The sequence below is a fragment of the Aegilops tauschii genome, chromosome 3 (genome assembly GCF_002575655.3).
Source record: "Aegilops tauschii subsp. strangulata cultivar AL8/78 chromosome 3, Aet v6.0, whole genome shotgun sequence".
Classification (NCBI taxonomy): Eukaryota; Viridiplantae; Streptophyta; class Magnoliopsida; order Poales; family Poaceae; genus Aegilops; species Aegilops tauschii.
The window spans coordinates 605,172,372-605,235,235 of record NC_053037.3 but is presented as its reverse complement, the minus strand read 5'-3'; the positions used below and the strand labels follow the sequence as shown (position 1 = coordinate 605,235,235).

At 43.5% G+C, this 62,864-nt stretch overlaps 3 protein-coding genes and 1 pseudogene across 3 annotated transcripts; all 4 read left to right on the top strand.

Annotated features, from left to right (window-relative positions):
• Nucleotides 1-10,956: 10,956 nt before the first annotated feature.
• On the top strand, nt 10,957-13,872 carry LOC141020813 (protein STRICTOSIDINE SYNTHASE-LIKE 3-like). Its single transcript, XM_073495756.1, has 3 exons — nt 10,957-12,033; nt 13,331-13,515; nt 13,749-13,872. The coding sequence occupies exons 1-3, from the start codon at nt 10,957-10,959 to the stop codon at nt 13,870-13,872; spliced, it is 1,386 nt and encodes a 461-aa protein (XP_073351857.1).
• Nucleotides 13,873-24,125: 10,253 nt separating this feature from the next.
• LOC141020812 (protein STRICTOSIDINE SYNTHASE-LIKE 10-like) lies at nt 24,126-25,295 on the top strand. Its single transcript, XM_073495755.1, has one exon. It carries the CDS (start codon nt 24,126-24,128, stop codon nt 25,293-25,295), a length of 1,170 nt encoding a protein of 389 aa, XP_073351856.1.
• A 12,132-nt stretch (nt 25,296-37,427) lies between these two features.
• Nucleotides 37,428-38,465, top strand: LOC141021087 (protein STRICTOSIDINE SYNTHASE-LIKE 10-like; annotated as a pseudogene).
• A 12,006-nt stretch (nt 38,466-50,471) lies between these two features.
• On the top strand, nt 50,472-53,387 carry LOC141020811 (protein STRICTOSIDINE SYNTHASE-LIKE 3-like). The gene is made up of 3 exons (XM_073495754.1): nt 50,472-51,548; nt 52,846-53,030; nt 53,264-53,387. Exons 1-3 carry the CDS (start codon nt 50,472-50,474, stop codon nt 53,385-53,387), a joined length of 1,386 nt encoding a protein of 461 aa, XP_073351855.1.
• Nucleotides 53,388-62,864: the final 9,477 nt, after the last annotated feature.

The following is a 62,864-nucleotide window of genomic DNA, read 5'->3' as shown; positions in this document are numbered from 1 at the left end:
CAAGGGTACAGGATCGAAGCATATTAATTTATGACGAAAAATACACCAGCTGGTCGTATAATTAATCTCGTCGCCTAGCCTAGCTGTGACCTCATGTCTGTCTACTACCTTCCATTTTCGTTCAATCCACACAGCGTTCCCTTTCACTTGTAGCTGCCCGGCCGCCATTTAAAGCCAACCCATCCCGGCCTCCGCAAGCTAGCCTGCCCTCCCAACAACCCTAGCCGCAAAATGGAACCCCAGCTCCCTGTTGCAGCCGCCGCCACCAACGCTCCTGCAGCCGCGCCGGAGATTGGCCGGTCGTTCATCGCCTGCCCCGAGGATTCCGGCCAAAAACGGTGGGTACACTATATGAAATTACGCATGCATATAGCTATATCTTTTACGGATTAGATCTATTTTATATTTTTTTCTTGTTGCTAGATCAAAAGCATATGCATCGACGGAATGAATCTCTAATCTCTTGATTTCCAAGTTTCAAAAGCATGCATCCAGGAAATGAATCTCTAAACTCTAGTGGGGTATTCTCCTGATTTGTTAGATTAATGTACTCCAATCTCTTGATTTGCAGCGTATGCACCTCAATGGATGAGCTGGACAGCCTAGACCGGGAAATCGTCTTCGCCGACCTGCTGCTACCCAAGGTGGCGGAGATGGTATTGGCCTCCGACGTAAAGGACTACATGGCGCTTTGAGGTGTGTGCAAGCCGTGGAGGGCCGCCACTGCCGACCCGAAGCTAGTGGGCATGGACCCGCGCTTCTACCCATGGCAATGGGAGATGACGAAAGGGGATGAGCGCACTGATCACAAGGCCAGGTTCGTAAACCATCTCACCAGCGCCTCCATCGAGCTCAACATCCCTCGGGAGTACGGGGACGTCGTCGCCAGCGCCGAGGGCCTCCTGGTGCTCTTAGCCTTAGGGTGGGATATGCGGCTGTTCAACCCGGTGACCGGGGCCGTCGCTGACCTGCCCAACGTCTTCCTCGAGAGCCCACCCTGGGCGATCGAGTGGAACGCGGCAGGAATGGTCTACAACGACGGCGAGGCTGATCCCACCGTGGTGCTGTATGTGACGGTGGGGTCGTTCAGGGAAGTAATCATGCACGCAAAGCCCGGCGACGTCAGGTGGCAGATCATGGATCCTTCGCCGGCGCTGTTAGAGTCCGGGCTCTTCGTGCGCGGCCAGTTCTTCCTGCCAACTCTAGAAGGGGATTTGCTCAGATATGCGCTCCGACCGCAGCCTCACTTCGTGTGCGTGGCTAGGCAGCACGCTCGCCACAGGCTTAGTAACAACTCGTTCATCAGATCCTTCCTGCAACTGGCCCGCCACCGCGACGGGGTGATGAGAATGCAGCTCGTGCGTGACGTCCTTGTCGTGTTCCCTAGCGAACACGTGGACATGGTTGTCGAGTTGTTCTGGGTGGACGTCACAGAGGGGAGCCTTACACTTGTGCAGCAACAGGACTTGGCCGATGGCGATGATCAGCGTGGTGATTACATGTTGGCGCTAGGCATCGGCAGTGATGAGTCTGAATCTGATGACTAGTACCATGTTCCAGCGATATGTTCCATCAAGACGTCTAGTGTCAAGACATTGCTGTATCCTTTTATCAGCTTGTTGTTGAATAATTTGCTGTCAGTTATTTCAATTCATGTAAAAAAATGTTTTATAATTTTGCGTGGAACATAATTATTATTGACGTTTTTTCCTATTCTTCAAAGCTGAAGTTATGTGCTTTCAATCACTACAAGATTAGTCATCAACCCGTGCACTTCCACGGGAAAGCAATTTAAGTTACAGATAATATCATACAGATGTGATTTTTTTTTATGCATCAATGATGAGTAATATATATAGAGAAGAGAAATGACATAAGTTCTGGGTATAAAAATCCTCGTATTCAAAATCAAGTAGCATGGGTGCATCAACATAGGAAACTCACACAAACTAATAAAATTCTATATCAGTATATATTGAACTCATGTTCCAATCATTTCCATGGAACTCCTTGGAAAGTACAAACCTACGTTATACTAAGCCAGTTATAGTTTGAAAAAAAATGAAGTTACTTCATTGAAAGATTAAAAAAGTTATATTAAACCTTAGTAACAACAACAACAACAAAGCCTTTAGTATCAAACAAGTTGGGGTAGGCTAGAGGTGAAACCCCTAAGATCTCGTGACCAACTGATGGCTCCGACACATGGATTGCAAGCTTCCACGCACCCCTATCCATAGATAGTTTTTTGGTGATACCCCAATCCTTCATGTGTCTCTTAACGGACTCCTCCCATGTCAACTTCGGTCTACCCCGACCTCTCTTGACATTCTCCGTACGTTTTATCCGTCCGCTATGCACTGGATCTTTTGGAGGCCTGTGTTGAATATGCCCAAACCATCTCAGACGATGTTGGACAAGCTTCTCTTCAATTGGTGCTACGCTAACTGTTGAACATGTCACCTTTTAGTCGGCCAACACTCAGGCCATACAGCATTGCGGGTCGAACCGCCGTCAGTTCACATCTTCATCAATACCCCCATCCTCCTGTAGCATTGGCCCCAAATATCGAAAGGTGTACTTCCGGGGCACCACCTGCCCACCAAGGCTAACCTCCACCTCCTCACACCTAGTAGTACTGCAACCGCACATCATGTACTCAGTTTTAGTTCTACTAAGCTTAAACCCTTTCGATTCCAAGGTTTTTCTCCATAACTCTAACTTCCTATTTACCCCCGTCTGACTATCGTCAACTAGCACCACATCGTCCGCAAAGAGCATACACCATGGGATATCTCCTTGTATATCCCTTGTGACCTCGTCCATCACCATGGCAAAAAGATAAGGGCTCAAAGTTGACCCCTGATGTAGTCCTATCTTAATCGGGAAGTCATCAGTGTCGACATCACTTGTTCGAACACTTGTCACAACATTATCGTACATGTCCTTGATGCGGGTAATGTACTTTGCTGGGACTTTGTGTTTCTCCAAGGCCCATCACATGACATTCCACGGTATCTTATCGTAGGCCTTCTCCAAGTCAATGAACACCATATGCAAGTCCTTCTTTTGCTCCCTGTATCTCTCCATAAGTTGTCGAACCAAGCAAATGGCTTCCATCGTCGATCTCCCAGGCATGAAACCAAACTGATTTTTGGATCATGCTTGTCATTCTTCTTAAGCGGTTCTCAAGAATAAGATGCACTAAGAGAATATAAGTGCAATTGTATCATGACACATTAGTAGTTGAGATCCTATACATCCCTGTTCATTGTGGTGAGCTAACCTTGGCAAAGGGAGCATGCATGCAACTCATTATGCAAAAATAACCTATAAGAATAGCCTGCACCAACGAGAGTGGATTTTTGGAACGCGGGCGTATTGGAGGACCTTATTTTAAATACTTTAATAATCACATTCATTTTTTAAAAAAATTCCGAAAAGAATTCTACATGATCATATGGATGTATATTACATATGTGTAAAGTTTGGCGATGAAATAAGTAAACATGTGAGCTATACAAAAATGACAAAATGATGATTTCCAAATAGTGAATAATACATGCACTATTCATCTTTCCAGAGTCCTGATTTTGTCATTTTCGTGTGACTCACATGGTCACTTATACCAGCATCAAATTTTGCACATGTGTAATATACATCCATATAAACATGTTGATTTATTTTCATAATTTTTTGAAACTTCAAAATAGCATTTTGGCATTATTCAAAATATAGGGCTCCAATGCACCCGTGCTCCAAAGTGACTTTTTGCTGCACCAATGTACTATATCTTGAGAAAAGGAACTCCTTGGTCATCACCGAACATGCCCCAAAAGGATAATTTTAGATTTAATTTCTTGTTGCTTCCATCAACTAATCAAATCCTGCTACCAATAATAAAATAATAATTCTGCTATTACAAAATTACTAACAATTCATAAACTGGTTATTTCTCTACTCTCGTCTCAGATTTTAAGCTATATCTGTTTCAGAACATTAGTTATTGCAATCTTAGAACGAACATAAACTGCTCCTCATCATCCATAATAAGTGAAAGTTTTGGAGAAATCATACAAAAGTAAATGTCAGTATAGCCTTGTCAACTGGATGTTGCTTATGTGTCATGAATCTTTGTTATTTGTATCGATTAAATAGTGAATAAATAACAAATCCGAAAGATCATAGTAAATAAAGTAATTTAAAGGAAGCATATATCATGAAAAAGGTGATTAGGATTCCATCCGAGGCTTCCAACTATAGGCATCTCCCCTTTTTCTCAAACATACACTACAACCAAAAAGATGAAATGGTAGATGGAAACAACGATTAAATGCAGAACATGATGAAATAATTAAGCTTGCATGGCATATTTGTGTCTGAACTAAGAACAATTTCCTGAAGAAATATACTTGCTATTTGGTAACAATAGTTGATGGTTTCATCATAGAGACAATAGCTAATGGCTTCATTGGAGGACAACCGACTTTGGACAAAAATATGATTGAAATTCAAAATCATGGACGTCTTCACTTAAGAGGGAAACAAAAATCAGAGGAAGAGAACTGGAAATTAAGTGGTTGTATAGGGAGATGTATATGCATGACTCATATAATCGAGATAGAAATTCAAATAGAAAGAAATCACGTGCATGCTTCATTTAATAGATATACTATATGAACACTAACTCAAGCAAACATACAATGTCCAAAAGGTTTAAAAAATAAGCAACTTCGATAATGGACAAAGCAATCATTGGGTCAGATCTAGGAGTTAACTCTCATCTAGAGTATATAAATATCAATGGAATCAGTATGAGTAAATAATAGCCACTTTACGTGGTAAGAAAATGCATATCTGCATGCAATCTGTGGAGTAAAGCATCAGCAATTCCCATGACTCAACTTCTAATGCACTATTGATGTTTCACGTGCAGGGTAATAACATGGTAGTATGAAGCCATCATCTTTCATCCATCCAAGGTATCCTAGTGTGCTACCAATTAAAAAATAAACAGAAGTAATCTTGTGAACTAGTCAGGGAAAGAAGGAATATTTTTTTTCTGACATGCGAACTACCTGTGTGGTGGCTTAGAGGATGTGCATGTGGAGGAGAGGCAACTACTGCTCCTAGATATAAGTTTTTTTTCGAAACAGAGGCAAAAGATTTGCATCATCTATTAAATAAGAAGAGAATATAGTTTGTTACAAGGGCACACTTCTACACGGCATGCAGGAATAGTCACACAAAATAATGTTCCCTAATTTCATAGCTCTGGCGGTGATCCAATGGTTTGCCTCGCGGATGATGTTGTTTAGCAAGATTGGTGGTGCAGTGCTCTTGCTTCGGACCATTTGGAACGAGCAGAATGCTCCTAGATATAAGTGAGGGTGACATGGAAGGACGGCTTCAATATTTTTGTTCAGATGGTACGGATCAACCTCATTTATCAGATATTTGGTGACGAATTTAATGGCTTGTAGAATACAGTAGGGGTTCAATCCAATAATTAGTGGGCTGCACCTGCACCAGGAAACGCGTGATGCAGCCCCGACGTGATGAGAAGCTCATATGGCCAGTACGTCCTCACGTCTGTTGTGCAGCCATGGGAAACAATGGATGAGGGTATTGCTTGTACGTACATCAGCGTGCGTCTTCTCTCATAATAGAATCGCTAGCTTTAGCTAGCTATCCTCGTGTACCCGTGCTTCTCAGGGTAACCAATCTATCTGTGCGTGGGTCACTGGTAGAAAATGGGCCTTTAGTCCCGGTTCGCAAAGGCCTTTAGTCCCGGCTGTGCAACCGGGACTAAATACGCGCGACTAAAGACCCCCCCCCCCCTTAGTCGCGCCTCTTACGAACCGCGACTAAAGGCTTTAGTCCCGGTTCTCGTGGCTAACCGGGACTAAAGGCCCGTCCACGTGGGCGCCAGGGGTCCGTCGGGGCGGAGGACCTTTAGTCCCGGTTCTCGTGGCTAACCGGGACTAAAGGCCTCCTCCGCAGGCTTAGGGTTTTAGGCCCCCTAAACCTGGTTTCTTTGCGAATTTTTTTAATTTTTTTTAATTTTCAAATTTCTGAATTATTTTAACCTCTAATCTCTAATCACCACCCCTCATCACTGCTCAATTTATCCTCTAATCTCTAATCACCCCTCATCATTCCAAATCATCTAACTTCCCGGACGGTCACCCATCCTCTCACTACTCCAGCCTCAGCACGCTTAACTTCCGGGTTCTATTCTCCCTCGTTTCCAAGTCTGCACTTGTTGTTTTCCTGACAATAGTAGGATGTCAATTCTATTAACCCTCAGGAATTTAGCTTGAGCACGAAGTGACACATTTCACTGTTTGAGTTTGAAACTATTGTTTTAAAAAACAATAATTATTTAGTAACACTAATATTTCTGGAATAATTAGTTGGACCATTGTTTGACCACTGTTTGACCACTGTTTGACCAGATTTGACCAAAGTTTAAAAAAATCTGAAATAATTATTTAGTAACACTAATATTCTAGAATAATTAGTTTGACCATTGTTTGACCACAGTTTGACCACAATTTGAATTTTTTTGAATTTTTTTGCCTCTCCAGATCTTAAAAGCCCCGTATCTTTTTTCTATTAGGTTTTTGAGGATTTTGAAAATGTTTAACGGGGTTCCCCCGGTTAAATTCGGATGTAACTTTTCGAGTAGATGATTTTTCATATAAAAAACTTTTTCATCCGAGTTCGTATGCAAAAGTTATGCCCATTTTAAGAAATTCCAGAGAGATTTTGCAAATAAAGTCGAAAATCATATTTGTTAATTTTCCCAACAACTAGACCACATATAACATGGGAAACTTTTTTTTTGACATTTCCATCATTTTCTTTTGTTTTTTCTAAAACTGAAAAGGCGATCCGGGGGGTGGTAGAGTTTGAAAATGAAGCCTCAAATCCCGAAGGCCATTAGTCGCGACCTTTAGTCCCGGTTGGTCTGACCAACCGCGACTAAAGGCCTTCGGGCCAGCCTGAGGACCTTTAGTCCCGGTTGGCCAGGCCAACCGGGACTAAAGCCCCTCCCGTCCGCCAGCTGTCGACCGAGCGCGCTGGGCCCAGATAGTTGGTCGTGGGTCTCCTCCCGAACCGCGACTAAAGACCCCTTTGATCGCGGTTCGATTATTTTGAAGACTAATGGGGGCGTATGGAAGCCTCTTTTTCTACTAGTGGGTGTTAATGATACTGTGCCAAAAAGTACAGGATCATACATCTCGTTGGAAATATAGGGCGTTTTCGCGGCAAAGGAACTTGCATCGCTTAGCTTCTGAGGAGAATGGATGGCTGCACAGTCGAGTTTGCCACACAGCCCACGGAGGCAAGCCGCCCACTTGCATCCCGTCGTTGTTGCCAAGCTGATGCACGCCACCGCCTCCATCGTCAAACACTCAGGGATACGGATATTAGATAGCTAGCATCCGCTGATCAATCTCCAACCCTGGGCACTATATACATATCAACATGCATATGCAACACGGTCTCCCTGCTCTCGTGGAACCTGGCCACCGGCGACTCTGTGCAGCTCCCACATTGCACGCCCATATACAGCATCAACGGCCTCAGCTGCTACCTGTTTTCTTGGATGAGACTTGGATCGTGGTTTTATTCATGAAAGAAAAGAGGAGGAGCTACCATGTATTCTGGTTATGGAAGCATGTTTTTTTTAATAAATAGATGATAGGAGAGGACCGTGGTGATGGTCTTTTTTATATAGGAAAAGTGCTGATGGTCCCCGTTTCTTGTGAGAAAAGGTCTCTTATAACGTTGTTAGTTTTTTCTTTTGAGATTGCGACTCTTATGACGTTTTTGTGAAGGAAAATATTGATATTTTTTCCTGATGTTATTAGTGTGCACGCTGTGTCGGTTTATTGATCTTTTTTTCTGATCTTAATTAGTGTATATGCATATAAGATCAGCTTCTCGTGGTCAATCTCCTTGATGATGTTTTCCTCACTCACCTGTTCTATTTTTATTTAGCTAGCTAGTGTACATATATGTTCGATCTGAAAATAATATGGTAAATTCTTATACATTTTTGTTCTATTTACTTCATTTGTACCTAACTACGATAAGTAAATTCAGCACTCATTTTTTAACAGGTTGCATGTGCCTTTAAAAAAAAGATGTGATCACTTTGATGTCCATCCTCTTGGTATACTGGGTATGCACACCGTTCACTACTTATATTCCTCAAGGAATTTCATGCTGAAAAGAGAAAACAAAATAGCACAACAATTGGTGCGGATGTTATCCTTTTTTCTGTTTCATGTATAATTGTGTCATATATTTTCTCTAGATAGTTGTTGTTCCCTACTTATGTAATCAAAGTGGAGCTGTAATCACGTAGGAGCTCATCCCTCTACATTGACTCTACATATATCTTTGTCTTGGTCGTTGATTGTCTTGGTCGTTGATTGTCTTGGTCGCCTGATGGACCTCGCTCAGCAGCTCAACGTCCTCTCGCCCCTCAGCAAGATGACCATCAAGCATAGGGCCTGCATTTACGTAGACGATGTTATCATCTTCATCAAACCTTTATTGCTGGACATCAATGCTGTTTCGCAGATCATGGATCTCTTTGGTAAAGCTACAGGCCTATGCACCAATATGGCCAAAAGTAAAATTCTTCCAATCAGATGTGATGGTATTGATCTCACCTCTCTGCAAGTTGCTATTGGTTGTCAGATTGCTAGCTTCCCTTGTCCTTATTCGGGGATGCCCCTCTTGGATAAGCGTCTGAAATTGACTGATGTCCAAGAGCTCCTGGATAAGTTTTTTTTGCTTGGAAGTGCTCTCCACGTACGCCGTGTGGTAGTTCCTGGATAAGCTCATCAAGAAAATTGTTGCATGGAAGGCTTGTTCGATCTCCTCCTCTGGGGGTTGGTTCTTGTTCGCTTCGTATTATCGGCCATGCTCATATTTTTGCTTCTTGCCATGGAGCAACCATAGTGGGTTATCAAGCAGATTGACAAACTGCAGTGTGCTTTCCTTTGGGCAGGAGTTGATGCTATCACTGGCGGTAAGTGCTTGGTGCGATGGTCGCAGGTTTGCTCGCCAGTGCAGTTTGGTGGGCTCGGTATCCCTTGTGTTCACAAACAAGGTATTGCTCTAAAAGCGAGGTGGTTGTGGCTCAATCATAGAGGAACTGACAAGCTATGGCATGATCTTCCGATTCCTGTCGATAAGGAAGTCAAGGCTCTGTTTGTTGCTAGTACTTGTTTCATCTTGGGTTATGGCAAATCAGTTTCCTTTTGGCATGACCACTGATTGAATGGGGAGGCTCCTGCATTTGTCTTCCCAAATCTTTATAAACACAGCAAGAAGAGGAAGATCATTGTTAATGAGGGCCTCACCAACAGTAAATGGATTTCTTCGATAAAGCACAACCCGGACGTTGATGTTCTTCCTAAATTTATCAGCCTTTGGCACCACACTCAAGTAATTTTGCTATCTGAAAGGGAGGATGTTCTAAGCTGGAAATGGACTCCTGATGGGAAGTACTATGCTAACTCTGATTATTTGTATCAGTTCTGGGGAAGGGTTAAGTTCCCTTATTTTAGGGAAACAGCAGGACTCTGCTGCGTATTTTTATTAATTTTTAAAAAGTAATAGAAAGTCTTCAGGAAAGAAAAGAAAGAAATAAAAACATACAAATACAAATAAATAAATAATATATCTAGTTTACTAGATTACAACAATTACAGTCTGGCTTAACGAAAATCTTTCATCAAGTCATGAAAGCCACTGTATTCATGCCTTTTCGCTCTGTAGATGATCCACTTGAGCTCTTCTTTAAATTTTGTCCTGCAATGATACACACTTGTTGGGATCACCGCTGCGGTGGCGGCCTCTGGTTTAGTGGGCGCCGTCACGCCGGAACACCCAGGCCCTGATCTAAGGTTTGGCCGGCCGAGCTCAGTGTAGTCCGCCTACTTCTGTGCATCCGTGCCAAAAAAAAAAGAAACCCTTTATGATATATTTTTCTTGCGGGGGTAATTTCGTTTATTTTTGTTCAAAATCGGCTCATTTTCGTTCAAGAACACAAAATATGGATGGTGCTCTTCGTCCGGAATTTCCGTTAAAGCCGAATTGCGTCAATTTCATTCTGGGGCGGTATATTTTCCGAAATCCAAAACCTTAGGCGGGGAAGACGGCGGTATTGCTCCTTAATGGAGTAATATTTTTAGATTCTTTTAATTTATGGAGTATGGATGGCGTACGTGCTCCTGTCCTGTGTACGTGTACCATTCGTAGTACTAGTTGGTTGATAAGATGGCATGTACAATGGTTGATAAAATGGTCTTATCTTAAGTCTTGCATGTAATTTAGAGATGATAGAAATATTTGTCTACAATGGGTCATCTCTTAGCCTTATCCTCAATAACTAGTTATTTCTAAAAACATGGTGAGACATATTGTGCTAAGGGATCATCTCTTGTCTTCTCTTAAATAAGAAAAGACTAGCCTTTTCTTATGAGTACTCTCTCCTCCACCTTATCTTTTATCCTATGTGGCATTCTTAAGATAGCACCATTGTACATGTCCTAAGGTACGTTGGTGAAAACAAGGAAAGAGAGGGGTTTTGGTCGGAACGGTTGTTGGCCGAGTGCCGACGACGAGTACTTCCGGCGACGGCGAGACGATGACGATGGAGTGCTTTCCGAAGGAACAAGCTGTACGAGCTCCGAAGCAAGCAGGCTAGCAGGTGGATCGATTCTTCTGCTCCCATACACAATACACGTGAAGCTGGCTTGTACGATCACGCACGTACACCGGCCACCCTTTTTTTTGCTCTTCCTCGTTTGGTTTGATTCCGTCCGTTACGTAGCAGAAACGGTTTTCCTAAAAAAAAAAAACGTAGGATCGAAACCCACTCGGCCTCCGGCTGTACCACACGCCGACTCCGACTACTGCTAGTTCTCGATGGATCAATGCTGCTGCTATATAAGAGCAGCCTCCAGCTTGGATCTCTCCATCAAACCAAGCCATCCAGCGCAGGTGCTTATTAACCAAGAGTCCAAGAGCCAAGGAGACAACCAGCAGATCGACAACAACATGGGGTGCAGCATGAGCCGCCTCCTCAAGACCACCGTCACGCTGATCATCCTCGTCCTTCTCCTCATGCCCGGGGCCTTAGCCGCCACTAGCTTCGATGCCTCACGAAGCCAACAGCTGCCGCTGCCGCGTGGGACGGTCCACGGGCTGGAGAGCGTCGCCTTCGACGGTCAAGGCCAGGGCCCCTACAGCGGCGTCTCTGACGGCCGGATCCTCAAGTGGAACGGCGAAAAGCTAGGATGGACTACCTATGCATATGGACCCGGCTACGATAGCAGGACGTGCAGGCCGTCCAAGTTCAGCCCGGAGACTGAGACTGCCAGAGAGAGCCGCTGCGGCCGTCCGCTCGGCCTACGGTTCAACCAGAAATCAGGTGACCTCTACGTGGCCGACGCATACAAGGGGCTGATGCGGGTTGCGCCGGGCGGCGGGGAGGCCACCGTGTTGGTCAACCAGGTTGACGGTTTTCCTCTGCCCTTCACCAACGGTGTTGACGTCGATCAAGTTACGGGTCAGGTCTACTTCACCGACAGCTCGATGAACTATCAAAGGTCGCAGCATGAGATGGTCACTCGCACTGGGGACTCGACGGGCCGCCTCATGAGGTACGACCCACGGACATCCGATGTCACGGTGCTCCAGGCGGGCATGACGTACCCCAACGGCGTCGCGCTCAGCGCCGACCGCACTCACCTCGTGGTCGCATCTACCGGACCATGCAAGCTGCTGAGGCATTGGATCAAAGGGGTCAACGCAGGCACATCGGAGCCTTTTGCCGACCTGCCCGGCTATCCAGATAACGTGAGGCCCGACACCAAAGGAGGCTATTGGGTGGCGTTACACCGCGAGAAGAATGAGTTACCCTTTGGTCGTGATAGTCATCGTCTCGCTGTCAGGGTCGGTAACGATGCTAAGATAGTCGAGGAGATGAGAGGGCCAAAGAAGGTGAGGCCCACCGAGATTATGAAGAGAGCAAATGGCAAAATCTACTTGGGTTCGGTAGAGCTTCCTTATGTCGGGGTTGTTAAGCGCAAGTAGAGAACTATTGTAGTAGATGCATATAGGATGCCTTTTAGTTTCTTGCTCTGACCACTAAATGTAATTTTTCAATTTATTTTTGTTTTCGTCTGATGGACTATTGTAATACACATTTTCTATCAGCAAATCATTATTTGTTCTTTCCTCCATATTTACGTGCATAAAAGCTAAATTCTATCCATATAAGAGCCAGCCTGCATGCTATTGCTATCGAGAGAGCAGGGACGCACCATGCACTCGTGGATTGTTCCCTTCACGTAAACACGCAAAGTCAATGAATTTGCTCTTTATTCCTGCTGTAGAATTCTAGAACCACATATATGCAGTGCAATTCACACATACACATATGCCCTCAAAGTTTTTGTATGTCAAGACACTATATTATTTTTGACAAGAAACAATGGTTATACTTAGACGTGTACTGTGACGGCACTCCTCCCAATGGTTGCTACGTAGAAGTGTAGTATTGTACATTGGGGTGTGGCCCGTCACTAGGCATGTAAAAATATTTGTTCTCTCATTTTATCAATGCATCGAGACAAAAGCTTTTGTGTTTTATCAAAAATAATATAGTGTCCTGGCATACAAAAACTTTCAGGGCATATGTGTATGTGTGAATTGCATTGCATATATGTGGTTCTAAAATTCTACAACAGAAATCGCCAAGAATAAAAGAAGTTCAGACGTAATGAACAAATTCGTTGAGATGGGTTTATTTTTTGTATCTATTAAAATAGGTTATGTTGTATCTTATGCCCTGCAAAATTTCATTTAAAATATGAGCACTTTTTAACTATGCAAAATATACGAGATTATAAGTTTATAGTTTAATGTGTCATTCACATATATGTTTTTTGTGCAGACCACAAGTTGTCATATTTTTTTTATAGTTTTTTTTGCATGCACACGATGTATGCTAAACTACATCCATTTTGTGTTCATTTGTACGTTTGAATTGCACTGCATGTACGCACGTGCAACTCCTTTCTTCCTCTGATATAATCACCTGAACAGCTAATGGTCTCCAAATGGGCACCGTTTGATTGGCATCCAAGGGTACAGGATCGAAGCATATTAATTTATGACGAAAAATACACCAGCTGGTCGTATAATTAATCTCGTCGCCTAGCCTAGCTGTGACCTCATGTCTGTCTACTACCTTCCATTTTCGTTCAATCCACACAGCGTTCCCTTTCACTTGTAGCTGCCCGGCCGCCATTTAAAGCCAACCCATCCCGGCCTCCGCAAGCTAGCCTGCCCTCCCAACAACCCTAGCCGCAAAATGGAACCCCAGCTCCCTGTTGCAGCCGCCGCCACCAACGCTCCTGCAGCCGCGCCGGAGATTGGCCGGTCGTTCATCGCCTGCCCCGAGGATTCCGGCCAAAAACGGTGGGTACACTATATGAAATTACGCATGCATATAGCTATATCTTTTACGGATTAGATCTATTTTATATTTTTTTCTTGTTGCTAGATCAAAAGCATATGCATCGACGGAATGAATCTCTAATCTCTTGATTTCCAAGTTTCAAAAGCATGCATCCAGGAAATGAATCTCTAAACTCTAGTGGGGTATTCTCCTGATTTGTTAGATTAATGTACTCCAATCTCTTGATTTGCAGCGTATGCACCTCAATGGATGAGCTGGACAGCCTAGACCGGGAAATGGTCTTCGCCGACCTGCTGCTACCCAAGGTGGCGGAGATGGTATTGGCCTCCGACGTAAAGGACTACATGGCGCTTTGAGGTGCGTGCAAGCCGTGGAGGGCCGCCACTGCCGACCCGAAGCTAGTGGGCATGGACCCGCGCTTCTACCCATGGCAATGGGAGATGACGAAAGGGGATGAGCGCACCGATCACAAGGCCAGGTTCGTAAACCATCTCACTAGCGCCTCCATCGAGCTCAACATCCCTCGGGAGTACGGGGACGTCGTCGCTAGCGCCGAGGGCCTCCTGGTGCTCTTAGCCTTAGGGTGGGATATGCGGCTGTTCAACCCGGTGACCGGGGCCGTCGCTGACCTGCCCAACGTCTTCCTCGAGAGCCCACCCTGGGCGATCGAGTGGAACGCGGCAGGAATGGTCTACAACGACGGCGAGGCTGATCCCACCGTGGTGCTGTATGTGACGGTGGGGTCGTTCAGGGAAGTAATCATGCACGCAAAGCCCGGCGACGTCAGGTGGCAGATCATGGATCCTTCGCCGGCGCTGTCAGAGTCCGGGCTCTTCGTGCGCGGCCAGTTCTTCCTGCCAACTCTAGAAGGGGATTTGCTCAGATATGCGCTCCGACCGCAGCCTCACTTCGTGTGCGTGGCTAGGCAGCACGCTCGCCACAGGCTTAGTAACAACTCGTTCATCAGATCCTTCCTGCAACTGGCCCGCCACCGCGACGGGGTGATGAGAATGCAGCTCGTGCGTGACGTCCTTGTCGTGTTCCCTAGCGAACACGTGGACATGGTTGTCGAGTTGTTCTGGGTGGACGTCACAGAGGGGAGCCTTACACTTGTGCAGCAACAGGACTTGGCCGATGGCGATGATCGGCGTGGTGATTACATGTTGGCGCTAGGCATCGGCAGTGATGAGTCTGAATCTGATGACTAGTACCATGTTCCAGCGATATGTTCCATCAAGACGTCTAGTGTCAAGACATTGCTGTATCCTTTTATCAGCTTGTTGTTGAATAATTTGCTGTCAGTTATTTCAATTCATGTAAAAAAATGTTTTATAATTTTGCGTGGAACATAATTATTATTGACATTTTTTCCTATTCTTCAAAGCTGAAGTTATGTGCTTTCAATCACTACAAGATTAGTCATCAACCCGTGCACTTCCACGGGAAAGCAATTTAAGTTACAGATAATATCATACAGATGTGATTTTTTTTATTTATGCATCAATGATGAGTAATATATATAGAGAAGAGAAATGACATAAGTTCTCGGTATAAAAATCCTCGTATTCAAAATCAAGTAGCATGGGTGCATCAACATAGGAAACTCACACAAACTAATAAAATTCTATATCAGTATATATTGAACTCATGTTCCAATCATTTCCATGGAACTCCTTGGAAAGTACAAACCTACGTTATACTAAGCCACTTATAGTTTGAAAAAAAATGAAGTTACTTCATTGAAAGATTAAAAAAGTTATATTAAACCTTAGTAACAACAACAACAAAGCCTTTAGTATCAAACAAGTTGGGGTAGGCTAGAGGTGAAACCCCTAAGATCTCGTGACCAACTGATGGCTCCGACACATGGATTGCAAGCTTCCACGCACCCCTATCCATAGATAGTTTTTTGGTGATACCCCAATCCTTCATGTCTCTCTTAACGGACTCCTCCCATGTCAACTTCGGTCTACCCCGACCTCTCTTGACATTCTCCGTACGTTTTATCCGTCCGCTATGCACTGGATCTTTTGGAGGCCTGTGTTGAATATGCCCAAACCATCTCAGACGATGTTGGACAAGCTTCTCTTCAATTGGTGCTACGCTAACTGTTGAACATGTCACCTTTTAGTCGGCCAACACTCAGGCCATATAGCATTGCGGGTCGAACCGCCGTCAGTTCACATCTTCATCAATACCCCCATCCTCCTGTAGCATTGGCCCCAAATATCGAAAGGTGTACTTCCGGGGCACCACCTGCCCACCAAGGCTAACCTCCACCTCCTCACACCTAGTAGTACTGCAACCGCACATCATGTACTCAGTTTTTGTTCTACTAAGCTTAAACCCTTTCGATTCCAAGGTTTGTCTCCATAACTCTAACTTCCTATTTACCCCCGTCTGACTATCGTCAACTAGCACCACATCGTCCGCAAAGAGCATACACCATGGGATATCTCCTTGTATATCCCTTGTGACCTCGTCCATCACCATGGCAAAAAGATAAGGGCTCAAAGTTGACCCCTGATGTAGTCCTATCTTAATCGGGAAGTCATCAGTGTCGACATCACTTGTTCGAACACTTGTCACAACATTATCGTACATGTCCTTGATGCGGGTAATGTACTTTGCTGGGACTTTGTGTTTCTCCAAGGCCCATCACATGACATTCCACGGTATCTTATCGTAGGCCTTCTCCAAGTCAATGAACACCATATGCAAGTCCTTCTTTTGCTCCCTGTATCTCTCCATAAGTTGTCGAACCAAGCAAATGGCTTCCATCGTCGATCTCCCAGGCATGAAACCAAACTGATTTTTGGATCATGCTTGTCATTCTTCTTAAGCGGTTCTCAAGAATAAGATGCACTAAGAGAATATAAGTGCAATTGTATCATGACACATTAGTAGTTGAGATCCTATACATCCCTGTTCATTGTGGTGAGCTAACCTTGGCAAAGGGAGCATGCATGCAACTCATTATGCAAAAATAACCTATAACAATAGCCTGCACCAGCGAGAGTGGATTTTTGGAACGCGGGCGTATTGGAGGACCTTATTTTAAATACTTTAATAATCACATTCATTTTTTAAAAAAATTCCGAAAAGAATTCTACATGATCATATGGATGTATATTACATATGTGTAAAGTTTGGCGATGAAATAAGTAAACATGTGAGCTATACAAAAATGACAAAATGATGATTTCCAAATAGTGAATAATACATGCACTATTCATCTTTCCAGAGTCCTGATTTTGTCATTTTCGTGTGACTCACATGGTCACTTATACCAGCATCAAATTTTGCACATGTGTAATATACATCCATATAAACATGTTGATTTATTTTCATAATTTTTTGAAACTTCAAAATAGCATTTTGGCATTATTCAAAATATTGGGCTCCAATGCACCCGTGCTCCAAAGTGACTTTTTGCTGCACCAATGTACTATATCTTGAGAAAAGGAACTCCTTGGTCATCACTGAACATGCCCCAAAAGGATAATTTTAGATTTAATTTCTTGTTGCTTCCATCAACAAATCAAATCCTGCTACCAATAATAAAATAATAATTCTGCTATTACAAAAATTACTAACAATTCATAAAGTGGTTATTTCTCTACTCTGGTCTCAGATTTTAAGCTATATCTGTTTCAGAACATTAGTTATTGCAATCTTAGAACGAACATAAACTGCTCCTCATCATCCATAATAAGTGAAAGTTTTGGAGAAATCATACAAAAGTAAATGTCAGTATAGCCTTGTCAACTGGATGTTGCTTATGTGTCATGAATCTTTGTTATTTGTATCGATTAAATAGTGAATAAATAACAAATCCGAAAGATCATAGTAAATAAAGTAATTTAAAGGAAGCATATATCATGAAAAAGGTGATTAGGATTCCATCCGAGGCTTCCAACTATAGGCATCTCCCCTTTTTCTCAAACATACACTACAACCAAAAAGATGAAATGGTAGATGGAAACAACGATTAAATGCAGAACATGATGAAATAATTAAGCTTGCATGGCATATTTGTGTCTGAACTAAGAACAATTTCCTGAAGAAATATACTTGCTATTTGGTAACAATAGTTGATGGTTTCATCATAGAGACAATAGCTAATGGCTTCATTGGAGGACAACCGACTTTGGACAAAAATATGATTGAAATTCAAAATCATGGACGTCTTCACTTAAGAGGGAAACAAAAATCAGAGGAAGAGAACTGGAAATTAAGTGGTTGTATAGGGAGATGTATATGCATGACTCATATAATCGAGATAGAAATTCAAATAGAAAGAAATCACGTGCATGCTTCATTTAATAGATATACTATATGAACACTAACTCAAGCAAACATACAATGTCCAAAAGGTTTAAAAAATAAGCAACTTCGATAATGGACAAAGCAATCATTGGGTCAGATCTAGGAGTTAACTCTCATCTAGAGTATATAAATATCAATGGAATCAGTATGAGTAAATAATAGCCACTTTACGTGGTAAGAAAATGCATATCTGCATGCAATCTGTGGAGTAAAGCATCAGCAATTCCCATGACTCAACTTCTAATGCACTATTGATGTTTCACGTGCAGGGTAATAACATGGTAGTATGAAGCCATCATCTTTCATCCATCCAAGGTATCCTAGTGTGCTACCAATTAAAAAATAAACAGAAGTAATCTTGTGAACTAGTCAGGGAAAGAAGGAATATTTTTTTTCTGACATGCGAACTACCTGTGTGGTGGCTTAGAGGATGTGCATGTGGAGGAGAGGCAACTACTGCTCCTAGATATAAGTTTTTTTTCGAAACAGAGGCAAAAGATTTGCATCATCTATTAAATAAGAAGAGAATATAGTTTGTTACAAGGGCACACTTCTACACGGCATGCAGGAATAGTCACACAAAATAATGTTCCCTAATTTCATAGCTCTGGCGGTGATCCAATGGTTTGCCTCGCGGATGATGTTGTTTAGCAAGATTGGTGGTGCAGTGCTCTTGCTTCGGACCATTTGGAACGAGCAGAATGCTCCTAGATATAAGTGAGGGTGACATGGAAGGACGGCTTCAATATTTTTGTTCAGATGGTACGGATCAACCTCATTTATCAGATATTTGGTGACGAATTTAATGGCTTGTAGAATACAGTAGGGGCTCAATCCAATAATTAGTGGGCTGCACCTGCACCAGGAAACGCGTGATGCAGCCCCGACGTGATGAGAAGCTCATATGGCCAGTACGTCCTCACGTCTGTTGTGCAGCCATGGGAAACAATGGATGAGGGTATTGCTTGTACGTACGTCAGCGTGCATCTTCTCTCATAATAGAATCGCTAGCTTTAGCTAGCTATCCTCGTGTACCCGTGCTTCTCAGCGTAACCAATCTATCTGTGCGTGGGTCACTGGTAGAAAATGGGCCTTTAGTCCCGGTTCGCAAAGGCCTTTAGTCCGGCTGTGCAACCGGGACTAAATATGCGCGACTAAAGACCCCCCCCCCCCCTAGTCGCGCCTCTTACGAACCGCGACTAAAGGCTTTAGTCCCGGTTCTCGTGGCTAACCGGGACTAAAGGCCCGTCCACGTGGGCGCCAGGGGTCCGTCGGGGCGGAGGACCTTTAGTCCCGGTTCTCGTGGCTAACCGGGACTAAAGGCCTCCTCCGCAGGTTTAGGGTTTTAGCCCCCCTAAACCTGGTTTCTTTGCGAATTTTTTTAATTTTTTTTTATTTTCAAATTTCTGAATTATTTTAACCTCTAATCTCTAATCACCACCCCTCATCACTGCTCAATTTATCCTCTAATCTCTAATCACCCCTCATCATTCCAAATCATCTAACTTCCCGGACGGTCACCCATCCTCTCACTACTCCAGCCTGAGCACGCTTAACTTCCGGGTTCTATTCTCCCTCGTTTCCAAGTCTGCACTTGTTGTTTTCCTGACAATAGTAGGATGTCAATTCTATTAACCCTCAGGAATTTAGCTTGAGGACGAAGTGACACATTTCACTGTTTGAGTTTGAAACTATTGTTTTAAAAAACAATAATTATTTAGTAACACTAATATTTCTGGAATAATTAGTTGGACCATTGTTTGACCACTGTTTGACCACTGTTTGACCAGATTTGACCAAAGTTTAAAAAAATCTGAAATAATTATTTAGTAACACTAATATTCTAGAATAATTAGTTTGACCATTGTTTGACCACAGTTTGACCACAATTTGAATTTTTTTGAATTTTTTTGCCTCTCCAGATCTTAAAAGCCCCGTATCTTTTTTTCTGTTAGGTTTTTGAGGATTTTGAAAATGTTTAACGGGGTTCCCCCGATTAAATTCGGATGTAACTTTTCGAGTAGATGATTTTTCATATAAAAAACTTTTTCATCCGAGTTCGTATGCAAAAGTTATGCCCATTTTAAGAAATTCCAAAGAGATTTTGCAAATAAAGTCGAAATTCATATTTGTTAATTTTCCCAACAACTAGACCACATATAACATGGGAAACTTTTTTTTTGACATTTCCATCATTTTCTTTTGTTTTTTCTAAAACTAAAAAGGCGATCCAGGGGGGTGGTAGAGTTTGAAAATGAAGCGTCAAATCCCGAAGGCCATTAGTCGCGACCTTTAGTCCCGGTTGGTCTGGCCAACCGCGACTAAAGGCCTTCGGGCCAGCCTGAGGACCTTTAGTCCCAGTTGGCCAGGCCAACCGGGACTAAAGCCCCTCCCGTCCGCCAGCTGTCGACCGAGCGCGCTGGGCCCAGATAGTTGGTCGCGGGTCTCCTCCCGAACCGCGACTAAAGACCCCTTTGGTCGCGGTTCGATTATTTTGAAGACTAATGGGGGCGTATGGAAGCCTCTTTTTCTACTAGTGGGTGTTAATGATACTGTGCCAAAAAGTACAGGATCATACATCTCGTCGGAAATATAGGGCGTTTTCGCGGCAAAGGAACCTGCATCGCTTAGCTTCTGAGGAGAATGGATGGCTGCACAGTCGAGTTTGCCACACAGCCCACGGAGGCAAGCCGCCCACTTGCATCCCGTCGTTGTTGCCAAGCTGATGCACGCCACCGCCTCCATCGTCAAACACTCAGGGATACGGATATTAGATAGCTAGCATCCGCTGATCAATCTCCAACCCTGGGCACTATATACATATCAACATGCATATGCAACACGGTCTCCCTGCTCTCGTGGAACCTGGCCACCGGCGACTCTGTGCAGCTCCCACATTGCACGCCCATATACAGCATCAACGGCCTCAGCTGCTACCTGTTTTCTTGGATGAGACTTGGATCGTGGTTTTATTCATGAAAGAAAAGAGGAGGAGCTACCATGTATTCTGGTTATGGAAGCATGTTTTTTTTAATAAATAGATGATAGGAGAGGACCGTGGTGATGGTCTTTTATTTAGGAAAAGTGCTGATGGTCCCCGTTTCTTGTGAGAAAAGGTCTCTTATAACGTTGTTAGTTTTTTCTTTTGAGATTGCGACTCTTATGACGTTTTTGTGAAGGAAAATATTGATATTTTTTCCTGATGTTATTAGTGTGCACGCTGTGTCGGTTTATTGATCTTTTTTTTCTGATCTTAATTAGTGTATATGCATATAAGATCAGCTTCTCGTGGTCAATCTCCTTGATGATGTTTTCCTCACTCACCTGTTCTATTTTTATTTAGCTAGCTAGTGTACATATAAGTTCGATCTGAAAATAATATGGTAAATTCTTATACATTTTTGTTCTACTTACTTCATTTGTACCTAACTACGATAAGTAAATTCAGCACTCATTTTTTAACAGGTTGCATGTGCCTTTAAAAAAAAGATGTGATCACTTTGATGTCCATCCTCTTGGTATACTGGGTATGCACACCGTTCACTACTTATATTCCTCAAGGAATTTCATGCTGAAAAGAGAAAACAAAATAGCACAACAATTGGTGCGGATGTTATCCTTTTTTCTGTTTCATGTATAATTGTGTCATATATTTTCTCTAGATAGTTGTTGTTCCCTACTTATGTAATCAAAGTGGAGCTGTAATCACGTAGGAGCTCATCCCTCTACATTGACTCTACATATATCTTTGTCTTGGTCGTTGATTGTCTTGGTCGTTGATTGTCTTGGTCGCATGATGGACCTCGCTCAGCAGCTCAACGTCCTCTCGCCCCTCAGCAAGATGACCATCAAGCATAGGGCCTGCATTTACGTAGACGATGTTGTCATCTTCATCAAACCTTTATTGCTGGACATCAATGTTGTTTCGCAGATCATGGATCTCTTTGGTAAAGCTACAGGCCTATGCACCAATATGGCCAAAAGTAAAATTCTTCCAATCAGATGTGATGGTATTGATCTCACCTCTCTGCAAGTTGCTATTGGTTGTCAGATTGCTAGCTTCCCTTGTCCTTATTCGGGGATGCCCCTCTTGGATAAGCGTCTGAAATTGGCTGATGTCCAAGAGCTCCTGGATAAGTTTTTTTTTGCTTGGAAGTGCTCTCCACGTACGCCGTGTGGTAGTTCCTGGATAAGCTCATCAAGAAAATTGTTGCATGGAAGGCTTGTTGGATCTCCTCCTCTGGGGGTTGGTTCTTGTTCGCTTCGTATTATCGGCCATGCTCATATTTTTGCTTCTTGCCATGGAGCAACCATAGTGGGTTATCAAGCAGATTGACAAACTGCAGTGTGCTTTCCTTTGGGCAGGAGTTGATGCTATCACTGGCGGTAAGTGCTTGGTGCGATGGTCGCAGGTTTGCTCGCCAGTGCAGTTTGGTGGGCTCGGTATCCCAAACAAGGTATTGCTCTAAAAGCGAGGTGGTTGTGGCTCAATCATAGAGGAACTGACAAGCTATGGCATGATCTTCCGATTTCTGTCGATAAGGAAGTCAAGGCTCTGTTTGTTGCTAGTACTTGTTTCATCTTGGGTTATGGCAAATCAGTTTCCTTTTGGCATGACCACTGATTGAATGGGGAGGCTCCTGCATTTGTCTTCCCAAATCTTTATAAACACAGCAAGAAGAGGAAGATCATTGTTAATGAGGGCCTCACCAACAGTAAATGGATTTCTTCGATAAAGCACAACCCGGACGTTGATGTTCTTCCTAAATTTATCAGCCTTTGGCACCACACTCAAGTAATTTTGCTATCTGAAAGGGAGGATGTTCTAAGCTGGAAATGGACTCCTGATGGGAAGTACTATGCTAACTCTGATTATTTGTATCAGTTCTGGGGAAGGGTTAAGTTCCCTTATTTTAGGGAAACAGCAGGACTCTACTGCGTATTTTTATTAATTTTTAAAAAGTAATAGAAAGTCTTCAGGAAAGAAAAGAAAGAAATAAAAACATACAAATACAAATAAATAAATAATATATCTAGTTTACTAGATTACAACAATTACAGTCTGGCTTAACGAAAATCTTTCACCTAGTCATGAAAGCCACTGTATTCATGCCTTTTCGCTCTGTGGATGATCCACTTGAGCTCTTCTTTAAATTTTGTCCTGCAATGATACACACTTGTTGGGATCACCGCTGCGGTGGCGGCCTCTGGTTTAGTGGGCGCCGTCACGCCGGAACACCCAGGCCCTGATCTAAGGTTTGGCCGGCCGAGCTCAGTGTAGTCCGCCTACTTCTGTGCATCCGTGCCAAAAAAAAAAGAAACCCTTTATGATATATTTTTCTTGCGGGGGTAATTTCGTTTATTTTTGTTCAAAATCGGCTCATTTTCGTTCAAGAACACAAAATATGGATGGTGCTCTTCGTCCGGAATTTCCGTTAAAGCCGAATTGCGTCAATTTCATTCTGGGGCGGTATATTTTCCGAAATCCAAAACCTTAGGCGGGGAAGACGGCGGTATTGCTCCTTAATGGAGTAATATTTTTAGATTCTTTTAATTTATGGAGTATGGATGGCGTACGTGCTCCTGTCCTGTGTACGTGTACCATTCGTAGTACTAGTTGGTTGATAAGATGGCATGTACAATGGTTGATAAAATGGTCTTATCTTAAGCCTTGCATGTAATTTAGAAATGATAGAAATATTTGTCTACAATGGGTCATCTCTTAGCCTTATCCTCAATAACTAGTTATTTCTAAAAACATGGTGAGACATATTGTGCTAAGAGATCATCTCTTGTCTTCTCTTAAATAAGAAAAGACTAGCCTTTTCTTATGAGTTCTCTCTCCTCCACCTTATCTTTTATCCTACGTGGCATTCTTAAGATAGCATCATTGTACATGTCCTAAGGTACGTTGGTGAAAACAAGGAAAGAGAGGGGTTTTGGTCGGAACGGTTGTTGGCCGAGTGCCGACGACGAGTACTTCCGGCGACGGCGAGACGATGACGATGGAGTGCTTTCCCAAGGAACAAGCTGTACGAGCTCCGAAGCAAGCAGGCTAGCAGGTGGATCGATTCTTCTGCTCCCGTACACAATACACGTGAAGCTGGCTTGTACGATCACGCACGTACACCGGCCACCCTTTTTTTTGCTCTTCCTCGTTTGGTTTGATTCCGTCCGTTACGTAGCAGAAACGGTTTTCCTAAAAAAAAAAAACGTAGGATCGAAACCCACTCGGCCTCCGGCTGTACCACACGTCGACTCGGACTACTGCTAGTTCTCGATGGATCAATGCTGCTGCTATATAAGAGCAGCCTCCAGCTTGGATCTCTCCATCAAACCAAGCCATCCAGCGCAGGTGCTTATTAACCAAGAGTCCAAGAGCCAAGGAGACAACCAGCAGATCGACAACAACATGGGGTGCAGCATGAGCCGCCTCCTCAAGACCACCGTCACGCTGATCATCCTCGTCCTTCTCCTCATGCCCGGGGCCTTAGCCGCCACTAGCTTCGATGCCTCACGAAGCCAACAGCTGCCGCTGCCGCGTGGGACGGTCCACGGGCCGGAGAGCGTCGCCTTCGACGGTCAAGGCCAGGGCCCCTACAGCGGCGTCTCTGACGGCCGGATCCTCAAGTGGAACGGCGAAAAGCTAGGATGGACTACCTATGCATATGGACCCGGCTACGATAGCAGGACGTGCACGCCGTCCAAGTTCAGCCCGGAGACTGAGACTGCCAGGGAGAGCCGCTGCGGCCGTCCGCTCGGCCTACGGTTCAACCAGAAATCGGGTGACCTCTACGTGGCCGACGCATACAAGGGGCTGATGCGGGTTGCGCCGGGCGGCGGGGAGGCCACCGTGTTGGTCAACCAGGTTGACGGTTTTCCTCTGCACTTCACCAACGGTGTTGACGTCGATCAAGTTACGGGTCAGGTCTACTTCACCGACAGCTCGATGAACTATCAAAGGTCGCAGCATGAGATGGTCACTCGCACTGGGGACTCGACGGGCCGCCTCATGAGGTACGACCCACGGACATCCGATGTCACGGTGCTCCAGGCGGGCATGACGTACCCCAACGGCGTCGCGCTCAGCGCCGACCGCACTCACCTCGTGGTCGCATCTACCGGACCATGCAAGCTGCTGAGGCATTGGATCAAAGGGGTCAACGCAGGCACATCGGAGCCTTTTGCCGACCTGCCCGGCTATCCAGATAACGTGAGGCCCGACACCAAAGGAGGCTATTGGGTGGCGTTACACCGCGAGAAGAATGAGTTACCCTTTGGTCGTGATAGTCATCGTCTCGCTGTCAGGATCGGTAACGATGGGAAGATAGTCGAGGAGATGAGAGGGCCAAAGAAGGTGAGGCCCACCGAGATTATGGAGAGAGCAAATGGCAAAATCTACTTGGGTTCGGTAGAGCTTCCTTATGTCGGCGTTGTTAAGCGCAAGTAGAGAACTATTGTAGTAGATGCATATAGGATGCCTTTTAGTTTCTTGCTCTTACCACTAAATGTAATTTTTCAATTTATTTTTGTTTTCGTCGGATGGACTATTGTAATACACATTTTCTATCAGCAAATCATTATTTGTTCTTTCCTCCATATTTACGTGCATAAAAGCTAAATTCTATCCATATAAGAGCCAGCCTGCATGCTATTGCTAGCGAGAGAGCAGGGACGCACCATGCACTCGTGGATTGTTCCCTTCACGTAAACACGCAAAGTCAATGAATTTGCTCTTTATTCCTGCTGTAGAATTCTAGAACCACATATATGCAGTGCAATTCACACATACACATATGCCCTCAAAGTTTTTGTATGTTAAGACACTATATTATTTTTGACAAGCAACAATGGTTATACTTAGACGTGTACTGTGACGGCACTCCTCCCAATGGTTGCTACTTAGAAGTGTAGTATTGTACATTGGGGTGTGGCCCGTCACTAGGCATGTAAAAATATTTGTTCTCTCATTTTATCAATGCATCGAGACAAAAGCTTTTGTGTTTTATCAAAAATAATATAGTGTCTTGGCATACAAAAACTTTCAGGGCATATGTGTATGTGTGAATTGCATTGCATATATATGGTTCTAAAATTCTACAACAGAAACCGCCAAGAATAAAAGAAGTTCAGACGTAATGAACAAATTCGTTGAGATGGGTTTATTTTTTGTATCTATTAAAATAGGTTATGTTGTATCTTATGCCCTGCAAAATTTCATTTAAAATATGAGCACTTTTTAACTATGCAAAATATACGAGATTATAAGTTTATAGTTTAATGTGTCATTCACATATATGTTTTTTGTGCAGACCACAAGTTGTCATATTTTTTTTATAGTTTTTTTTGCATGCACATGATGTATGCTAAACTACATCCATTTTGTGTTCATTTGTACGTTTGAATTGCACTGCATGTACGCACGTGCAACTCCTTTCTTCCTCTGATATAATCACCTGAACAGCTAATGGTCTCCAAATGGGCGCCGTTTGATTGGCATCCAAGGGTACAGGATCGAAGCATATTAATTTATGACGAAAAATACACCAGCTGGTCGTATAATTAATCTCGTCGCCTAGCCTAGCTGTGACCTCATGTCTGTCTACTACCTTCCATTTTCGTTCAATCCACACAGCGTTCCCTTTCACTTGTAGCTGCCCGGCCGCCATTTAAAGCCAACCCATCCCGGCCTCCGCAAGCTAGCCTGCCCTCCCAACAACCCTAGCCGCAAAATGGAACCCCAGCTCCCTGTTGCAGCCGCCGCCACCAACGCTCCTGCAGCCGCGCCGGAGATTGGCCGGTCGTTCATCGCCTGCCCCGAGGATTCCGGCCAAAAACGGTGTCTACACTATATGAAATTACGCATGCATATAGCTATATCTTTTACGGATTAGATCTATTTTATATTTTTTTCTTGTTGCTAGATCAAAAGCATATGCATCGACGGAATGAATCTCTAATCTCTTGATTTCCAAGTTTCAAAAGCATGCATCCAGGAAATGAATCTCTAAACTCTAGTGGGGTATTCTCCTGATTTGTTAGATTAATGTACTCCAATCTCTTGATTTGCAGCGTATGCACCTCAATGGATGAGCTGGACAGCCTAGACCGGGAAATCGTCTTCGCCGACCTGCTGCTACCCAAGGTGGCGGAGATGGTATTGGCCTCCGACGTAAAGGACTACATGGCGTTTTGAGGTGTGTGCAAGCCGTGGAGGGCCGCCACTGTCGACCCGAAGCTAGTGGGCATGGACCCGCGCTTCTACCCATGGCAATGGGAGATGACGAAAGGGGATGAGCGCACTGATCACAAGGCCAGGTTCGTAAACCATCTCACCAGCGCCTCCATCGAGCTCAACATCCCTCGGGAGTACGGGGACGTCGTCGCCAGCGCCGAGGGCCTCCTGGTGCTCTTAGCCTTAGGGTGGGATATGCGGCTGTTCAACCCGGTGACCGGGGCCGTCGCTGACCTGCCCAACGTCTTCCTCGAGAGCCCACCCTGGGCGATCGAGTGGAACGCGGCAGGAATGGTCTACAACGACGGCGAGGCTGATCCCACCGTGGTGCTGTATGTGACGGTGGGGTCGTTCAGGGAAGTAATCATGCACGCAAAGCCCGGCGACGTCAGGTGGCAGATCATGGATCCTTCGCCGGCGCTGTCAGAGTCCGGGCTCTTCGTGCGCGGCCAGTTCTTCCTGCCAACTCTAGAAGGGGATTTGCTCAGATATGCGCTCCGACCGCAGCCTCACTTCGTGTGCGTGGCTAGGCAGCACGCTCGCCACAGGCTTAGTAACAACTCGTTCATCAGATCCTTCCTGCAACTGGCCCGCCACCGCGACGGGGTGATGAGAATGCAGCTCGTGCGTGACGTCCTTGTCGTGTTCCCTAGCGAACACGTGGACATGGTTGTCGAGTTGTTCTGGGTGGACGTCACAGAGGGGAGCCTTACACTTGTGCAGCAACAGGACTTGGCCGATGGCGATGATCAGCGTGGTGATTACATGTTGGCGCTAGGCATCGGCAGTGATGAGTCTGAATCTGATGACTAGTACCATGTTCCAGCGATATGTTCCATCAAGACGTCTAGTGTCAAGACATTGCTGTATCCTTTTATCAGCTTGTTGTTGAATAATTTGCTGTCAGTTATTTCAATTCATGTAAAAAAATGTTTTATAATTTTGCGTGGAACATAATTATTATTGACGTTTTTTCCTATTCTTCAAAGCTGAAGTTATGTGCTTTCAAAATCTACAAGATTAGTCATCAACCCGTGCACTTCCACGGGAAAGCAATTTAAGTTACAGATAATATCATACAGATGTGATTTTTTTTATTTATGCATCAATGATGAGTAATATATATAGAGAAGAGAAAAGACATAAGTTCTGGGTATAAAAATCCTCGTATTCAAAATCAAGTAGCATGGGTGCATCAACATAGGAAACTCACACAAACTAATAAAATTCTATATCAGTATATATTGAACTCATGTTCCAATCATTTCCATGGAACTCCTTGGAAAGTACAAACCTACGTTATACTAAGCCAGTTATAGTTTGAAAAAAAATGAAGTCACTTCATTGAAAGATTAAAAAAGTTATATTAAACCTTAGTAACAACAGCAACAACAAAGCCTTTAGTATCAAACAAGTTGGGGTAGGCTAGAGGTGAAACCCCTAAGATCTCGTGACCAACTGATGGCTCCGACACATGGATTGCAAGCTTCCACGCACCCCTATCCATAGATAGTTTTTTGGTGATACCCCAATCCTTCATGTCTCTCTTAACGGACTCCTCCCATGTCAACTTCGGTCTACCCCGACCTCTCTTGACATTCTCCGTACGTTTTATCCGTCCGCTATGCACTGGATCTTTTGGAGGCCTGTGTTGAATATGCCCAAACCATCTCAGACGATGTTGGACAAGCTTCCCTTCAATTGGTGCTACGCTAACTGTTGAACATGTCACCTTTTAGTCGGCCAACACTCAGGCCATACAGCATTGCGGGTCGAACCGCCGTCAGTTCACATCTTCATCAATACCCCCATCCTCCTGTAGCATTGGCCCCAAATATCGAAAGGTGTACTTCCGGGGCACCACCTGCCCACCAAGGCTAACCTCCACCTCCTCACACCTAGTAGTACTGCAACCGCACATCATGTACTCAGTTTTAGTTCTACTAAGCTTAAACCCTTTCGATTCCAAGGTTTGTCTCCATAACTCTAACTTCCTATTTACCCCCGTCTGACTATCGTCAACTAGCACCACATCGTCCGCAAAGAGCATACACCATGGGATATCTCCTTGTATATCCCTTGTGACCTCGTCCATCACCATGGCAAAAAGATAAGGGCTCAAAGTTGACCCCTGATGTAGTCCTATCTTAATCGGGAAGTCATCAGTGTCGACATCACTTGTTCGAACACTTGTCACAACATTATCGTACATGTCCTTGATGCGGGTAATGTACTTTGCTGGGACTTTGTGTTTCTCCAAGGCCCATCACATGACATTCCACGGTATCTTATCGTAGGCCTTCTCCAAGTCAATGAACACCATATGCAAGTCCTTCTTTTGCTCCCTGTATCTCTCCATAAGTTGTCGAACCAAGCAAATGGCTTCCATCGTCGATCTCCCAGGCATGAAACCAAACTGATTTTTGGATCATGCTTGTCATTCTCCTTAAGCGGTTCTCAAGAATAAGATGCACTAAGAGAATATAAGTGCAATTGTATCATGACCCATTAGTAGTTGAGATCCTATACATCCCTGTTCATTGTGGTGAGCTAACCTTGGCAAAGGGAGCATGCATGCAACTCATTATGCAAAAATAACCTATAAGAATAGCCTGCACCAGCGAGAGTGGATTTTTGGAACGCGGGCGTATTGGAGGACCTTATTTTAAATACTTTAATAATCACAATCATTTTTTAAAAAAAATCCGAAAAGAATTCTACATGATCATATGGATGTATATTACATATGTGTAAAGTTTGGCGATGAAATAAGTAAACATGTGAGCTATACAAAAATGACAAAATGATGATTTCCAAATAGTGAATAATACATGCACTATTCATCTTTCCAGAGTCCTGATTTTGTCATTTTCGTGTGACTCACATGGTCACTTATACCAGCATCAAATTTTGCACATGTGTAATATACATCCATATAAACATGTTGATTTATTTTCATAATTTTTTGAAACTTCAAAATAGCATTTTGGCATTATTCAAAATATAGGGCTCCAATGCACCCGTGCTCCAAAGTGACTTTTTGCTGCACCAATGTACTATATCTTGAGAAAAGGAACTCCTTGGTCATCACTGAACATGCCCCAAAAGGATAATTTTAGATTTAATTTCTTGTTGCTTCCATCAACAAATCAAATCCTGCTACCAATAATAAAATAATAATTCTGCTATTACAAAAATTACTAACAATTCATAAAGTGGTTATTTCTCTACTCTGGTCTCAGATTTTAAGCTATATCTGTTTCAGAACATTAGTTATTGCAATCTTAGAACGAACATAAACTGCTCCTCATCATCCATAATAAGTGAAAGTTTTGGAGAAATCATACAAAAGTAAATGTCAGTATAGCCTTGTCAACTGGATGTTGCTTATGTGTCATGAATCTTTGTTATTTGTATCGATTAAATAGTGAATAAATAACAAATCCGAAAGATCATAGTAAATAAAGTAATTTAAAGGAAGCATATATCATGAAAAAGGTGATTAGGATTCCATCCGAGGCTTCCAACTATAGGCATCTCCCCTTTTTCTCAAACATACACTACAACCAAAAAGATGAAATGGTAGATGGAAACAACGATTAAATGCAGAACATGATGAAATAATTAAGCTTGCATGGCATATTTGTGTCTGAACTAAGAACAATTTCCTGAAGAAATATACTTGCTATTTGGTAACAATAGTTGATGGTTTCATCATAGAGACAATAGCTAATGGCTTCATTGGAGGACAACCGACTTTGGACAAAAATATGATTGAAATTCAAAATCATGGACGTCTTCACTTAAGAGGGAAACAAAAATCAGAGGAAGAGAACTGGAAATTAAGTGGTTGTATAGGGAGATGTATATGCATGACTCATATAATCGAGATAGAAATTCAAATAGAAAGAAATCACGTGCATGCTTCATTTAATAGATATACTATATGAACACTAACTCAAGCAAACATACAATGTCCAAAAGGTTTAAAAAATAAGCAACTTCGATAATGGACAAAGCAATCATTGGGTCAGATCTAGGAGTTAACTCTCATCTAGAGTATATAAATATCAATGGAATCAGTATGAGTAAATAATAGCCACTTTACGTGGTAAGAAAATGCATATCTGCATGCAATCTGTGGAGTAAAGCATCAGCAATTCCCATGACTCAACTTCTAATGCACTATTGATGTTTCACGTGCAGGGTAATAACATGGTAGTATGAAGCCATCATCTTTCATCCATCCAAGGTATCCTAGTGTGCTACCAATTAAAAAATAAACAGAAGTAATCTTGTGAACTGGTCAGGGAAAGAAGGAATATTTTTTTTCTGACATGCGAACTACCTGTGTGGTGGCTTAGAGGATGTGCATGTGGAGGAGAGGCAACTACTGCTCCTAGATATAAGTTTTTTTTCGAAACAGAGGCAAAAGATTTGCATCATCTATTAAATAAGAAGAGAATATAGTTTGTTACAAGGGCACACTTCTACACGGCATGCAGGAATAGTCACACAAAATAATGTTCCCTAATTTCATAGCTCTGGCGGTGATCCAATGGTTTGCCTCGCGGATGATGTTGTTTAGCAAGATTGGTGGTGCAGTGCTCTTGCTTCGGACCATTTGGAACGAGCAGAATGCTCCTAGATATAAGTGAGGGTGACATGGAAGGACGGCTTCAATATTTTTGTTCAGATGGTACGGATCAACCTCATTTATCAGATATTTGGTGACGAATTTAATGGCTTGTAGAATACAATAGGGGTTCAATCCAATAATTAGTGGGCTGCACCTGCACCAGGAAACGCGTGATGCAGCCCCGACGTGATGAGAAGCTCATATGGCCAGTACGTCCTCACGTCTGTTGTGCAGCCATGGGAAACAATGGATGAGGGTATTGCTTGTACGTACGTCAGCGTGCATCTTCTCTCATAATAGAATCGCTAGCTTTAGCTAGCTATCCTCGTGTACCCGTGCTTCTCAGCGTAACCAATCTATCTGTGCGTGGGTCACTGGTAGAAAATGGGCCTTTAGTCCCGGTTCGCAAAGGCCTTTAGTCCCGGCTGTGCAACCGGGACTAAATATGCGCGACTAAAGACCCCCCCCCCTTAGTCGCGCCTCTTACGAACCGCGACTAAAGGCTTTAGTCCCGGTTCTCGTGGCTAACCGGGACTAAAGGCCCGTCCACGTGGGCGCCAGGGGTCCGTCGGGGCGGAGGACCTTTAGTCCCGGTTCTCGTGGCTAACCGGGACTAAAGGCCTCCTCCGCAGGTTTAGGGTTTTAGGCCCCCTAAACCTGGTTTCTTTGCGAATTTTTTTAATTTTTTTTAATTTTCAAATTTCTGAATTATTTTAACCTCTAATCTCTAATCACCACCCATCATCACTGCTCAATTTATCCTCTAATCTCTAATCACCCCTCATCATTCCAAATCATCTAACTTCCCGGACGGTCACCCATCCTCTCATTACTCCAGCCTGAGCACGCTTAACTTCCGGGTTCTATTCTCCCTCGTTTCCAAGTCTGCACTTGTTGTTTTCCTGACAATAGTAGGATGTCAATTCTATTAACCCTCAGGAATTTAGCTTGAGCACGAAGTGACACATTTCACTGTTTGAGTTTGAAACTATTGTTTTAAAAAACAATAATTATTTAGTAACACTAATATTTCTGGAATAATTAGTTGGACCATTGTTTGACCACTGTTTGACCACAGTTTGACCAGATTTGACCAAAGTTTAAAAAAATCTGAAATAATTATTTAGTAACACTAATATTCTAGAATAATTAGTTTGACCATTGTTTGACCACAGTTTGACCACAATTTGAAATTTTTTGAATTTTTTTGCCTCTCCAGATCCTAAAAGCCCCGTATCTTTTTTCTATTAGGTTTTTGAGGATTTTGAAAATGTTTAACGGGGTTCCCCCGGTTAAATTCGGATGTAACTTTTCGAGTAGATGACTTTTCATATAAAAAACTTTTTCATCCGAGTTCGTATGCAAAAGTTATGCCCATTTTAAGAAATTCCAGAGAGATTTTGCAAATAAAGTCGAAATTCATATTTGTTAATTTTCCCAACAACTAGACCACATATAACATGGGAAACTTTTTTTTTGACATTTCCATCATTTTCTTTTGTTTTTTCTAAAACTGAAAAGGCGATCCAGGGGGGTGGTAGAGTTTGAAAATGAAGCCTCAAATCCCGAAGGCCATTAGTCGCGACCTTTAGTCCCGGTTGGTCTGGCCAACCGCGACTAAAGGCCTTCGGGCCAGCCTGAGGACCTTTAGTCCCGGTTGGCCAGGCCAACCGGGACTAAAGCCCCTCCCGTCCGCCAGCTGTCGACCGAGCGCGCTGGGCCCAGATAGTTGGTCGCGGGTCTCCTCCCGAACCGCGACTAAAGACCCTTTTGGTCGCGGTTCGATTATTTTGAAGACTAATGGGGGCGTATGGAAGGCTCTTTTTCTACCAGTGGGTGTTAATGATACTGTGCCAAAAAGTACAGGATCATACATCTCGTCGGAAATATAGGGCGTTTTCGCGGCAAAGGAACCTGCATCGCTTAGCTTCTGAGGAGAATGGATGGCTGCACAGTCGAGTTTGCCACACAGCCCACGGAGGCAAGCTGCCCACTTGCATCCCGTCGTTGTTGCCAAGCTGATGCACGCCACCGCCTCCATCGTCAAACACTCAGGGATACGGATATTAGATAGCTAGCATCCGCTGATCAATCTCCAACCCTGGGCACTATATACATATCAACATGCATATGCAACACGGTCTCCCTGCTCTCGTGGAACCTGGCCACCGGCGACTCTGTGCAGCTCCCACATTGCACGCCCATATACAGGATCAACGGCCTCAGCTGCTACCTGTTTTCTTGGATGAGACTTGGATCGTGGTTTTATTCATGAAAGAAAAGAGGAGGAGCTACCATGTATTCTGGTTATGGAAGCATGTTTTTTTTAATAAATAGATGATAGGAGAGGACCGTGGTGATGGTCTTTTTTTTAAGGAAAAGTGCTGATGGTCCCGGTTTCTTGTGAGAAAAGGTCTCTTATAACGTTGTTAGTTTTTTCTTTTGAGATTGCGACTCTTATGACGTTTTTGTGAAGGAAAATATTGATATTTTTTCCTGATGTTATTAGTGTGCACGCTGTGTCGGTTTATTGATCTTTTTTTTCTGATCTTAATTAGTGTATATGCATATAAGATCAGCTTCTCGTGGTCAATCTCCTTGATGATGTTTTCCTCACTCACCTGTTCTATTTTTATTTAGCTAGCTAGTGTACATATAAGTTCGATCTGAAAATAATATGGTAAATTCTTATACATTTTTGTTCTATTTACTTCATTTGTACCTAACTACGATAAGTAAATTCAGCACTCATTTTTTAACAGGTTGCATGTGCCTTTAAAAAAAAGATGTGATCACTTTGATGTCCATCCTCTTGGTATACTGGGTATGCACACCGTTCACTACTTATATTCCTCAAGGAATTTCATGCTGAAAAGAGAAAACAAAATAGCACAACAATTGGTGCGGATGTTATCCTTTTTTCTGTTTCATGTATAATTGTGTCATATATTTTCTCTAGATAGTTGTTGTTCCCTACTTATGTAATCAAAGTGGAGCTGTAATAACGTAGGAGCTCATCCCTCTACATTGACTCTACATATATCTTTGTCTTGGTCGTTGATTGTCTTGGTCGTTGATTGTCTTGGTCGCATGATGGACCTCGCTCAGCAGCTCAACGTCCTCTCGCCCCTCAGCAAGATGACCATCAAGCATAGGGCCTGCATTTACGCAGACGATGTTATCATCTTCATCAAACCTTTATTGCTGGACATCAATGCTGTTTCGCAGATCATGGATCTCTTTGGTAAAGCTACAGGCCTATGCACCAATATGGCCAAAAGTAAAATTCTTCCAATCAGATGTGATGGTATTGATCTCACCTCTCTGCAAGTTGCTATTGGTTGTCAGATTGCTAGCTTCCCTTGTCCTTATTCGGGGATGCCCCTCTTGGATAAGCGTCTGAAATTGACCGATGTCCAAGAGCTCCTGGATAAGTTTTTTTTTGCTTGGAAGTGCTCTCCACGTACGCCGTGTGGTAGTTCCTGGATAAGCTCATCAAGAAAATTGTTGCATGGAAGGCTTGTTGGATCTCCTCCTCTGGGGGTTGGTTCTTGTTCGCTTCGTATTATCGGCCATGCTCATATTTTTGCTTCTTGCCATGGAGCAACCATAGTGGGTTATCAAGCAGATTGACAAACTGCAGTGTGCTTTCCTTTGGGCAGGAGTTGATGCTATCACTGGCGGTAAGTGCTTGGTGCGATGGTCGCAGGTTTGCTCGCCAGTGCAGTTTGGTGGGCTCGGTATCCCTTGTGTTCACAAACAAGGTATTGCTCTAAAAGCGAGGTGGTTGTGGCTCAATCATAGAGGAACTGACAAGCTATGGCATGATCTTCCGATTCCTGTCGATAAGGAAGTCAAGGCTCTGTTTGTTGCTAGTACTTGTTTCATCTTGGGTTATGGCAAATCAGTTTCCTTTTGGCATGACCACTGATTGAATGGGGAGGCTCCTGCATTTGTCTTCCCAAATCTTTATAAACACAGCAAGAAGAGGAAGATCATTGTTAATGAGGGCCTAATGGATTTCTTCGATAAAGCACAACCCGGACGTTGATGTTCTTCCTAAATTTATCAGCCTTTGGCACCACACTCAAGTAATTTTGCTATCTGAAAGGGAGGATGTTCTAAGCTGGAAATGGACTCCTGATGGGAAGTACTATGCTAACTCTGATTATTTGTATCAGTTCTGGGGAAGGGTTAAGTTCCCTTATTTTAGGGAAACAGCAGGACTCTGCTGCGTATTTTTATTAATTTTTAAAAAGTAATAGAAAGTCTTCAGGAAAGAAAAGAAAGAAATAAAAACATACAAATACAAATAAATAAATAATATATCTAGTTTACTAGATTACAACAATTACAGTCTGGCTTAACGAAAATCTTTCACCTAGTCATGAAAGCCACTGTATTCATGCCTTTTCGCTCTGTAGATGATCCACTTAAGCTCTTCTTTAAATTTTGTCCTGCAATGATACACACTTGTTGGGATCACCGCTGCGGTGGCGGCCTCTGGTTTAGTGGGCGCCGTCACGCCGGAACACCCAGGCCCTGATCTAAGGTTTGGCCGGCCGAGCTCAGTGTAGTCCGCCTACTTCTGTGCATCCGTGCCAAAAAAATAAGAAACCCTTTATGATATATTTTTCTTGCGGGGGTAATTTCGTTTATTTTTGTTCAAAATCGGCTCATTTTCGTTCAAGAACACAAAATATGGATGGTGCTCTTCGTCCGGAATTTCCGTTAAAGCCGAATTGCGTCAATTTCATTCTGGGGCGGTATATTTTCCGAAATCCAAAACCTTAGGCGGGGAAGACGGCGGTATTGCTCCTTAATGGAGTAATATTTTTAGATTCTTTTAATTTATGGGGTATGGATGGCGTACGTGCTCCTGTCCTGTGTACGTGTACCATTCGTAGTACTAGTTGGTTGATAAGATGGCATGTACAATGGTTGATAAAATGGTCTTATCTTAAGTCTTGCATGTAATTTAGAGATGATAGAAATATTTGTCTACAATGGGTCATCTCTTAGCCTTATCCTCAATAACTAGTTATTTCTAAAAACATGGTGAGACATATTGTGCTAAGAGATCATCTCTTGTCTTCTCTTAAATAAGAAAAGACTAGTCTTTTCTTATGAGTTCTCTCTCCTCCACCTTATCTTTTATCCTACGTGGCATTCTTAAGATAGCACCATTGTACATGTCCTAAGGTACGTTGATGAAAACAAGGAAAGAGAGGGGTTTTGGTCGGAACGGTTGTTGGCCGAGTGCCGACGACGAGTACTTCCGGCGACGGCGAGACGATGACGATGGAGTGCTTTCCGAAGGAACAAGCTGTACGAGCTCCGAAGCAAGCAGGCTAGCAGGTGGATCGATTCTTCTGCTCCCGTACACAATACACGTGAAGCTGGCTTGTACGATCACGCACGTACACCGGCCACCCTTTTTTTTGCTCTTCCTCGTTTGGTTTGATTCCGTCCGTTACGTAGCAGAAACGGTTTTCCTAAAAAAAAAAAACGTAGGATCGAAACCCACTCGGCCTCCGGCTGTACCACACGCCGACTCGGACTACTGCTAGTTCTCGATGGATCAATGCTGCTGCTATATAAGAGCAGCCTCCAGCTTGGATCTCTCCATCAAACCAAGCCATCCAGCGCAGGTGCTTATTAACCAAGAGTCCAAGAGCCAAGGAGACAACCAGCAGATCGACAACAACATGGGGTGCAGCATGAGCCGCCTCCTCAAGACCACCGTCACGCTGATCATCCTCGTCCTTCTCCTCATGCCCGGGGCCTTAGCCGCCACTAGCTTCGATGCCTCACGAAGCCAACAGCTGCCGCTGCCGCGTGGGACGGTCCACGGGCCGGAGAGCGTCGCCTTCGACGGTCAAGGCCAGGGCCCCTACAGCGGCGTCTCTGACGGCCGGATCCTCAAGTGGAACGGCGAAAAGCTAGGATGGACTACCTATGCATATGGACCCGGCTACGATAGCAGGACGTGCACGCCGTCCAAGTTCAGCCCGGAGACTGAGACTGCCAGGGAGAGCCGCTGCGGCCGTCCGCTCGGCCTACGGTTCAACCAGAAATCGGGTGACCTCTACGTGGCCGACGCATACAAGGGGCTGATGCGGGTTGCGCCGGGCGGCGGGGAGGCCACCGTGTTGGTCAACCAGGTTGACGGTTTTCCTCTGCGCTTCACCAACGGTGTTGACGTCGATCAAGTTACGGGTCAGGTCTACTTCACCGACAGCTCGATGAACTATCAAAGGTCGCAGCATGAGATGGTCACTCGCACTGGGGACTCGACGGGCCGCCTCATGAGGTACGACCCACGGACATCCGATGTCACGGTGCTCCAGGCGGGCATGACGTACCCCAACGGCGTCGCGCTCAGCGCCGACCGCACTCACCTCGTGGTCGCATCTACCGGACCATGCAAGCTGCTGAGGCATTGGATCAAAGGGGTCAACGCAGGCACATCGGAGCCTTTTGCCGACCTGCCCGGCTATCCGGATAACGTGAGGCCCGACACCAAAGGAGGCTATTGGGCGGCGTTACACCGCGAGAAGAATGAGTTACCCTTTGGTCGTGATAGTCATGGTCTCGCTGTCAGGGTCGGTAACGATGGGAAGATAGTCGAGGAGATGAGAGGGCCAAAGAAGGTGAGGCCCACCGAGATTATGGAGAGAGCAAATGGCAAAATCTACTTGGGTTCGGTAGAGCTTCCTTATGTCGGCGTTGTTAAGCGCAAGTAGAGAACTATTGTAGTAGATGCATATAGGATGCCTTTTAGTTTCTTGCTCTTACCACTAAATGTAATTTTTCAATTTATTTTTGTTTTCGTCGGATGGACTATTGTAATACACATTTTCTATCAGCAAATCATTATTTGTTCTTTCCTCCATATTTACGTGCATAAAAGCTAAATTCTATCCATATAAGAGCCAGCCTGCATGCTATTGCTAGCGAGAGAGCAGGGACGCACCATGCACTCGTGGATTGTTCCCTTCACGTAAACACGCAAAGTCAATGAATTTGCTCTTTATTCCTGCTGTAGAATTCTAGAACCACATATATGCAGTGCAATTCACACATACACATATGCCCTCAAAGTTTTTGTATGTCAAGACACTATATTATTTTTGACAAGAAACAATGGTTATACTTAGACGTGTACTGTGACGGCACTCCTCCCAATGGTTGCTACGTAGAAGTGTAGTATTGTACATTGGGGTGTGGCCCGTCACTAGGCATGTAAAAATATTTGTTCTCTCATTTTATCAATGCATCGAGACAAAAGCTTTTGTGTTTTATCAAAAATAATATAGTGTCCTGGCATACAAAAACTTTCAGGGCATATGTGTATGTGTGAATTGCATTGCATATATGTGGTTCTAAAATTCTACAACAGAAACCGCCAAGAATAAAAGAAGTTCAGACGTAATGAACAAATTCGTTGAGATGGGTTTATTTTTTGTATCTATTAAAATAGGTTATGTTGTATCTTATGCCCTGCAAAATTTCATTTAAAATATGAGCACTTTTTAACTATGCAAAAAATACGAGATTATAAGTTTATAGTTTAATGTGTCATTCACATATATGTTTTTTGTGCAGACCACAAGTTGTCATATTTTTTTTATAGTTTTTTTTGCATGCACACGATGTATGCTAAACTACATCCATTTTGTGTTCATTTGTACGTTTGAATTGCACTGCATGTACGCACGTGCAACTCCTTTCTTCCTCTGATATAATCACCTGAACAGCTAATGGTCTCCAAATGGGCGCCGTTTGATTGGCATCCAAGGTACAGGATCGAAGCATATTAATTTATGACGAAAAATACACCAGCTGGTCGTATAATTAATCTCGTCGCCTAGCCTAGCTGTGACCTCATGTCTGTCTACTACCTTCCATTTTCGTTCAATCCACACAGCGATCCCTTTCACTTGTAGCTGCCCGGCCGCCATTTAAAGCCAACCCATCCCGGCCTCCGCAAGCTAGCCTGCCCTCCCAACAACCCTAGCCGCAAAATGGAACCCCAGCTCCCTGTTGCAGCCGCCGCCACCAACGCTCCTGCAGCCGCGCCGGAGATTGGCCGGTCGTTCATCGCCTGCCCCGAGGATTCCGGCCCAAAACGGTGGGTACACTATATGAAATTACGCATGCATATAGCTATATCTTTTACGGATTAGATCTATTTTATATTTTTTTCTTGTTGCTAGATCAAAAGCATATGCATCGACGGAATGAATCTCTAATCTCTTGATTTCCAAGTTTCAAAAGCATGCATCCAGGAAATGAATCTCTAAACTCTAGTGGGGTATTCTCCTGATTTGTTAGATTAATGTACTCCAATCTCTTGATTTGCAGCGTATGCACCTCAATGGATGAGCTGGACAGCCTAGACTGGGAAATCGTCTTCGCCGACCTGCTGCTACCCAAGGTGGCGGAGATGGTATTGGCCTCCGACGTAAAGGACTACATGGCGCTTTGAGGTGTGTGCAAGCCGTGGAGGGCCGCCACTGCCGACCCGAAGCTAGTGGGCATGGACCCGCGCTTCTACCCATGGCAATGGGAGATGACGAAAGGGGATGAGCGCACCGATCACAAGGCCAGGTTCGTAAACCATCTCACCAGCGCCTCCATCGAGCTCAACATCCCTCGGGAGTACGGGGACGTCGTCGCCAGCGCCGAGGGCCTCCTGGTGCTCTTAGCCTTAGGGTGGGATATGCGGCTGTTCAACCCGGTGACCGGGGCCGTCGCTGACCTGCCCAACGTCTTCCTCGAGAGCCCACGCTGGGCGATCGAGTGGAACGCGGCAGGAATGGTCTACAACGACGGCGAGGCTGATCCCACCGTGGTGCTGTATGTGACGGTGGGGTCGTTCAGGGAAGTAATCATGCACGCAAAGCCCGGCGACGTCAGGTGGCAGATCGTGGATCCTTCGCCGGCGCTGTCAGAGTCCGGGCTCTTCGTGCGCGGCCAGTTCTTCCTGCCAACTCTAGAAGGGGATTTGCTCAGATATGCGCTCCGACCGCAGCCTCACTTCGTGTGCGTGGCTAGGCAGCACGCTCGCCACAGGCTTAGTAACAACTCGTTCATCAGATCCTTCCTGCAACTGGCCCGCCACCGCGACGGGGTGATGAGAATGCAGCTCGTGCGTGACGTCCTTGTCGTGTTCCCTAGCGAACACGTGGACATGGTTGTCGAGTTGTTCTGGGTGGACGTCACAGAGGGGAGCCTTACACTTGTGCAGCAACAGGACTTGGCCGATGGCGATGATCGGCGTGGTGATTACATGTTGGCGCTAGGCATCGGCAGTGATGAGTCTGAATCTGATGACTAGTACCATGTTCCAGCGATATGTTCCATCAAGACGTCTAGTGTCAAGACATTGCTGTATCCTTTTATCAGCTTGTTGTTGAATAATTTGCTGACAGTTATTTCAATTCATGTAAAAAAATGTTTTATAATATTGTGTGGAACATAATTATTATTGACATTTTTTCCTATTCTTCAAAGCTGAAGTTATGTGCTTTCAATCACTACAAGATTAGTCATCAACCCGTGCACTTCCACGGGAAAGCAATTTAAGTTACAAATAATATCATACAGATGTGATTTTTTTTATTTATGCATCAATGATGAGTAATATATATAGAGAAGAGAAATGACATAAGTTCTCGGTATAAAAATCCTCGTATTCAAAATCAAGTAGCATGGGTGCATCAACATAGGAAACTCACACAAACTAATAAAATTCTATATCAGTATATATTGAACTCATGTTCCAATCATTTCCATGGAACTCCTTGGAAAGTACAAACCTACGTTATACTAAGCCAGTTATAGTTTGAAAAAAAATGAAGTTACTTCATTGAAAGATTAAAAAAGTTATATTAAACCTTAGTAACAACAACAACAAAGCCTTTAGTATCAAACAAGTTGGGGTAGGCTAGAGGTGAAACCCCTAAGATCTCGTGACCAACTGATGGCTCCGACACATGGATTGCAAGCTTCCACGCACCCCTATCCATAGATAGTTTTTTGGTGATACCCCAATCCTTCATGTCTCTCTTAACGGACTCCTCCCATGTCAACTTCGGTCTACCCCGACCTCTCTTGACATTCTCCGTACGTTTTATCCGTCCGCTATGCACTGGATCTTTTGGAGGCCTGTGTTGAATATGCCCAAACCATCTCAGACGATGTTGGACAAGCTTCTCTTCAATTGGTGCTACGCTAACTGTTGAGCATGTCACCTTTTAGTGGGCCAACACTCAGGCCATACAGCATTGCGGGTCGAACCGCCGTCAGTTCACATCTTCATCAATACCCCCATCCTCCTGTAGCATTGGCCCCAAATATCGAAAGGTGTACTTCCGGGGCACCACCTGCCCACCAAGGCTAACCTCCACCTCCTCACACCTAGTAGTACTGCAACCGCACATCATGTACTCAGTTTTAGTTCTACTAAGCTTAAACCCTTTCGATTCCAAGGTTTGTCTCCATAACTCTAACTTCCTATTTACCCCCGTCTGACTATCGTCAACTAGCACCACATCGTCCGCAAAGAGCATACACCATGGGATATCTCCTTGTATATCCCTTGTGACCTCGTCCATCACCATGGCAAAAAGATAAGGGCTCAAAGTTGACCCCTGATGTAGTCCTATCTTAATCGGGAAGTCATCAGTGTCGACATCACTTGTTCGAACACTTGTCACAACATTATCGTACATGTCCTTGATGCGGGTAATGTACTTTGCTGGGACTTTGTGTTTCTCCAAGGCCCATCACATGACATTCCACGGTATCTTATCGTAGGCCTTCTCCAAGTCAATGAACACCATATGCAAGTCCTTCTTTTGCTCCCTGTATCTCTCCATAAGTTGTCGAACCAAGCAAATGGCTTCCATCGTCGATCTCCCAGGCATGAAACCAAACTGATTTTTGGATCATGCTTGTCATTCTTCTTAAGCGGTTCTCAAGAATAAGATGCACTAAGAGAATATAAGTGCAATTGTATCATGACACATTAGTAGTTGAGATCCTATACATCCCTGTTCATTGTGGTGAGCTAACCTTGGCAAAGGGAGCATGCATGCAACTCATTATGCAAAAATAACCTATAAGAATAGCCTGCACCAGCGAGAGTGGATTTTTGGAACGCGGGCGTATTGGAGGACCTTATTTTAAATACTTTAATAATCACATTCATTTTTTAAAAAAATTCCGAAAAGAATTCTACATGATCATATGGATGTATATTACATATGTGTAAAGTTTGGCGATGAAATAAGTAAACATGTGAGCTATACAAAAATGACAAAATGATGATTTCCAAATAGTGAATAATACATGCACTATTCATCTTTCCAGAGTCCTGATTTTGTCATTTTCGTGTGACTCACATGGTCACTTATATCAGCATCAAATTTTGCACATGTGTAATATACATCCATATAAACATGTTGATTTATTTTCATAATTTTTTGAAACTTCAAAATAGCATTTTGGCATTATTCAAAATATAGGGCTCCAATGCACCCGTGCTCCAAAGTGACTTTTTGCTGCACCAATGTACTATATCTTGAGAAAAGGAACTCCTTGGTCATCACCGAACATGCCCCAAAAGGATAATTTTAGATTTAATTTCTTGTTGCTTCCATCAACTAATCAAATCCTGCTACCAATAATAAAATAATAATTCTGCTATTACAAAATTACTAACAATTCATAAACTGGTTATTTCTCTACTCTCGTCTCAGATTTTAAGCTATATCTGTTTCAGAACATTAGTTATTGCAATCTTAGAACGAACATAAACTGCTCCTCATCATCCATAATAAGTGAAAGTTTTGGAGAAATCATACAAAAGTAAATGTCAGTATAGCCTTGTCAACTGGATGTTGCTTATGTGTCATGAATCTTTGTTATTTGTATCGATTAAATAGTGAATAAATAACAAATCCGAAATATCATAGTAAATAAAGTAATTTAAAGGAAGCATATATCATGAAAAAGGTGATTAGGATTCCATCCGAGGCTTCCAACTATAGGCATCTCCCCTTTTTCTCAAACATACACTACAACCAAAAAGATGAAATGGTAGATGGAAACAACGATTAAATGCAGAACATGATGAAATAATTAAGCTTGCATGGCATATTTGTGTCTGAACTAAGAACAATTTCCTGAAGAAATATACTTGCTATTTGGTAACAATAGTTGATGGTTTCATCATAGAGACAATAGCTAATGGCTTCATTGGAGGACAACCGACTTTGGACAAAAATATGATTGAAATTCAAAATCATGGACGTCTTCACTTAAGAGGGAAACAAAAATCAGAGGAAGAGAACTGGAAATTAAGTGGTTGTATAGGGAGATGTATATGCATGACTCATATAATCGAGATAGAAATTCAAATAGAAAGAAATCACGTGCATGCTTCATTTAATAGATATACTATATGAACACTAACTCAAGCAAACATACAATGTCCAAAAGGTTTAAAAAATAAGCAACTTCGATAATGGACAAAGCAATCATTGGGTCAGATCTAGGAGTTAACTCTCATCTGGAGTATATAAATATCAATGGAATCAGTATGAGTAAATAATAGCCACTTTACGTGGTAAGAAAATGCATATCTGCATGCAATCTGTGGAGTAAAGCATCAGCAATTCCCATGACTCAACTTCTAATGCACTATTGATGTTTCACGTGCAGGGTAATAACATGGTAGTATGAAGCCATCATCTTTCATCCATCCAAGGTATCCTAGTGTGCTACCAATTAAAAAATAAACAGAAGTAATCTTGTGAACTGGTCAGGGAAAGAAGGAATATTTTTTTTCTGACATGCGAACTACCTGTGTGGTGGCTTAGAGGATGTGCATGTGGAGGAGAGGCAACTACTGCTCCTAGATATAAGTTTTTTTTTCGAAACAGAGGCAAAAGATTTGCATCATCTATTAAATAAGAAGAGAATATAGTTTGTTACAAGGGCACACTTCTACACGGCATGCAGGAATAGTCACACAAAATAATGTTCCCTAATTTCATAGCTCTGGCGGTGATCCAATGGTTTGCCTCGCGGATGATGTTGTTTAGCAAGATTGGTGGTGCAGTGCTCTTGCTTCGGACCATTTGGAACGAGCAGAATGCTCCTAGATATAAGTGAGGGTGACATGGAAGGACGGCTTCAATATTTTTGTTCAGATGGTACGGATCAACCTCATTTATCAGATATTTGGTGACGAATTTAATGGCTTGTAGAATACAGTAGGGGTTCAATCAGATAATTAGTGGGCTGCACCTGCACTAGGAAACGCGTGATGCAGCCCCGATGTGATGAGAAGCTCATATGGCCAGTACGTCCTCACGTCTGTTGTGCAGCCATGGGAAACAATGGATGAGGGTATTGCTTGTACGTACGTCAGCGTGCATCTTCTCTCATAATAGAATCGCTAGCTTTAGCTAGCTATCCTCGTGTACCCGTGCTTCTCAGGGTAACCAATCTATCTGTGCGTGGGTCACTGGTAGAAAATGGGCCTTTAGTCCCGGTTCGCAAAGGCCTTTAGTCCCGGCTGTGCAACCGGGACTAAATACGCGCGACTAAAGACCCCCCCCCCCTTAGTCGCGCCTCTTACGAACCGCGACTAAAGGCTTTAGTCCCGGTTCTCGTGGCTAACCGGGACTAAAGGCCCGTCCACGTGGGCGCCAGGGGTCCGTCGGGGCGGAGGACCTTTAGTCCCGGTTCTCGTGGCTAACCGGGACTAAAGGCCTCCTCCGCAGGCTTAGGGTTTTAGGCCCCCTAAACCTGGTTTCTTTGCGAATTTTTTTAATTTTTTTTAATTTTCAAATTTCTGAATTATTTTAACCTCTAATCTCTAATCACCACCCCTCATCACTGCTCAATTTATCCTCTAATCTCTAATCACCCCTCATCATTCCAAATCATCTAACTTCCCGGACGGTCACCCATCCTCTCACTACTCCAGCCTCAGCACGCTTAACTTCCGGGTTCTATTCTCCCTCGTTTCCAAGTCTGCACTTGTTGTTTTCCTGACAATAGTAGGATGTCAATTCTATTAACCCTCAGGAATTTAGCTTGAGCACGAAGTGACACATTTCACTGTTTGAGTTTGAAACTATTGTTTTAAAAAACAATAATTATTTAGTAACACTAATATTTCTGGAATAATTAGTTGGACCATTGTTTGACCACTGTTTGACCACTGTTTGACCAGATTTGACCAAAGTTTAAAAAAATCTGAAATAATTATTTAGTAACACTAATATTCTAGAATAATTAGTTTGACCATTGTTTGACCACAGTTTGACCACAATTTGAATTTTTTTGAATTTTTTTGCCTCTCCAGATCTTAAAAGCCCCGTATCTTTTTTCTATTAGGTTTTTGAGGATTTTGAAAATGTTTAACGGGGTTCCCCCGGTTAAATTCGGATGTAACTTTTCGAGTAGATGATTTTTCATATAAAAAACTTTTTCATCCGAGTTCGTATGCAAAAGTTATGCCCATTTTAAGAAATTCCAGAGAGATTTTGCAAATAAAGTCGAAAATCATATTTGTTAATTTTCCCAACAACTAGACCACATATAACATGGGAAACTTTTTTTTTGACATTTCCATCATTTTCTTTTGTTTTTTCTAAAACTGAAAAGGCGATCCGGGGGGTGGTAGAGTTTGAAAATGAAGCCTCAAATCCCGAAGGCCATTAGTCGCGACCTTTAGTCCCGGTTGGTCTGACCAACCGCGACTAAAGGCCTTCGGGCCAGCCTGAGGACCTTTAGTCCCGGTTGGCCAGGCCAACCGGGACTAAAGCCCCTCCCGTCCGCCAGCTGTCGACCGAGCGCGCTGGGCCCAGATAGTTGGTCGTGGGTCTCCTCCCGAACCGCGACTAAAGACCCCTTTGATCGCGGTTCGATTATTTTGAAGACTAATGGGGGCGTATGGAAGCCTCTTTTTCTACTAGTGGGTGTTAATGATACTGTGCCAAAAAGTACAGGATCATACATCTCGTTGGAAATATAGGGCGTTTTCGCGGCAAAGGAACTTGCATCGCTTAGCTTCTGAGGAGAATGGATGGCTGCACAGTCGAGTTTGCCACACAGCCCACGGAGGCAAGCCGCCCACTTGCATCCCGTCGTTGTTGCCAAGCTGATGCACGCCACCGCCTCCATCGTCAAACACTCAGGGATACGGATATTAGATAGCTAGCATCCGCTGATCAATCTCCAACCCTGGGCACTATATACATATCAACATGCATATGCAACACGGTCTCCCTGCTCTCGTGGAACCTGGCCACCGGCGACTCTGTGCAGCTCCCACATTGCACGCCCATATACAGCATCAACGGCCTCAGCTGCTACCTGTTTTCTTGGATGAGACTTGGATCGTGGTTTTATTCATGAAAGAAAAGAGGAGGAGCTACCATGTATTCTGGTTATGGAAGCATGTTTTTTTTAATAAATAGATGATAGGAGAGGACCGTGGTGATGGTCTTTTTTATATAGGAAAAGTGCTGATGGTCCCCGTTTCTTGTGAGAAAAGGTCTCTTATAACGTTGTTAGTTTTTTCTTTTGAGATTGCGACTCTTATGACGTTTTTGTGAAGGAAAATATTGATATTTTTTCCTGATGTTATTAGTGTGCACGCTGTGTCGGTTTATTGATCTTTTTTTCTGATCTTAATTAGTGTATATGCATATAAGATCAGCTTCTCGTGGTCAATCTCCTTGATGATGTTTTCCTCACTCACCTGTTCTATTTTTATTTAGCTAGCTAGTGTACATATATGTTCGATCTGAAAATAATATGGTAAATTCTTATACATTTTTGTTCTATTTACTTCATTTGTACCTAACTACGATAAGTAAATTCAGCACTCATTTTTTAACAGGTTGCATGTGCCTTTAAAAAAAAGATGTGATCACTTTGATGTCCATCCTCTTGGTATACTGGGTATGCACACCGTTCACTACTTATATTCCTCAAGGAATTTCATGCTGAAAAGAGAAAACAAAATAGCACAACAATTGGTGCGGATGTTATCCTTTTTTCTGTTTCATGTATAATTGTGTCATATATTTTCTCTAGATAGTTGTTGTTCCCTACTTATGTAATCAAAGTGGAGCTGTAATCACGTAGGAGCTCATCCCTCTACATTGACTCTACATATATCTTTGTCTTGGTCGTTGATTGTCTTGGTCGTTGATTGTCTTGGTCGCCTGATGGACCTCGCTCAGCAGCTCAACGTCCTCTCGCCCCTCAGCAAGATGACCATCAAGCATAGGGCCTGCATTTACGTAGACGATGTTATCATCTTCATCAAACCTTTATTGCTGGACATCAATGCTGTTTCGCAGATCATGGATCTCTTTGGTAAAGCTACAGGCCTATGCACCAATATGGCCAAAAGTAAAATTCTTCCAATCAGATGTGATGGTATTGATCTCACCTCTCTGCAAGTTGCTATTGGTTGTCAGATTGCTAGCTTCCCTTGTCCTTATTCGGGGATGCCCCTCTTGGATAAGCGTCTGAAATTGACTGATGTCCAAGAGCTCCTGGATAAGTTTTTTTTGCTTGGAAGTGCTCTCCACGTACGCCGTGTGGTAGTTCCTGGATAAGCTCATCAAGAAAATTGTTGCATGGAAGGCTTGTTCGATCTCCTCCTCTGGGGGTTGGTTCTTGTTCGCTTCGTATTATCGGCCATGCTCATATTTTTGCTTCTTGCCATGGAGCAACCATAGTGGGTTATCAAGCAGATTGACAAACTGCAGTGTGCTTTCCTTTGGGCAGGAGTTGATGCTATCACTGGCGGTAAGTGCTTGGTGCGATGGTCGCAGGTTTGCTCGCCAGTGCAGTTTGGTGGGCTCGGTATCCCTTGTGTTCACAAACAAGGTATTGCTCTAAAAGCGAGGTGGTTGTGGCTCAATCATAGAGGAACTGACAAGCTATGGCATGATCTTCCGATTCCTGTCGATAAGGAAGTCAAGGCTCTGTTTGTTGCTAGTACTTGTTTCATCTTGGGTTATGGCAAATCAGTTTCCTTTTGGCATGACCACTGATTGAATGGGGAGGCTCCTGCATTTGTCTTCCCAAATCTTTATAAACACAGCAAGAAGAGGAAGATCATTGTTAATGAGGGCCTCACCAACAGTAAATGGATTTCTTCGATAAAGCACAACCCGGACGTTGATGTTCTTCCTAAATTTATCAGCCTTTGGCACCACACTCAAGTAATTTTGCTATCTGAAAGGGAGGATGTTCTAAGCTGGAAATGGACTCCTGATGGGAAGTACTATGCTAACTCTGATTATTTGTATCAGTTCTGGGGAAGGGTTAAGTTCCCTTATTTTAGGGAAACAGCAGGACTCTGCTGCGTATTTTTATTAATTTTTAAAAAGTAATAGAAAGTCTTCAGGAAAGAAAAGAAAGAAATAAAAACATACAAATACAAATAAATAAATAATATATCTAGTTTACTAGATTACAACAATTACAGTCTGGCTTAACGAAAATCTTTCATCAAGTCATGAAAGCCACTGTATTCATGCCTTTTCGCTCTGTAGATGATCCACTTGAGCTCTTCTTTAAATTTTGTCCTGCAATGATACACACTTGTTGGGATCACCGCTGCGGTGGCGGCCTCTGGTTTAGTGGGCGCCGTCACGCCGGAACACCCAGGCCCTGATCTAAGGTTTGGCCGGCCGAGCTCAGTGTAGTCCGCCTACTTCTGTGCATCCGTGCCAAAAAAAAAAGAAACCCTTTATGATATATTTTTCTTGCGGGGGTAATTTCGTTTATTTTTGTTCAAAATCGGCTCATTTTCGTTCAAGAACACAAAATATGGATGGTGCTCTTCGTCCGGAATTTCCGTTAAAGCCGAATTGCGTCAATTTCATTCTGGGGCGGTATATTTTCCGAAATCCAAAACCTTAGGCGGGGAAGACGGCGGTATTGCTCCTTAATGGAGTAATATTTTTAGATTCTTTTAATTTATGGAGTATGGATGGCGTACGTGCTCCTGTCCTGTGTACGTGTACCATTCGTAGTACTAGTTGGTTGATAAGATGGCATGTACAATGGTTGATAAAATGGTCTTATCTTAAGTCTTGCATGTAATTTAGAGATGATAGAAATATTTGTCTACAATGGGTCATCTCTTAGCCTTATCCTCAATAACTAGTTATTTCTAAAAACATGGTGAGACATATTGTGCTAAGGGATCATCTCTTGTCTTCTCTTAAATAAGAAAAGACTAGCCTTTTCTTATGAGTACTCTCTCCTCCACCTTATCTTTTATCCTATGTGGCATTCTTAAGATAGCACCATTGTACATGTCCTAAGGTACGTTGGTGAAAACAAGGAAAGAGAGGGGTTTTGGTCGGAACGGTTGTTGGCCGAGTGCCGACGACGAGTACTTCCGGCGACGGCGAGACGATGACGATGGAGTGCTTTCCGAAGGAACAAGCTGTACGAGCTCCGAAGCAAGCAGGCTAGCAGGTGGATCGATTCTTCTGCTCCCATACACAATACACGTGAAGCTGGCTTGTACGATCACGCACGTACACCGGCCACCCTTTTTTTTGCTCTTCCTCGTTTGGTTTGATTCCGTCCGTTACGTAGCAGAAACGGTTTTCCTAAAAAAAAAAAACGTAGGATCGAAACCCACTCGGCCTCCGGCTGTACCACACGCCGACTCCGACTACTGCTAGTTCTCGATGGATCAATGCTGCTGCTATATAAGAGCAGCCTCCAGCTTGGATCTCTCCATCAAACCAAGCCATCCAGCGCAGGTGCTTATTAACCAAGAGTCCAAGAGCCAAGGAGACAACCAGCAGATCGACAACAACATGGGGTGCAGCATGAGCCGCCTCCTCAAGACCACCGTCACGCTGATCATCCTCGTCCTTCTCCTCATGCCCGGGGCCTTAGCCGCCACTAGCTTCGATGCCTCACGAAGCCAACAGCTGCCGCTGCCGCGTGGGACGGTCCACGGGCTGGAGAGCGTCGCCTTCGACGGTCAAGGCCAGGGCCCCTACAGCGGCGTCTCTGACGGCCGGATCCTCAAGTGGAACGGCGAAAAGCTAGGATGGACTACCTATGCATATGGACCCGGCTACGATAGCAGGACGTGCAGGCCGTCCAAGTTCAGCCCGGAGACTGAGACTGCCAGAGAGAGCCGCTGCGGCCGTCCGCTCGGCCTACGGTTCAACCAGAAATCAGGTGACCTCTACGTGGCCGACGCATACAAGGGGCTGATGCGGGTTGCGCCGGGCGGCGGGGAGGCCACCGTGTTGGTCAACCAGGTTGACGGTTTTCCTCTGCCCTTCACCAACGGTGTTGACGTCGATCAAGTTACGGGTCAGGTCTACTTCACCGACAGCTCGATGAACTATCAAAGGTCGCAGCATGAGATGGTCACTCGCACTGGGGACTCGACGGGCCGCCTCATGAGGTACGACCCACGGACATCCGATGTCACGGTGCTCCAGGCGGGCATGACGTACCCCAACGGCGTCGCGCTCAGCGCCGACCGCACTCACCTCGTGGTCGCATCTACCGGACCATGCAAGCTGCTGAGGCATTGGATCAAAGGGGTCAACGCAGGCACATCGGAGCCTTTTGCCGACCTGCCCGGCTATCCAGATAACGTGAGGCCCGACACCAAAGGAGGCTATTGGGTGGCGTTACACCGCGAGAAGAATGAGTTACCCTTTGGTCGTGATAGTCATCGTCTCGCTGTCAGGGTCGGTAACGATGCTAAGATAGTCGAGGAGATGAGAGGGCCAAAGAAGGTGAGGCCCACCGAGATTATGAAGAGAGCAAATGGCAAAATCTACTTGGGTTCGGTAGAGCTTCCTTATGTCGGGGTTGTTAAGCGCAAGTAGAGAACTATTGTAGTAGATGCATATAGGATGCCTTTTAGTTTCTTGCTCTGACCACTAAATGTAATTTTTCAATTTATTTTTGTTTTCGTCTGATGGACTATTGTAATACACATTTTCTATCAGCAAATCATTATTTGTTCTTTCCTCCATATTTACGTGCATAAAAGCTAAATTCTATCCATATAAGAGCCAGCCTGCATGCTATTGCTATCGAGAGAGCAGGGACGCACCATGCACTCGTGGATTGTTCCCTTCACGTAAACACGCAAAGTCAATGAATTTGCTCTTTATTCCTGCTGTAGAATTCTAGAACCACATATATGCAGTGCAATTCACACATACACATATGCCCTCAAAGTTTTTGTATGTCAAGACACTATATTATTTTTGACAAGAAACAATGGTTATACTTAGACGTGTACTGTGACGGCACTCCTCCCAATGGTTGCTACGTAGAAGTGTAGTATTGTACATTGGGGTGTGGCCCGTCACTAGGCATGTAAAAATATTTGTTCTCTCATTTTATCAATGCATCGAGACAAAAGCTTTTGTGTTTTATCAAAAATAATATAGTGTCCTGGCATACAAAAACTTTCAGGGCATATGTGTATGTGTGAATTGCATTGCATATATGTGGTTCTAAAATTCTACAACAGAAATCGCCAAGAATAAAAGAAGTTCAGACGTAATGAACAAATTCGTTGAGATGGGTTTATTTTTTGTATCTATTAAAATAGGTTATGTTGTATCTTATGCCCTGCAAAATTTCATTTAAAATATGAGCACTTTTTAACTATGCAAAATATACGAGATTATAAGTTTATAGTTTAATGTGTCATTCACATATATGTTTTTTGTGCAGACCACAAGTTGTCATATTTTTTTTATAGTTTTTTTTGCATGCACACGATGTATGCTAAACTACATCCATTTTGTGTTCATTTGTACGTTTGAATTGCACTGCATGTACGCACGTGCAACTCCTTTCTTCCTCTGATATAATCACCTGAACAGCTAATGGTCTCCAAATGGGCACCGTTTGATTGGCATCCAAGGGTACAGGATCGAAGCATATTAATTTATGACGAAAAATACACCAGCTGGTCGTATAATTAATCTCGTCGCCTAGCCTAGCTGTGACCTCATGTCTGTCTACTACCTTCCATTTTCGTTCAATCCACACAGCGTTCCCTTTCACTTGTAGCTGCCCGGCCGCCATTTAAAGCCAACCCATCCCGGCCTCCGCAAGCTAGCCTGCCCTCCCAACAACCCTAGCCGCAAAATGGAACCCCAGCTCCCTGTTGCAGCCGCCGCCACCAACGCTCCTGCAGCCGCGCCGGAGATTGGCCGGTCGTTCATCGCCTGCCCCGAGGATTCCGGCCAAAAACGGTGGGTACACTATATGAAATTACGCATGCATATAGCTATATCTTTTACGGATTAGATCTATTTTATATTTTTTTCTTGTTGCTAGATCAAAAGCATATGCATCGACGGAATGAATCTCTAATCTCTTGATTTCCAAGTTTCAAAAGCATGCATCCAGGAAATGAATCTCTAAACTCTAGTGGGGTATTCTCCTGATTTGTTAGATTAATGTACTCCAATCTCTTGATTTGCAGCGTATGCACCTCAATGGATGAGCTGGACAGCCTAGACCGGGAAATGGTCTTCGCCGACCTGCTGCTACCCAAGGTGGCGGAGATGGTATTGGCCTCCGACGTAAAGGACTACATGGCGCTTTGAGGTGCGTGCAAGCCGTGGAGGGCCGCCACTGCCGACCCGAAGCTAGTGGGCATGGACCCGCGCTTCTACCCATGGCAATGGGAGATGACGAAAGGGGATGAGCGCACCGATCACAAGGCCAGGTTCGTAAACCATCTCACTAGCGCCTCCATCGAGCTCAACATCCCTCGGGAGTACGGGGACGTCGTCGCTAGCGCCGAGGGCCTCCTGGTGCTCTTAGCCTTAGGGTGGGATATGCGGCTGTTCAACCCGGTGACCGGGGCCGTCGCTGACCTGCCCAACGTCTTCCTCGAGAGCCCACCCTGGGCGATCGAGTGGAACGCGGCAGGAATGGTCTACAACGACGGCGAGGCTGATCCCACCGTGGTGCTGTATGTGACGGTGGGGTCGTTCAGGGAAGTAATCATGCACGCAAAGCCCGGCGACGTCAGGTGGCAGATCATGGATCCTTCGCCGGCGCTGTCAGAGTCCGGGCTCTTCGTGCGCGGCCAGTTCTTCCTGCCAACTCTAGAAGGGGATTTGCTCAGATATGCGCTCCGACCGCAGCCTCACTTCGTGTGCGTGGCTAGGCAGCACGCTCGCCACAGGCTTAGTAACAACTCGTTCATCAGATCCTTCCTGCAACTGGCCCGCCGCCGCGACGGGGTGATGAGAATGCAGCTCGTGCGTGACGTCCTTGTCGTGTTCCCTAGCGAACACGTGGACATGGTTGTCGAGTTGTTCTGGGTGGACGTCACAGAGGGGAGCCTTACACTTGTGCAGCAACAGGACTTGGCCGATGGCGATGATCGGCGTGGTGATTACATGTTGGCGCTAGGCATCGGCAGTGATGAGTCTGAATCTGATGACTAGTACCATGTTCCAGCGATATGTTCCATCAAGACGTCTAGTGTCAAGACATTGCTGTATCCTTTTATCAGCTTGTTGTTGAATAATTTGCTGTCAGTTATTTCAATTCATGTAAAAAAATGTTTTATAATTTTGCGTGGAACATAATTATTATTGACATTTTTTCCTATTCTTCAAAGCTGAAGTTATGTGCTTTCAATCACTACAAGATTAGTCATCAACCCGTGCACTTCCACGGGAAAGCAATTTAAGTTACAGATAATATCATACAGATGTGATTTTTTTTATTTATGCATCAATGATGAGTAATATATATAGAGAAGAGAAATGACATAAGTTCTCGGTATAAAAATCCTCGTATTCAAAATCAAGTAGCATGGGTGCATCAACATAGGAAACTCACACAAACTAATAAAATTCTATATCAGTATATATTGAACTCATGTTCCAATCATTTCCATGGAACTCCTTGGAAAGTACAAACCTACGTTATACTAAGCCACTTATAGTTTGAAAAAAAATGAAGTTACTTCATTGAAAGATTAAAAAAGTTATATTAAACCTTAGTAACAACAACAACAAAGCCTTTAGTATCAAACAAGTTGGGGTAGGCTAGAGGTGAAACCCCTAAGATCTCGTGACCAACTGATGGCTCCGACACATGGATTGCAAGCTTCCACGCACCCCTATCCATAGATAGTTTTTTGGTGATACCCCAATCCTTCATGTCTCTCTTAACGGACTCCTCCCATGTCAACTTCGGTCTACCCCGACCTCTCTTGACATTCTCCGTACGTTTTATCCGTCCGCTATGCACTGGATCTTTTGGAGGCCTGTGTTGAATATGCCCAAACCATCTCAGACGATGTTGGACAAGCTTCTCTTCAATTGGTGCTACGCTAACTGTTGAACATGTCACCTTTTAGTCGGCCAACACTCAGGCCATATAGCATTGCGGGTCGAACCGCCGTCAGTTCACATCTTCATCAATACCCCCATCCTCCTGTAGCATTGGCCCCAAATATCGAAAGGTGTACTTCCGGGGCACCACCTGCCCACCAAGGCTAACCTCCACCTCCTCACACCTAGTAGTACTGCAACCGCACATCATGTACTCAGTTTTTGTTCTACTAAGCTTAAACCCTTTCGATTCCAAGGTTTGTCTCCATAACTCTAACTTCCTATTTACCCCCGTCTGACTATCGTCAACTAGCACCACATCGTCCGCAAAGAGCATACACCATGGGATATCTCCTTGTATATCCCTTGTGACCTCGTCCATCACCATGGCAAAAAGATAAGGGCTCAAAGTTGACCCCTGATGTAGTCCTATCTTAATCGGGAAGTCATCAGTGTCGACATCACTTGTTCGAACACTTGTCACAACATTATCGTACATGTCCTTGATGCGGGTAATGTACTTTGCTGGGACTTTGTGTTTCTCCAAGGCCCATCACATGACATTCCACGGTATCTTATCGTAGGCCTTCTCCAAGTCAATGAACACCATATGCAAGTCCTTCTTTTGCTCCCTGTATCTCTCCATAAGTTGTCGAACCAAGCAAATGGCTTCCATCGTCGATCTCCCAGGCATGAAACCAAACTGATTTTTGGATCATGCTTGTCATTCTTCTTAAGCGGTTCTCAAGAATAAGATGCACTAAGAGAATATAAGTGCAATTGTATCATGACACATTAGTAGTTGAGATCCTATACATCCCTGTTCATTGTGGTGAGCTAACCTTGGCAAAGGGAGCATGCATGCAACTCATTATGCAAAAATAACCTATAACAATAGCCTGCACCAGCGAGAGTGGATTTTTGGAACGCGGGCGTATTGGAGGACCTTATTTTAAATACTTTAATAATCACATTCATTTTTTAAAAAAATTCCGAAAAGAATTCTACATGATCATATGGATGTATATTACATATGTGTAAAGTTTGGCGATGAAATAAGTAAACATGTGAGCTATACAAAAATGACAAAATGATGATTTCCAAATAGTGAATAATACATGCACTATTCATCTTTCCAGAGTCCTGATTTTGTCATTTTCGTGTGACTCACATGGTCACTTATACCAGCATCAAATTTTGCACATGTGTAATATACATCCATATAAACATGTTGATTTATTTTCATAATTTTTTGAAACTTCAAAATAGCATTTTGGCATTATTCAAAATATTGGGCTCCAATGCACCCGTGCTCCAAAGTGACTTTTTGCTGCACCAATGTACTATATCTTGAGAAAAGGAACTCCTTGGTCATCACTGAACATGCCCCAAAAGGATAATTTTAGATTTAATTTCTTGTTGCTTCCATCAACAAATCAAATCCTGCTACCAATAATAAAATAATAATTCTGCTATTACAAAAATTACTAACAATTCATAAAGTGGTTATTTCTCTACTCTGGTCTCAGATTTTAAGCTATATCTGTTTCAGAACATTAGTTATTGCAATCTTAGAACGAACATAAACTGCTCCTCATCATCCATAATAAGTGAAAGTTTTGGAGAAATCATACAAAAGTAAATGTCAGTATAGCCTTGTCAACTGGATGTTGCTTATGTGTCATGAATCTTTGTTATTTGTATCGATTAAATAGTGAATAAATAACAAATCCGAAAGATCATAGTAAATAAAGTAATTTAAAGGAAGCATATATCATGAAAAAGGTGATTAGGATTCCATCCGAGGCTTCCAACTATAGGCATCTCCCCTTTTTCTCAAACATACACTACAACCAAAAAGATGAAATGGTAGATGGAAACAACGATTAAATGCAGAACATGATGAAATAATTAAGCTTGCATGGCATATTTGTGTCTGAACTAAGAACAATTTCCTGAAGAAATATACTTGCTATTTGGTAACAATAGTTGATGGTTTCATCATAGAGACAATAGCTAATGGCTTCATTGGAGGACAACCGACTTTGGACAAAAATATGATTGAAATTCAAAATCATGGACGTCTTCACTTAAGAGGGAAACAAAAATCAGAGGAAGAGAACTGGAAATTAAGTGGTTGTATAGGGAGATGTATATGCATGACTCATATAATCGAGATAGAAATTCAAATAGAAAGAAATCACGTGCATGCTTCATTTAATAGATATACTATATGAACACTAACTCAAGCAAACATACAATGTCCAAAAGGTTTAAAAAATAAGCAACTTCGATAATGGACAAAGCAATCATTGGGTCAGATCTAGGAGTTAACTCTCATCTAGAGTATATAAATATCAATGGAATCAGTATGAGTAAATAATAGCCACTTTACGTGGTAAGAAAATGCATATCTGCATGCAATCTGTGGAGTAAAGCATCAGCAATTCCCATGACTCAACTTCTAATGCACTATTGATGTTTCACGTGCAGGGTAATAACATGGTAGTATGAAGCCATCATCTTTCATCCATCCAAGGTATCCTAGTGTGCTACCAATTAAAAAATAAACAGAAGTAATCTTGTGAACTAGTCAGGGAAAGAAGGAATATTTTTTTTCTGACATGCGAACTACCTGTGTGGTGGCTTAGAGGATGTGCATGTGGAGGAGAGGCAACTACTGCTCCTAGATATAAGTTTTTTTTCGAAACAGAGGCAAAAGATTTGCATCATCTATTAAATAAGAAGAGAATATAGTTTGTTACAAGGGCACACTTCTACACGGCATGCAGGAATAGTCACACAAAATAATGTTCCCTAATTTCATAGCTCTGGCGGTGATCCAATGGTTTGCCTCGCGGATGATGTTGTTTAGCAAGATTGGTGGTGCAGTGCTCTTGCTTCGGACCATTTGGAACGAGCAGAATGCTCCTAGATATAAGTGAGGGTGACATGGAAGGACGGCTTCAATATTTTTGTTCAGATGGTACGGATCAACCTCATTTATCAGATATTTGGTGACGAATTTAATGGCTTGTAGAATACAGTAGGGGCTCAATCCAATAATTAGTGGGCTGCACCTGCACCAGGAAACGCGTGATGCAGCCCCGACGTGATGAGAAGCTCATATGGCCAGTACGTCCTCACGTCTGTTGTGCAGCCATGGGAAACAATGGATGAGGGTATTGCTTGTACGTACGTCAGCGTGCATCTTCTCTCATAATAGAATCGCTAGCTTTAGCTAGCTATCCTCGTGTACCCGTGCTTCTCAGCGTAACCAATCTATCTGTGCGTGGGTCACTGGTAGAAAATGGGCCTTTAGTCCCGGTTCGCAAAGGCCTTTAGTCCGGCTGTGCAACCGGGACTAAATATGCGCGACTAAAGACCCCCCCCCCCTAGTCGCGCCTCTTACGAACCGCGACTAAAGGCTTTAGTCCCGGTTCTCGTGGCTAACCGGGACTAAAGGCCCGTCCACGTGGGCGCCAGGGGTCCGTCGGGGCGGAGGACCTTTAGTCCCGGTTCTCGTGGCTAACCGGGACTAAAGGCCTCCTCCGCAGGTTTAGGGTTTTAGCCCCCCTAAACCTGGTTTCTTTGCGAATTTTTTTAATTTTTTTTTATTTTCAAATTTCTGAATTATTTTAACCTCTAATCTCTAATCACCACCCCTCATCACTGCTCAATTTATCCTCTAATCTCTAATCACCCCTCATCATTCCAAATCATCTAACTTCCCGGACGGTCACCCATCCTCTCACTACTCCAGCCTGAGCACGCTTAACTTCCGGGTTCTATTCTCCCTCGTTTCCAAGTCTGCACTTGTTGTTTTCCTGACAATAGTAGGATGTCAATTCTATTAACCCTCAGGAATTTAGCTTGAGGACGAAGTGACACATTTCACTGTTTGAGTTTGAAACTATTGTTTTAAAAAACAATAATTATTTAGTAACACTAATATTTCTGGAATAATTAGTTGGACCATTGTTTGACCACTGTTTGACCACTGTTTGACCAGATTTGACCAAAGTTTAAAAAAATCTGAAATAATTATTTAGTAACACTAATATTCTAGAATAATTAGTTTGACCATTGTTTGACCACAGTTTGACCACAATTTGAATTTTTTTGAATTTTTTTGCCTCTCCAGATCTTAAAAGCCCCGTATCTTTTTTTCTGTTAGGTTTTTGAGGATTTTGAAAATGTTTAACGGGGTTCCCCCGATTAAATTCGGATGTAACTTTTCGAGTAGATGATTTTTCATATAAAAAACTTTTTCATCCGAGTTCGTATGCAAAAGTTATGCCCATTTTAAGAAATTCCAAAGAGATTTTGCAAATAAAGTCGAAATTCATATTTGTTAATTTTCCCAACAACTAGACCACATATAACATGGGAAACTTTTTTTTTGACATTTCCATCATTTTCTTTTGTTTTTTCTAAAACTAAAAAGGCGATCCAGGGGGGTGGTAGAGTTTGAAAATGAAGCGTCAAATCCCGAAGGCCATTAGTCGCGACCTTTAGTCCCGGTTGGTCTGGCCAACCGCGACTAAAGGCCTTCGGGCCAGCCTGAGGACCTTTAGTCCCAGTTGGCCAGGCCAACCGGGACTAAAGCCCCTCCCGTCCGCCAGCTGTCGACCGAGCGCGCTGGGCCCAGATAGTTGGTCGCGGGTCTCCTCCCGAACCGCGACTAAAGACCCCTTTGGTCGCGGTTCGATTATTTTGAAGACTAATGGGGGCGTATGGAAGCCTCTTTTTCTACTAGTGGGTGTTAATGATACTGTGCCAAAAAGTACAGGATCATACATCTCGTCGGAAATATAGGGCGTTTTCGCGGCAAAGGAACCTGCATCGCTTAGCTTCTGAGGAGAATGGATGGCTGCACAGTCGAGTTTGCCACACAGCCCACGGAGGCAAGCCGCCCACTTGCATCCCGTCGTTGTTGCCAAGCTGATGCACGCCACCGCCTCCATCGTCAAACACTCAGGGATACGGATATTAGATAGCTAGCATCCGCTGATCAATCTCCAACCCTGGGCACTATATACATATCAACATGCATATGCAACACGGTCTCCCTGCTCTCGTGGAACCTGGCCACCGGCGACTCTGTGCAGCTCCCACATTGCACGCCCATATACAGCATCAACGGCCTCAGCTGCTACCTGTTTTCTTGGATGAGACTTGGATCGTGGTTTTATTCATGAAAGAAAAGAGGAGGAGCTACCATGTATTCTGGTTATGGAAGCATGTTTTTTTTAATAAATAGATGATAGGAGAGGACCGTGGTGATGGTCTTTTATTTAGGAAAAGTGCTGATGGTCCCCGTTTCTTGTGAGAAAAGGTCTCTTATAACGTTGTTAGTTTTTTCTTTTGAGATTGCGACTCTTATGACGTTTTTGTGAAGGAAAATATTGATATTTTTTCCTGATGTTATTAGTGTGCACGCTGTGTCGGTTTATTGATCTTTTTTTTCTGATCTTAATTAGTGTATATGCATATAAGATCAGCTTCTCGTGGTCAATCTCCTTGATGATGTTTTCCTCACTCACCTGTTCTATTTTTATTTAGCTAGCTAGTGTACATATAAGTTCGATCTGAAAATAATATGGTAAATTCTTATACATTTTTGTTCTACTTACTTCATTTGTACCTAACTACGATAAGTAAATTCAGCACTCATTTTTTAACAGGTTGCATGTGCCTTTAAAAAAAAGATGTGATCACTTTGATGTCCATCCTCTTGGTATACTGGGTATGCACACCGTTCACTACTTATATTCCTCAAGGAATTTCATGCTGAAAAGAGAAAACAAAATAGCACAACAATTGGTGCGGATGTTATCCTTTTTTCTGTTTCATGTATAATTGTGTCATATATTTTCTCTAGATAGTTGTTGTTCCCTACTTATGTAATCAAAGTGGAGCTGTAATCACGTAGGAGCTCATCCCTCTACATTGACTCTACATATATCTTTGTCTTGGTCGTTGATTGTCTTGGTCGTTGATTGTCTTGGTCGCATGATGGACCTCGCTCAGCAGCTCAACGTCCTCTCGCCCCTCAGCAAGATGACCATCAAGCATAGGGCCTGCATTTACGTAGACGATGTTGTCATCTTCATCAAACCTTTATTGCTGGACATCAATGTTGTTTCGCAGATCATGGATCTCTTTGGTAAAGCTACAGGCCTATGCACCAATATGGCCAAAAGTAAAATTCTTCCAATCAGATGTGATGGTATTGATCTCACCTCTCTGCAAGTTGCTATTGGTTGTCAGATTGCTAGCTTCCCTTGTCCTTATTCGGGGATGCCCCTCTTGGATAAGCGTCTGAAATTGGCTGATGTCCAAGAGCTCCTGGATAAGTTTTTTTTTGCTTGGAAGTGCTCTCCACGTACGCCGTGTGGTAGTTCCTGGATAAGCTCATCAAGAAAATTGTTGCATGGAAGGCTTGTTGGATCTCCTCCTCTGGGGGTTGGTTCTTGTTCGCTTCGTATTATCGGCCATGCTCATATTTTTGCTTCTTGCCATGGAGCAACCATAGTGGGTTATCAAGCAGATTGACAAACTGCAGTGTGCTTTCCTTTGGGCAGGAGTTGATGCTATCACTGGCGGTAAGTGCTTGGTGCGATGGTCGCAGGTTTGCTCGCCAGTGCAGTTTGGTGGGCTCGGTATCCCAAACAAGGTATTGCTCTAAAAGCGAGGTGGTTGTGGCTCAATCATAGAGGAACTGACAAGCTATGGCATGATCTTCCGATTTCTGTCGATAAGGAAGTCAAGGCTCTGTTTGTTGCTAGTACTTGTTTCATCTTGGGTTATGGCAAATCAGTTTCCTTTTGGCATGACCACTGATTGAATGGGGAGGCTCCTGCATTTGTCTTCCCAAATCTTTATAAACACAGCAAGAAGAGGAAGATCATTGTTAATGAGGGCCTCACCAACAGTAAATGGATTTCTTCGATAAAGCACAACCCGGACGTTGATGTTCTTCCTAAATTTATCAGCCTTTGGCACCACACTCAAGTAATTTTGCTATCTGAAAGGGAGGATGTTCTAAGCTGGAAATGGACTCCTGATGGGAAGTACTATGCTAACTCTGATTATTTGTATCAGTTCTGGGGAAGGGTTAAGTTCCCTTATTTTAGGGAAACAGCAGGACTCTACTGCGTATTTTTATTAATTTTTAAAAAGTAATAGAAAGTCTTCAGGAAAGAAAAGAAAGAAATAAAAACATACAAATACAAATAAATAAATAATATATCTAGTTTACTAGATTACAACAATTACAGTCTGGCTTAACGAAAATCTTTCACCTAGTCATGAAAGCCACTGTATTCATGCCTTTTCGCTCTGTGGATGATCCACTTGAGCTCTTCTTTAAATTTTGTCCTGCAATGATACACACTTGTTGGGATCACCGCTGCGGTGGCGGCCTCTGGTTTAGTGGGCGCCGTCACGCCGGAACACCCAGGCCCTGATCTAAGGTTTGGCCGGCCGAGCTCAGTGTAGTCCGCCTACTTCTGTGCATCCGTGCCAAAAAAAAAAGAAACCCTTTATGATATATTTTTCTTGCGGGGGTAATTTCGTTTATTTTTGTTCAAAATCGGCTCATTTTCGTTCAAGAACACAAAATATGGATGGTGCTCTTCGTCCGGAATTTCCGTTAAAGCCGAATTGCGTCAATTTCATTCTGGGGCGGTATATTTTCCGAAATCCAAAACCTTAGGCGGGGAA

What these genes read in the sequence shown, in the direction of transcription:
- LOC141020813 (XM_073495756.1), top strand. Translation starts at nt 10,957, where the DNA reads ATGGATCAATGCTGCTGCTATATAAGAGCAGCCTCCAGCTTGGATCTC. An exon ending in AGATGAGAGGGCCAAAGAAG is followed by an intron (nt 12,034 to 13,330) that starts GTGAGGCCCACC and finishes TTTCACTTGTAG; the next exon opens with CTGCCCGGCCGCCATTTAAA. An exon ending in GAGGATTCCGGCCAAAAACG is followed by an intron (nt 13,516 to 13,748) that starts GTGGGTACACTA and finishes CTTGATTTGCAG; the next exon opens with CGTATGCACCTCAATGGATG.
- LOC141020812 (XM_073495755.1), top strand. Translation starts at nt 24,126, where the DNA reads ATGGATCAATGCTGCTGCTATATAAGAGCAGCCTCCAGCTTGGATCTC.
- LOC141020811 (XM_073495754.1), top strand. Translation starts at nt 50,472, where the DNA reads ATGGATCAATGCTGCTGCTATATAAGAGCAGCCTCCAGCTTGGATCTC. An exon ending in AGATGAGAGGGCCAAAGAAG is followed by an intron (nt 51,549 to 52,845) that starts GTGAGGCCCACC and finishes TTTCACTTGTAG; the next exon opens with CTGCCCGGCCGCCATTTAAA. An exon ending in GAGGATTCCGGCCAAAAACG is followed by an intron (nt 53,031 to 53,263) that starts GTGGGTACACTA and finishes CTTGATTTGCAG; the next exon opens with CGTATGCACCTCAATGGATG.